The sequence below is a fragment of the Nicotiana tabacum genome, chromosome 14 (assembly GCF_000715075.1).
Source record: "Nicotiana tabacum cultivar K326 chromosome 14, ASM71507v2, whole genome shotgun sequence".
Classification (NCBI taxonomy): Eukaryota; Viridiplantae; Streptophyta; class Magnoliopsida; order Solanales; family Solanaceae; genus Nicotiana; species Nicotiana tabacum.
This window is the reverse complement of record NC_134093.1, coordinates 57,374,652-57,446,740: the sequence shown is the minus strand read 5'-3', so window position 1 is coordinate 57,446,740 and position 72,089 is coordinate 57,374,652. Positions and strand designations below refer to the sequence as shown.

At 38.8% G+C, this 72,089-nt stretch overlaps 1 protein-coding gene and 1 long non-coding RNA gene across 2 annotated transcripts; one reads left to right on the top strand and one right to left on the bottom strand.

Moving 5' to 3' along the window:
• The first annotated feature begins 36,782 nt into the window (after positions 1-36,782).
• On the top strand, positions 36,783-40,485 carry LOC142168958 (uncharacterized). The gene is made up of 8 exons (XM_075230136.1): positions 36,783-37,034; positions 37,365-37,692; positions 37,841-38,041; positions 38,390-38,685; positions 38,783-38,970; positions 39,085-39,469; positions 39,963-40,025; positions 40,174-40,485. Exons 1-8 carry the CDS (start codon positions 36,783-36,785, stop codon positions 40,483-40,485), a joined length of 2,025 nt encoding a protein of 674 aa, XP_075086237.1.
• Positions 40,486-61,446: 20,961 nt separating this feature from the next.
• Positions 61,447-63,532, bottom strand: LOC107789684 (uncharacterized). The gene is made up of 3 exons (XR_001648894.2): positions 63,376-63,532; positions 63,164-63,277; positions 61,447-61,627 (listed from the first exon to the last, which is right to left on the bottom strand). It is a non-coding gene; the product is annotated as an uncharacterized LOC107789684 (long non-coding RNA).
• Between the last annotated feature and the right edge of the window lie 8,557 nt (positions 63,533-72,089).

The window sequence follows — 72,089 nt, the reverse complement described above, 5'->3', positions numbered from 1 at the left end:
CACTGTCTAAATGAAAAGACAACATGAAGTAAAGATAAGTAAAGGTGACTCCGAAGTCTGCGGACGTCGAGCAAGTATACATTGAAGTTTCAGGAAAGCAGCTAACAGTCAGTCGATCACTAACATTCGGCACGAGCAGACGTACCTGGATCTGCACAAAAAGATGTGCAGAAGCGTAGTATGAGTATACCACAATGGTATCCAGTAAGCATCAAGCCTAACCTCAGTAGAATAGTGACGAGGCTAGGTCAAGACACCTACTAGGATATAATAAACATAATGAAAACGTAATAACAAGAAGTAATGGAAAGCATAGCAATAAGTGATATGAAGCTAGTTAATAACATAGACTAACGAAAGGATTGTAAGAATAGAGATAACATAAGCGAAGCAATTAAAAAGAACCACAATGTTCATATACGGACAACAACAGATAGAACAAGGAAGAACAAAACAACAAGAAGTGTTCCTACCAAATAACTCTTTACAACACGAGATAACAACAAGAATCATAACGAGGTACCGCCTCGTGTACAATAAGAATCACAACCGAGGTACCGCCTCATGTATATCAAGAATCACAACTGCGGTACCGCTTCTTATTCACAATTCACAATCTTTCCTTATACCGCCGCGTGAGCCTTACATTTAAATAGTTTTGAAAACGTTTTTGCCCAAAATAGCTACACGCACTTTAGCCCACCTTATGATGTCGCATGGCTTCATGTAATTCCCTTACAAGAAATACGCACATAGGTCCCACCTTATGCCGCCACATGCACATTAACTCCTATCCTTATACTGCCGCATGTGCGTCAATATCACATCACAATAATAACTCACAACACAAGTGCCCATATGTCACAACTTGCCAATAATCTACAATATAAATGTTTCCTCAACAATAGCCTATGGCTCCACCACAATGTATATAAGAATATCAACAATAATTATGAATGTAAATTCTTAACAAGAAAGATGTCTCGACAATTAACACTTCGCCTTAGTGTGATAACGGCTTTCACAACTTCAACACTAATAACTCAACAATGAGAAAGATAAGGTGTAACCACGATGCTAAATGAGAACAACTCACAAAAAGAGATAACATATACCGATGACTTCATATAAGGATAATCTACCATGAAAGAGATAACATGTAACAATGACTTTAAGTAATGATAATCAACAATGAAAGAGATAACATGTGACCATAACTTCAAATAATGATAAATCGATAATGAAAGAAATAACCTATAACCATAACTTCAAATAATGATAAATTAACAGTGAAAGAAATAACATGTAACAATGAAAGAGACAACAATTTCAAATAAAGCACGAGAGTAGAAAAACAAAAAAGAGGTGATCAAGTGTAAACAAGTCATTTAAGGCATGTAAGGATATACTAACATTGTAACGACCCGACCGGTCGTTTTGAGCTTTAGAGTTCCATTCGGTGGTTTAAGACTATGAGTAACTTCATATTATATATTATGACTTGCGTGTATAGTTAGGTTTGGTTTTTTAGCGGTTCGGGATTGATTTGGGAGAATGATTCTCGTTTTAGAAGCTTTAAGCTTGAAGGGTTGACCAATATTTTACTTTTGGGTAAACGGACTCGGAATCGGGCTTTGATTGTTCCGATAGGTTCGTATGATGGTTTTGGACTTGTACGTATGTTCGTATTTGGTTTCGGAGGTCCCTAAAAGAATTCGACACTATTTATCGAAAGTTGGCAATTTGAAGAACTTAAGAGTTCATAAATTTGACCAAGAGTTGACTTTGATGTTATTAGACTCCAATTGGTATTCTGAGACTTTGGATATGTCTATATAGTTGAATTGAACTTGTGTGCAATGTTTGAAAGTAATCCAGGTGTTGAAGTGTGATTCGGACACTCTTTTGAAAGACTGAAGATTTAACAACTCAAGAGAAATTCTATTCGGTTTGAGCCTTGATTCTTTGTTGTGATGTTCCCGTGGGTGTTTTGAGGCTTTGGATAAGTTTGGATGATGTATTTGTACTTGTTTGTATGATTGTATGGGATCCTGAGGGGCTCAGTTTTGTTTCGGGTCATTGCTTGAGAAACTAGTTATGTTAAATATTTGAAGTTTGACCATGGTCAATATCGGGTCAAGATGACCTCTTTTCGGTATTTTGAGTTCGCGAGCAAGTTTTTAGCATATTTTATGATTGAAATGCATACATGATTTGTGTGAGAGATGTTTCAAATGAGTTTTGGAAGCTAAAAAGAAGATTTTCATATTGCTGGTTTTTTTTCTGGTGTAAGTAATTACGAAAATGTCATTTATATCCTTGAAATTTTCAGATATCTTTTAAAACTTCAAAACGTCATATTTTCCTATTTTAAGGCCAAATTGAGTGATTCAAGAGGCTATCTTGGGTGTAATATCGCAACGATCATGGTGGGCTTATCAAATGTGAGTTTCGAGATCATCTAGGACCTGATTCGAGCTGGGACAGCTGCTGCCTTTTTTTTTGGTTCGGAATTTAGTTACTTTTTCTCACAAAGTATTGAAATTCGTCTTTGGGCAATTTTGGAGGGGATTTTTACTACTTGGATTGGGGTACATATTTTTGACTCAGATTTATTATTATTTGAATATTCCAACCTCGATTTTAATGTTTGATTAATGATTTGAATTGGAGAAATTGAGGATTTGAGTAAAAACTTTCTGAAACATAAATCGATGGTTTGAAGGCCTATTTGAGGCCGGAATTGAATGATTTTAGTATGGTTGGACTTATATCGGAATAAGTGTTTGAAATTTATAAGTTTTGTTGGGTTCCGAGGTGCGGGCCCGAGGTTGATCTTTTGGGTTGACTTTTTGATTTTCATTAAAGATCGAAGCTTTATTATCCAGAATTATTTCCTATGGCTTTCATTTATGATATTGAGTTATTTTGGCTAGATTCGAGCCGTCCGGAGGTTGTTTCATACGGGAAGGGATTCTTAGAGTATTGATTTAGCTTTTTTGAGGTAAGTATCTTGCCTAACTTTGTGTGGAGGAACTACCCCTTAGGATTTGGGTTTAATTATACTATTTGAATTAAGTGAAAGACGTGTATACGAGGTGACGAGTGTGTACACGGGCTTATATATGAACAAATGACCAGTTTAGACTCTTAGGTCACTTATAGGCATTTAATTGAAGTTGCTATTATTTGTCCTATCTTTCGTTGTCAAGTTTATTCTTACATGCCTTAGCTAAAGTTGCTATTGCATGTTCTATTTTTCATTTGTCAAGGTTACTCTTATAAGCATTTAGTGGTAGTTGTTATTACATGCTATTTCACCCATTCTTGAGTTATTCTCGTGCATTTATTTGTAGTAGCTAGTTCGTGCTATCTCCTTCCTTGTCGAGCCTAAGTTATGCATTTGATTTGAAGTTATTATTTTATGGAAATACCTTCATTGCTGAGTTATTGATGTTGTAGTTGTTGAAAGATATTAACACGGTTGTGGTTGAAATTGTTGGGTTTTGGAATATCTTACCTTGTTGAGTTGTTTCTCATTCATTTTGTTATTATTGTGATTCTTGTATACATTGTAGTTGAGTCATGGGCTATGTGTTGTGGTAACCTTGTTATTGTTGATTTGGTAATGTTGTGGCATATGGGCACGTGTGGTGCGAGTTGATTATTGTCTTGTGATATTGATGCACATGCGGTGGTATAAGGATAAGGGTTAATGTGCACGCGGCGACATAAGTTTAGATTTATGTGCGTGTTGGTAGTAAGGGAATTATTTCAAGCCACGCGGCGACATAAGGGGGCTAAAGTGCGTGTAGCTATTTCAGGAAAAAATGTATTCAAAAATGTCTAAATGTAAGGCTCACGCGGTGGTATAAGAAAAGGTTGTGATTCTGAATTGTGAAATGTGGATATGAGGCATGGTACCTCTGTGTGATTTTTTGTACATTGTATATTTGAAAGGATTGTTGATTTGAACGGTTATTATTTTTTTTTAAATCATCTCACTTGTATTTTGATTGTATTTGGTTATTTGTCGTTATTTTTGTGTGGGTACGATTGTGACTTCTTATGTGAGTCATGCATTCTATGTGATTTGTTGTGTTGCTTTAATGTGCCAACCCGTGCCTCCGTGTTACTTGGTGAATTAAGTTTTAAGATGAATTTACTTGTGTGGAGTCATTTTCTCATACTCTTGAGTCTTTGGTAACATAACGATTTTAATAAAAGAATTATTAACATGCCTTATTTTGTGTGATTCTTAAGATAGAACTCGTTATCTCACTTGGTGCTTTGCTATTTTTAAATGATTATCATATTTTACTTTAATTGGGTTCTCAAATTAAACTCATTACCCTATTTGATGTTTTACTTTATGTGAAATTTTTATCACGCCTTACATTAAAAAATTCTATATTTAATTCGTTAACTTATCTGATGTTTTTCTTAATTTAAAAATGCTATTTTACTTTACCTTTTGAGTTCTAAACTAAGCTCATTTGATACTCTATTTTGTATAAATTGTACTTTAAATTACTTTATTTTTGTTTTCTAAAATAAACTAATTATCTCATTTGACACATTACTTTATTCAAGATTTTTATTATGCCTTATTTTATTTAAATAAACCTCTCGAACATTTTATTTGGCATTTTATACGGATACAATGTACATGGTAGCATGTGGACTTTGCCGTGTGAATGTAATTGATAATGTGGGCACGATGTGCCATGCGTGTAAGATTCGAAATTGTGACTTATGATTTGTGGATACGAGGTATGGTGCCTCGAGGTAATTCTTGTTGTAAGTCATGCGTTGGGAACAATTTGATTACTTGAATTGTCATCTGTTCCTAATTTGAGTTCATTCATATTTCATCTGTGTTGTGATTATGTTGCTGCTTTATTACCCGTTTACTTCTTGTTGCCAATTGTATTTCTATTATTCATTTGTTGGTTTTACATTAATAATCTTTACGTTGTTAGCCTTACATTAACATTCTTTCCATTGCCAACTTTATGTTAATATCTTGCACAGGTTTTATGTCTATTGAGTGTCTCGACTTACCTCATCACTACTCCACTGAGGTTAGTCTTGATACTCACTAGGTACCTCTGTGGTGTACTCATGCTACGCTTCTGCACATTTTTGTGCAGATCCAGGTACTTCTGACCATTTTGGTTCTTGAGAGTTGTGTCTGTGCGGCTGGAGGCTTCAAGGTATACCTGCTTGTCGTTCGCAGGCCTCGGAACCACCTTCGAATATTATCTTTACTATTATTTATCTTTATTTTAGAACAATATTGTATTTAGAAATTCTAGTGTATGTCGGTAGAGCTTATGACTATGTACTACTGGTTCTGGGGATTATATAACATTTGTTCAGTTTTAGTTACGGTATCCCATTTATCAGTTTAAGTTTTATATAGTTAGGATGCTTATCTCTGCTAGATTTCTTCATGTGTTAGGCTTACCTAATCCTAGAGATTAGGTGCCATCACGATTCCTAAGGTGAGAGTTTTGGTCGTGACAAACACAAATAAGAGTAGATTGACTATGAGAATTTTGGAACATGATATGACAATTCAATTATAGCATGGGAAGAGTCTAAGTAGCCTAAACCGTTCAAATACGACATATAACACGTCTACCCCGTTCAAATACGACATATAACACGTCTACCCACTCGTCACCTTGTGTACATGGCTTATGCGTAACACAATGGCACAATCAATCCCAAATCCTACGGGGTAGTTCCCCCACACAAAGTTAGGCAAGATACTTACCTCAACTAGGCCAATTCAACCCTCCGAAATAGTTTTCCCCCTAAAATTTGCCTTCACATGGCTCAAATATAACCAAAATCGACTTAATACCATAAAACAATGCAAGGGAAATTAATTAAAATAGATAAAGCTATGATCTTTATACTTTTCGTAAAAAGTCAACAAAAGTCAACCCAGGGCCCGCCCGGCCAAAATCAAGGTCCAATGGTAGATTCCTACTATCCAAGACCCCACGAGTTTCTGTATGTGATTAGTTTTAATATTCGAGTCCAAATCGACTCTCAAAACTCAAATTATTATTTTTCGAAAACTTGACATCACTTTGATTCACATGATTTTGATGTTAAAATCTAAGATATATTGATGGAATATAGTTGGAATTAGATAAGAATCACTTACCCAAAGTTTATCAATGAAAATCCCCTCTCCAACTCGCCTCTTACCGAGTTTAGGGTTCTAAAATGAGAGAATGTGTTGAAAAATCCCATCTCCCAGCCCTTTGTACCAGCTGTAGTTGTCGCATTTGTGACACAGGGTTTGCATTTGCGAACCCTCACAATTGCAGACCAGGGATCTTATTTGTGAACCCTGACAGCCTCAATGTTTATCGCAATTTCAATAGAGGCTTCGCAATTGCGAAGCTGGACATATGGCAAAAGCCAACAATTGTTCAAAAATGCGAACCGAGCCAAAATCCTGCTGACATCGCAAATGCTAAGGGCAAGTCTCAATTGCGACATCTGAGCCCTCACTATCACCTTCGCAATTGCGAGGCTGGTGCTCGCAATTGCGATAACAAAGCACCAACAACACCATCAATTCATTTTTCAGTTCAATTCATTTTAAAATACGTCCGAAACTCATCCGAGCCCTCGGGGCTCCAAACCAAATATTCACACAAGTGAAAAAATATCATACGAACTCGCTCGCGGGATCAAAACACAAAAATAACATCTAAAATTATGAATCGACCACTAAAACACATGAATTTGAAAGTGAAGTTCAAAAATCTCTAGAATTACAACTAAACGTCTGAATCCAATCAAATCAACTCCAAATTGTACCAAATTTTGCAGACAAGTTCTAAATTACATAACGGAACTATTCCAAGTCCCAAAATCAAATTTCGAGCTCAATAGCTAAATCAACTTACGGTCAAACATTTCAACTTCAAATTGCCAAATTTTGGCAAAACAACACAAATCAACCTACGGACTTCCGAAATCAATTTCGGGCATACACCCAAGTCCGAATTTACGATACAAAGCTATCGGAGCCATAAAAATATTGTTCAGGGGTCGTTTTCACAAAAGTCAAAGTTTGGTCAACATTTCTAATTTGAGCTTCTAAGTCAAGAATCAAAGGGTCCCGAACAACCTGAAATCTTCCCGGAACAAAATCAACCCCGAAAGTCATAAAACCATAAACACACATGTGTGAAACATCAAAAGGGGTAATGTGGCGCAATTACACAAAATAATCGATCGGGTCGTTACAAACTTGCTATTGTTGAATTTTCTGACTATGCTGCTGGTTGGTGGAAAAAATGTACTAGGGACAGATTGCAAGAAGGAAAATGTCACGACCCAAATCTCAACATGTCGTTATGGTTCCTATCACAGTACTATGCAAGCCGACAATCACAAAAATACTACGCATTTAAAAATGAAAGCATAATGTAATAAGTTTAACAATAAAAAATCTCATAAATAACTTGTTAGACAACTGCGACTCAACTACAAAATCCCCAAAAATCTAAGTATCACCGAGTACATGAGCCACTAATTGTCAACAGAGTCTAAATCTCTAATACAATTGTCTGAAAGATAGAACGGTACAGAATAAAACTGAAAACAAGGATAGTCGAGGTCTGCGGGCATCAAAGCAGCTACCTCAAATGTCTCCCAACAGATATTCCTCCGAGTCTAGCAAACACCAAGTCCAGATATACCTAGATCTGCACACGAAGTGCAGAGTATAGTATAAGTACAAACGACCCAATGTACTCAATAAGTAACAGGACTAACCTTGGACTGAGAGTAGTGACGAGCTCAAAAAGGTACAGTCCAAATCTAGATAATAACAGTACATATATAATAGGGAAACGAAAGTAATAACTCAAAGAAATTCCATTATCAATTCGTACATAATGAAGAATTGTAGACATGCTATTAAGTTTAACAGTTTAAGCCCGACACTGATAAAATATGCCAAGTATAACTTATATGAGGAATGTTACATCTCTATGTCTACATGTCAAATGTGCATGTCACATGTAATAGCATCACAGTGATAAACTCGTGTACTTACACTCTCAGAGTACTCAATCTCACTGTCTCACACTCTTCATCCATCACTTTCAATCACTCAGCAATATACAGTACCTACACTCACTGTTGGTATGTCAGACTTAGGAAGGGCGGAGCCTGCCATGAGCTAATATCAGCCAACATGGCATGCTGCGGCGTGCAGCCCGATCCCATCATGAATCAATAAAACCTGTTGCGGTATGCAACCCGATCCCATCATGAATCAGTAAAACCTGTTGCGGCGTAAAGCCCGATCCCATAAATAATACTCACAATCCGGCACTCAGGCCCTAACATAGTCATCAATCTCTCCAGTTATCACACCCCGACCTCGGGGAGTGCGACCGGTGCACAACCGAGATAACCCGGCCGAGCAATCCTGCTAGATGCCTTCTACCCAACCTTGCCCATTACCAATATAACATCAATATCAAGAGATATGCATGAGGAGAATATAGTGTTCCACATTCTTTTCCATTACCCAAAGGATATTCATTTACGATTTCCAAAATATTACAAGTTTATAGATATGATGCAAAACATGTTTGCCAAATACCAGCACTTACTAATTTAATTCTCAACATCCAACACCACCCACAGCCTGTCTACGAAGCCGCTAAGTACAACAGAAGAGTAGTATGGAAGTGTCGGTGACAAGGCCCCGGCTATACCTCAAAACTTAAAGTACAACGTCAAATTACATGAAGCCCGGAACAGAGTAGGGCTTACCAAAATCTGCTGAATAGAGAGTAACTACTAACGAGGATCAAAACCACCTGCTGACGAACCACCTGCATCCATTGATGATGCAGCGCCCCCGACAAAAGGGACGTTAGTACATATGGAATAGTACTTGTATGTAAAGCTAAATGTCTTCTTTCAAAATAGAATGCCAATATAAGAAAGGGAAAACCATAGAAACAACAAGTCAGAATCAACAATATCCAAATACCCAGTTAAAACATAACAATTTTTAAAATACGAAAATAATATTTATTTTTGGTTCGGAGATCATTAGAACCGATATACCACCGTGTTTTTAGCACGGATTCCAATCACGCCCAATCGTCTAGGCCATCTCCCCACGTACAATGTGGTATGACATGTGATGCAAAAAAAAGGTGTTACCAAGAGTAGTACCACCATGTGCGCAAAATGGCGTCCGATCACCACCGGATCGGCTAGGCCGCCTTCCCACATATGCCGTGTGGGTTGACTTTTCAATTCACAGCTAATATAAATCTCATCCCAATTAAGAGGAATAACCACAATCACATCAATATTTCAATCTCATCCCAAATAAGAGGAATAATCATAATCCACCCCTACACCGGCACGGGTACTTTCGGGTGTGGGCCCTATGGCCCACCCTTCCTCGGTTTGCTAATGATACTCCCAAAAATATTTTTTGTTTGCATACAAGAGAAACAAAGGCATAAATCTATTTTATATCCACCTCATTACCTTTCACACTATATATAGCCTTGTTAGTAACTTCAACCATTCACAACATCATTATTATTTCATTGGCTCTCTTGGCCATACTTATGATTCTTCATCCCAAGCCACGGTGGTTGTATCTTATATTCCACACTTTCATTTCTTTACTTACAAGGATTATCATCACAAATATCAACAAATAGAATATTCCGGAAATCACAACTTTAGGTTCATTAGTAATGAAAACTTTAAAAACAATGAATTTTCTTTCCAAGAAATGGAGTAGAATGGTTGGCAATCAAAGCAGAAGTTGAAATCATAAGCGAGTAACACATCATTTATTCTTAAAATACTTTTCTCCAAAAGGGCAATACCCAATTTCAACTCATGAATATATAAGAGCTCAAAACACATTGGAAATACTTACAAAGCATAGCATTAGTTAAAACAACCACATTTGGGCATGATATGAGTACATAAGCTTTTAGGGAAATCTATTTATGAAGTCAATTTATAATAGTTGAATCAAGGATCATTTCATAACCTTTCTCACATCACTTCATTTCCTTGGCACCATTGGCCACAAATATAATTTTCATCCTTGGTACGTTGAACACACTTTATACCCCCAACTCACTTCTTTCACTTTCAAGTATCCTTATAGATTATCAACAATATGAACATTCGAAATCAAGGCCTTAAGTATATATATGAGCAATAGGAGTTTTAGACGCATTGAGTATTCTTTCCAAGTTGAGCATAATGGACTTTCATTTGAAACACGACTCAAAGCCATAACAGTTTAATACACATATCATTCTTGAACACATTCCCGAAGGATAACATAATGTGATAGGAACATTCGGAACACATTTTGAATACATAATTCTCGACACTTTGCTTACTCGGGACAATCGAATTTATTGGGAACAACTTGGCACATGGGAATAAGGAACTTGAGCCAACCATACTTGAAACTTATGGGAACATCGTGGAATTCATTTCTAAGAGAGTAATTTAGCCAACATACCTTGTTTGAGTTTTCTGTAAGTTACTACAATGCCCCACACTTCTAGCAATAACAATCTATAGGAAGATAGCGAAAATCGGTTAATAATTAGAAGGATTCCCATGGTGTAACTCTCCTAGGAATTTTGTCAAACACCTAGCATGCAAGATCGACCACATCTATCGCACGATCTGGAGTATCAAAGAAGTGTGAAATTGTCCAAGTAACCTCCCTATTATAGATGTGGTCGACAACACACCGATAAGAAGGACTCTACTAGACATGGCTCCGAGATATCCTAGGACACTTTAAAACCATATGCTCTGATACCAAGTTTGTCACGCTCCGACCTAGGGGAGCGCGACTGGCGCTCAACTGAGAACCCGGCCGAGCAAGCCTGCAAGATTCCTTCTACCCAACCTTTCCCATTAACAACATAAGAATCAGTACAAGTAATAGACGTGAGAAGAGTCAACTATTCCACATTCTTTATCCATTACTAAAGGATATTCATTTATGATTTCTAAAATATTACAAGTTTATAGATATTATGAAAAACATGTTTGCCCAAATACCAACACTTACTAGTTTAATTCCCAACATCAAACACCACCCACAACCTGTCTACGGAGCCTCTAAGTACAACAGAAGAGTAGTATGGAAGTGTCGGCGATAAGGCCCCGGTTATACCTCAAAACATAAAGTACAACGTCAAATGACATAAAGCCCGGAACATAGTAGGACTCACCAAAATCTGCTGAATAGAGAGTAACTGCTAACGAGTATCAAAACCGCCCGCTGACGAACCACCTGCATCTATTGAAGATGTAGCGCCCCCGGAAAAAAGGGACGTTAGCACATATGGAATAGTACTAGTATGTAAAGCTAATTGTCCACTTTCAAAATAGAATGCCAATATAAGAAAGGGAAACCCATAGAAACAAAAAGTCACAATCAACTATATCCAAATGTCCAGTTAAAATATAATAATTTTCAAAATACAAAAATAATATATATTTTTGGTTGGGAGATCATTAGCACCGATATACCACCCTGTTTTTAGCACGGAGTCCGATCACGCCCGATCGGCCAGGCCATCTCCCCACGAACAATGTGTTTTGTCATGGGATGGGAAAAAAGGTATTACTAAGAGTAGTACCACCGTGTGTGCAACATGGCATCTGTTCTCCACCCGATCGGCTAGGCCGCCTTCCCACATATGCCATGTGGGTTGACTTTCCAATTCACAACTAATATCAACGTCATCCCAATTAAGGGAAATAACCACAATCACATCAATATTTCAATATCATCCCAAATAAGAGAAATAATCACAATTTACCCCTACACCGGCATGTGTACTTTCGGGTGTGGGCTTTATGGCCCACCCTTCCTCGATTTGCTAATGATACTCTCAAAAATATTTTTGGTTTGCGTATAAGAGAAACAAAAGCATAAATCTATTTTATATCCACCTCATTACCTTTCACACTATATATAGCCTCGTTAGCAACTTGAACCATTCACAACGTCATTATTATTTCATTGGCTCTCTTGGCCATACTTATGATTCTTCATCCCAAGCCACGGTGGCCGTATCTTATATTTCACACTTTCATTTCTTTACTTACAATAATTATCATCAGAAATATCAAAAAATAGAATATTCCGGAAATCACAACTTTAGGTTCATTAGTAATGAAAACTTTAAACACAATGGATTTCTTTCCAAGAAGTGGAGTAGAATGGTTGGCAATCGAAGCATAAGTTAAAAACAATAAGCGAGTAACACATCATTTATTCTTGAAATACTTTTCCCCAAAAGGGCAATACACAATTTCAACTCATGAATATATAAGAGCTCAAAACACATTGGAAATACTTACAAAGCATAGCATTAGTTAAAACAGTCACATTTGGGCATGACCTGAGTACATAAGCTTTTAGGCAAATCTATTTTTGAAGTCAATTTATAATAGTTGAATCAAGGATCATTTCATAACCTTTCTCACATCACTTCATTTCCTTGGCACCATTGGCCACAAATATGATTTTCATCCTTGGTACGTTGACCACACATTATACCCCCAACTCACTTCTTTTACTTTCAAGCATCTTTATAGATTATCAACAATATGAACATTTGAAATCAAGGCCTTAAGTATATATATGAGCAATAGGAGTTTTAGACGCATTGAGTAATATTTTCAAGTTGAGCATAATGGACTCTCATTTGAAACACGACTCAAAGCCATAACATTTTAATACATATATCATTCTTGAACACATTCTCGAAGGATAACATAATGTGATAGGAACATTCGGAACACATTTTGAATACATAGTTCTATACACTTTGCTTACACAGGACAATCGAATTTATTAACAACAACTCGGAACATGGGAATAAGGAACTTGAGCCAACCATACTTGAATCTTACGGGAAGATCATTGAACTCATTTCTAAGAGAGTAGTTTAGCCAACATACCTTGTTTGAGCTTTTCTTAAGTTTCTAAAACACCCCACACTTCTAGAAATAACAATCTATAGGAAGATAGCGAAAATCGAATAATAATTAGAAGGATTCCCATGGTGTAACTCTCCTAGGAATTTTGTCAAACACCTAGCATGCAAGATAGACCACGAATCCCTACATTGGTAATCCCTTCCTCCCTCAACCAATTTCAACAAGAACTACCCAAAATGGTTCATTAACCCTACATACTACAACCTATTGTCACATGCATGTCCTATTTTTGGCCCCATAATACACTAGAACTCATAACCTCTTGCATGAAAGCTCAGGAGTAGGAATTACCCGGATAGATGATTATCTAGTGATTGACTTCCTTGATTCTTGAAGGTTGGGGCAGGATTGGATGATTAGAAAGCTAGATTTCCTCCTTCTCTCTCTAATATGCTCTTACCTCTCTCTAAAATCATCAGACAATCGTTCCAAAATAATCCCCAAAGGCTATTTATTAAAATAGAGTCGGGTTATAAAAATAGGAAAATGGACCCTCCGTACTCAGGTCTGTGGTCGCAGAATAGACCGCATAACAGACATGCAGCCCGCAAAAATGATGCCAAGAATTGGGCTAGTCTGGACCGGTCTACGACAGGTCTGCAGTCCACATACCACTTATGCGACCGTAAAATGGACCACAGAATCATCCAACAAAATTCTTTATGTCAAATCTGCGATGGAAAATGCGGACTGCGAAAAGGATATGCGATCGCAGAATGGACAGCAAAACGACCTTCAAAATTCAACAATTTTTCTGCTCAACTCTGTAATGGGTATGCGGCCCGCAGAATGGATCTGCGGTTGCGAATCTGACCGCATAACTGGCCCTTCAGCAAAACAATTTCACCAATACCTCGATGCATTCTTCAACCCAAAACGTCTGTACCATTTCTACAGTCCTCAAACACATAAGTCTACCTCGGCACCACAAAACTTCAAATTCCTTGGCGAAATTTTTACGGGGCCTTACACCAGTCTCTCCGGCTCACAAATCTCATACCCATTAACCTAAACAATGATAACATTATGTAACAATAAATGACAACAGAGACTGATATATGATATGCAAATGATGAGTGCGACTAAGAATATAATTGCAGTTTAAGAAAATAATTCAACAGTAAAAATGACCTCAGTGGGTCCCAACGGAATAAGCATATAGCCTAAACATGATTTCTAATATGGATCACAGATCAATTACCCTAACACGTAGGGATTACATGAATAGCAATAAGGTTTGATAGCTACACGGTACAACAAAATCAACCGAGTCATAATTTTAACGGTGCACGCCCACACGCGCGTCACCTAGCATGTGCGTCACCTCAACACCAACTACATAACATGTATTTCAAGGATTCATACCCTCAGTACCAAGTTTAGAAGTGTTACTTACCTCAAACCGCACAAATCACAACTCCAACAAGCCCTTACCTCACGAATCGGCCTCCGAACTACTCGAATCTAGCCACAAACAACTTAATACAATCAGTACAAGCTATAGGAATCGATTTCATACGATAAAGCTAAGTTCTTTAAGAAAAGTCATAAAGTCAACCCCGGGCGCACGTCTCGAAATCCGACAAAATATACAAAATCCGAACACGCACTCATTAACGAGTCCAATCATACCAAAATTATCCAATTCCAACCTTAAATCACCTTTCAAATCCTAAAACATATGGTTTATAAAGTTTCTACAATTTTTCGAACCCAAAACACTAATTAAATGGTTAAGAAATAATGATAGATTCATGTATATTAACCAAATCCGAGTTAGAATCACTTACCCCAATCAACTCCATGAAATAATACTCTAACTCTCATTTTTTGAAATTAAATAGTCTGCTTAGTTGTTCCTCTTCGCGATCGCAGAAAGTCCCTCGCGCTCGCGAAGAACAAAAAAATGCTGCCCTAAAAAATGACCCATGCAAATGCGGAACCCAAGCCGCGAATGCGATGCACAAAAACTCAAACCTACGCGATCGCGGACTCCCTCTCGCGATCGCGAAGAACAACCGCATGGGCTTCCCAGGCCTTCTCTTCCTTCTTCGCGAATGCGGCACCGCTCACGCGTTCACGTGGCACTGACTCCCCAAACAAGCCTTCGCGATCTCGGTCCTTCACTCGCGATCGCGTATAAGGAAACTAGAAACATGCATAATAGTAGTCCATCAAGTCCAAAAAATGAGCCGAACATGATCCAAATCACACCCGAGGCCCTCGGGACCCCATCAAAACATACCAACATATCCCAACACATCGTACAAACTTAGTCGAAGCCTCAAATCACATCAAACAACATCGAAAATACAAATCATACCCCAATTCAAGCCTAATTAACTATTGAACTTCCAACTTCTAAAACTAATGCCGAAACACACCAAATCAACTCCGATTGACCTAAACTCTTGCACACAAGTCATAAATGACACAACGAACCTATTCCAACTCCCAGAACAAAAATCTGAGCTCGGAAAAAAAAGTCAACTCTCGGTCAAACTTCTCAACTTTCCAAACCTTTAACTTTTCAACTTTCGCCAATTCAAGCCAAAACGACTTACGGACCTCCAAATCAAAATTCGGACATACTCCTAAGTTCAAAATCACCATACAAAGATATTAGAACAATTTAAACTCCATTCCGAAGTCGTTTACTCATAAGTCAACATCCGGTCAACTCTTTTAACTTAAGCTTCTAACCTTGGGACTAAGTGTTACAATTCATTCCGAAATATCCCCGGAATAAAACCAACCACCCCGGCAAGTCACATAACAACAAACGAACATAGAATAAGCAAAAAATGTTGGGGGGGGGGGACGCTACAATACTCAACACGACCGGCCGAATCGTTACATTCTCTCTTTCTTAAATAAACGTTCATCCTCGAACGGGTCTAGAATCATACCGAGAGTCTCAAATAGGTATGGATAGCTTCTCTGCCTATCCCGCTCGGTCTCCCAAGTAGCCTCCTCGACTGGATGACCTCTCCACTGTACTTTCAATGAAGCTATATTCTTTGATCTCAACTTTCGAACCTGTCGATCCAAAATGGCCACCGGCTCCACATCATAGGTCAAATTTCCATCTAACTAAATCGTGCTGAAGTCCAAAACATGAGACGGATCACAAATACTTACGAAGTATGGAAACATGAAACATTAGGTGAATACTCAATAGACTAGGTGGCAATTCAAGCTTGTAAGCCACCTCTCCGGTCCTTTAAAGCACCTCAAAAGGCCAATATACCAAGGGCTCAACTTGCCCTTCTTTTCCAGTCTCATAACACCCTTCGTGGGTGAAACTTTGAGCAATACCTTCTCTCTCACCATGTAGGCAATATTACAAACCTTCCGATCGGCGTAATTCTTCTGTCTAGACTGTGCCATGCGAAGCCAATCCTGATACAAATTAACCTTTTCCAAAGTATCCTGAACCAAGTCAGTACCCAATAGCCTAGCCTTATCTGGCTCAATCCAACCAACTGGAGACCGAAACTGCCTCCCATACAAGGCCTCATACGGAGCCATCTAAATACTCGATTGGTAGCTGATGTTTTAGGCAAACGCTGCAAGCGGTAGAAGCTGATCTCAAGAACCCCCGAAATCCATGACATAAGCGCGTAGCATATCCTCCAATATCTGAATGGTACGCTCGGACTGTCCGTCCATGTGAGGGTGGAATGTTGTTCTCAACTCAACCCGTGTACCCAACTCTCGCTGCACTTCTCTTCAAAACTGCAATGTGAATTGTGTGCCCCAATCTGATATATTAGACACCGGCACACCGTGAAGGTAAACAATCTCACAGATATAGATCTCAGCGAACCACTCCAAAGAATATGTAGTCCCAACTAGAATGAAGTGCGCGGACTTAGTCAACTGGTCGACAATCACCCAAAGAGCATCAAATTTCTTCAAAGTTTGTGGGAGCCCAACTACAAAGTCCATAGTGATACACTCTCATTTCCACTCAGGAATCTTAAGCCTCTGAAGCAAACCGCCCACCCTCTGATGCTCGTACTTTACCTGCTGATAGTTCAAGCACCAAGCTACAAACTTCACTATATCCTTCTTTATTCTCTTCCACCAATAGTGCTGCCTCAAGTCCTGATACATCTCCGTGGCACTCAGATGAATGGAATATCGCGAACTGTGGGCCTCCTCACGAATCAACTCACGTAACCCATCAACATTGGGCACACAAATCTGACCCTAAATCCACAACACCCCATCATCTCCGATAGAAACCTCCTTGGCATTATCGTGCTGAACCGTATCCTTAAGGATATGCAAATGGGGGTCATCATACTGACGCTCTTTGATGTGATCATATAGAAAAGATGGAGATACCACGCAAGACAGAACCCGACTAGGCTCTAAAACATCTAACCTAACGAATTGATTGGCCAAGGTTTGAACATCTGATGCAAGCGGTCTCTCACCAACAGGAATATATGCAAGGCTGCCTATACTCACCGCCTTTCTACTCAAAGCATCATCTACCACATTGGCCTTTCCGGGATCATACATAATTATAATATCATAGTCTTTTAACAGCTCCAACCATCTCCACTGCATCAAATTTAGATCCTTCTACTTGAACAAGTGCTGAAGACTCTGATAATTTGTAAATACCTCACAAGACACGCCGTAGAGATAATGCCTTCAAATCTTCAATGCATGAACGATGGCCGCCAACTCTAAATCATGAACGGGGCAGTTCTTCTCATGAGGCTTCAACTGGCATGAAGCATAAGTAATCGCTCTACCCCCTGCATCAAGACACACCCAATACCAATCCGAGAAGTATCACAATATACTGTATTATAACCCGATGCTGAAGGCAAAACTAGAACTAGAGTTGTGGTCAAGGCAGTCTTGAGCTTCTAAAAGCTCTCCTCACACTCATCAGACCACCTGAATGGAGCACCCTTCTGGGTCAACCTGGTCAAAGGCGCTGTAATGGACGATAAACCCTCTACGAAGGGACGATAATATCCGGCCAAGCTAAGAAAACTCTAAATCTCAGTAGCTGAATGCGATCTGGGCCAACTCTGAACTGCCTCAATCTTCTTCGGATCTACCTTGATCCCCTAGCTGGACATCACGTACCCTAAGAACGCCACCGAACTGAGCCAAAACTCACACTTGGAGAACTTAGCATAAAGCTTCTTCTCCCTCAACGTCTGTATACAATCCTCAGATGTTCTGCATGCTTCTCCTGGCTACATATGTACACCAGTATCATCAATAAATACTATGACAAACGAATTAAGATATGGCTGGAATATGCTATTCATCAGATGCATGAATGATGTTGGGGCATTGGTCATCCCAAAAGACATCACAAGGAACTCGTAGTGACCATAGTAAGTCCTGAATGTCGTCTTCAAAATATCAGAGTCCCAAATCTTCAACTGGTGACATCCAGACCTCAAATCAATCTTAGAGAACACTCTAGCTCCCTGAAGCTAGTCAAATAAGTCATTAATGCGAGGCAAATGATACTTGTTCTTAATTGTAACTTTGTCCAACTGCCTATAGTCAATGCACATCTGCATAGTACCATCCTTCTTCTTCACAAACAAAACTGGTAAACCCCAAGGCGACACACTAGGCCTAATGAGCCCCTTATCAAGAATCTCCTGAAGATGCTCTTTCAATTCCTTCAACTCTGCTGGTGTCATATGATATGGAGGGATAGAAATGGGCTGAGTGCCAGACACCAAGTCAATATAGAAATCAATGCCCTTGTTAGGTGGCATGCCTGGCAGGTCTGCAGGAAACACATCTGGAAAGTTTTGCACTACCGGAACAGAATCAATGGTAGGAGTATCAGCACCAACATCCGTCACAACAGCCAAATACAACAAACACCCTTCCCAGCCATTCGTTGGGCCTTCAGATATGAAATCACCCTACTGGGAACATATTCCAGAGAACCGCTCCACTAGATCCTAGGTAACCCTGGCATCGCCAATGTCACGGTCTTAGCGTGATAATCCAGAATAGCATGACATGGGGACAACCAATCCATGCCTAGAATCACATCAAAATCAACCATACTAAGAAATAAGAGATCAACTCTCATCTCCAATCCCCCAATGTTTACCACACACGACCGATACACACGGTCCACAATAATAGAATCGCCCACCGGCATAGATACATGAGCATGTGAAACTAAGAACTCACGGGACATATCCAAATAACGAGCAAAATATGATGATACATACGAATAAGTGGAACTAAGGTTAAGCAATGCGTCTGAAGCAACGTCTTTGGCCTAGCAGGGAAAGCATAGCATCGAGCATGACTGCCACCTGATCGACCTCCCCCTATAAGGCGACCTCTAACTGCTTGAGCCCCACTCCGAGCTGGCTGAGCGAGTGGTGAAGTAACTAGTGTGAAAGTCATAGCCTGACCCCTCTGCTGAACTAGACCTCCCAAAAGATGGGGACGATACCTCTTCACATGACCAAACTCTCAACACTCAAAGCAACCCCGCTCCGACAATGGCGGTTGGTACTGAATTGGACCCTGAGAAGCACAATAACTTCTAGAAGGACATGGTATAGATGAACCCTAAACAGATAGAGCACGAGATGAACTCCGAGCTGGGAGGTCATTGGGAGATGACTGACCCAGACAAGCACTGTATGAACCATGGCTAGTTGATGCACCACCATGAACTGAACGAGCCATCTGAGCAGGCCTATAAGGATGACCCCTGCTGTGGTGGGACTGTCTTGCAGAAAAAAAATCACTGAAACCACCCGAACCACGAGACCTCTTTGCTCCCTCTCACCACGATCCTGACACAAAGCTGCTCTAGACGCTTAGCAATATCAACCACCTCATTGAACCTTGCACCTAAGGCAACCTCCCGAGTTATGATGAAGCGCAGTCCATAGTTGAGGCCACCAATGTACATCATAATCCTCTCCCTCTCTGTGGGAACCAACCAGATCGCGTGACGAGCCAACTATGAAAATCACATCTCATACTGGGTCACTAACATACCCTTCTGGCATAGCTGCTCAAACTGCCTATGCAACTCCTCCCTGTGGGTCTGTGGAACAAACTTGTCTAAAAAGAGAACTGAGAACTCATGACATGTAAGTGGTACAGCACTGGCTGGCCTGCTCAACTCATAGGCCTCCCACCATTTGAAGGCTACCCCCAACAGCTAAAAAGTAGTAAATAAGACTCCACTAGTCTCGAGAATACCTATTGTGCAAAGAATCCGCTGGCACCTATCTATGAAATCCTGAGCATCCTGTGACTCAGCCTCACTGAATGATGGGGGCCTGAGCCTCCCAAACTGCTCTAGCCTCTTCTGTTCCTCATCACTCATAGGTGGACCCACATAGGTCTGAGCTACTACAACCGGTTGGGTTGGTATTACCCCTGGTATCTGAAGTCCCTGAACCACTTGCTTTGGAGTACGGGCGACGGGAGTCTGAGCACCTACCCCGGCCTGAGAAGTGGTTGGTGCGGAATGAACTAAAACCGCCTGAGCAAGGCTAGTACATACAGTCAACATCTGGACCAAATCCTCCTGAAGGCCTAGAATCACAATGGGCGCAACTAGTGCCTGAGCTGGTTCCACCAGCTCAACCACATCTGGTATCTGCTCTAGAGCTGGAGAAGCTAGTGGCTCCACAGGTGCTGCTCTAACTACTGTACGACCTACACCTCGGCCTCTACCGCGGCCCTGGCCTCTCGCGGCCCTAGCTAGTGGTACTGGTGGTCGTCCGCCCGATCCAGTCGCATGTGTCCTCACCATACGGAATTAACAAATCCGCACGACAAGAATACAAGAAAGTGAAGTTTCATAATGATTCGGTAGCCTCTCGAAGATAAGTACAGACGTCTCTGCAGTGATCCGCAAGACTCTAATAAACCTTCTCATGACTCGTGAGACCTATGTAACGTAGGCTCTAATACCAACTTGTCATGACCCAAATCTCAACATGTCGTGATAGCGCCTATCACAGTACTAGGCAAGCCGACAATAACAAAAATACTATGCATTTAAAAATGAAAGCATAATGTAATAAGTTTAACAATGAAAAATCACATAAATAACCGGTAAGACAACTACGACGTAACAACAAAATCCCTTAAAATCCGGGTGTCACTGAGTGCATGAGCTACTAAGTGTCAACATAGTCTAAATCTCTAATACAACTGTCTGAAAGATAGAACAGTACAGAATAAAACTGAAAAGAAGGAGAGTCTAGGCCTGCGGGCATCAAAGCAACTACCTCAAATGTATCCTAGCAGATGCTGCTCCGAGTCTAGCAACCACCGGGTCAAGATATACCTGGATCTGCACACGAAGTGTAGAGTGTAGTATGAGTACAACCTACCCAATGTACTCAATAGGTAACATGACTAACCTTGGGTTGAGAGCAGTGACGAGCTCAAAAAGGTACAGTCCAAATCCAAATGATAACAGTACAGATATAACAGGGAAATGGCAGTAATAACTCAAAGAAATTCCATAATCAATTTGTACACAGTGCAGAAATGTAGACATGCTATTATGTTTAACAGTTTAAGCCTAACACTGATAAAATATGCCAAGTATAACTGATATGAGTAATGGTACATCTCTATGTCTACATATCAAATGTGCATGTCACATATGATGCATCATAGTGATAAACGCATGTACTCACCCTCTCAGAGTACTCAATCACACTGTCTCACACTCCCTACTCATCACTGTCAATCACTCAGCATTGTACGATACCTGCGCCCACTACTGGTATGTCAGACTCTGGAGGGGCGAATCCTGCCCAAGTACTAATATCAGCCAACATAGCCTACGGCGGCGTGCAGCCCGATCCCATAATGAATCAATAAAACCTACTATGGCGTGCAGCTTGATCCCATCACGAATCAGTAAAACCTATTGCGGCGTGCAACCTGATCCCATAAATATCACTCACAATCCGGCCCTCAGGCCCAAACTTTGTCATCAATCTCTCGAGTCTCTCGGGCTCACAGATCTCATGCCAATCAGCATAAACAATGATAACATGACGAAACAATAAATGACACAGAGAATGAGATATGATATGCAAATGATGAATGTGACTGAGTATATTATTGTTGTTTAAGCTAATAATTCAACAACAGAAATGATGTCAGCGTGTCCCAACGGAATAAGTATCTAGCCTAAACATGATTTCTAACATGGATCGCAACTTAATTACTCTAACACGTAGGGATAACATGAATAGAAATAAGGTTTGATAACTACACGGTACCACGAAATCAACCGAGTCACAATTTCCATGGTGCACGCCCACACACTCATTGATGGTAGGCTAGAAACCCGTATTTTAGACATAGTATTGCACTCTAATTACAGCATTTTCCGTGTGTTTGAGCTTAAATGATAGTGAATTACACTTAGTACGTGTTTTATGCCTTGCAGGAAGTGATTCCGAGCTAAAAGTTAATTTGGAGTTGAATGGATCAAATTGGAGCTTTGAAGTCTGAGTAAAAGTCTAATAAGTTAAGCAGGGATCGTGTTCGGAGGTCGTGTACCAAGTCTGGATGTCAAAAGAGGATGAAACAATTTTACTCTAATAAAATAACACAACCGCGCCACATGGGTCACTGCAGGGCACGACACGACAGTGAAAATTGTGCATGTGACATGAAAAATGCATGCCCGCTGATAAACTCCACAAGCGCGTCGTTGGGTGCGGCGCGGTACGCGACGTGGGTGTACAAAAATCGTAGAGTAGTTTCCTACTTCGGCTTGAAAATGGTAAATTTTTTCGGGTTTGTTTTTGATGGTATAAATACACCAAAAAACACGATATTTGAGAGGACGTAACTTGGAGAGGAAAATAAAGTACGAAACACTCAGGATCACGTATTTGATCAATTCTTCCATTCGTCTTCTAGTATTCATTGATTTTATGTTTGAAAATATTATTTTTGATGATTGTATGAACATGAGTGGCTAAGAACCCTAATATTCTGGGGTCATGGGTGTTACATGAATGTGATGTTTGAAGTTTAATTTGATGAGTTTGAGTTTATCATATTGGGTTATTTATTCAATTCTGTTTTTAATTATTTTGCTGAGTAGCTAACAATGAAATACTATCTACGAATCTAGAGTTGAAATCAAAAGTGGGAATTCTAGATTGCATATAGAATTAAATAGAGCAGGTTCTTCGACCTGGGCATCGGGGAACGGATTCGCAATTAGGATAGAAATATACCTAATTGCCTTGCTTGGTTGAAATACAGGAAGTATAAATGCATTCTTGTTAGTCTTAATTCCATAGACATATAGGCATTAAGTTAGCTTGAATAGGCAAGTAAGAACTCGCCAGATTGAGTAATATCAACCATGTCAATCAACAATCCAGATAAATCAATTAGTCATTTTAACCCAAGAATGCAACAAGATTGTTAGCTAGCCTATGACCCTAGAATACTCTCTCCTACTAATTTTTATTCGAAATTGCTTAAGTGTTGTGGTCGATTTCTAGTTATTTCATTGCTTGATAGTTTCTTAGGTAGAAAATTAGTCACTTACACATTTTGTGAGAAATCTCTTGAATCAATAAGTTATTTGTGTTTGAATCGGTCATAAGTAAATCATAAGTCTCCGTGGGAATGATACTATACTCATTACTCTATTACTTGACGACCACGTGTACTTGCGTGAGTGTGTTTGGTCGCAACAAGTTTTTGGTTCCGTTGCCGGGGACTTAGAAATTAGCTACTTGACTGAGTTAAGCTTGTATTAGTTATTTGTTCAAGTTTTAATTTTTAGTTTGCCTTGTTTGTGTTAACACATGCTATTCTCTTGAATGCGGAGGAGTAGAAGCACAAACAATCTCCTTCCTCTTGATCTTGAATTTGAACGAACACTTCACAGAGTGAGGAGGGAAGTCGAAGCTAGAACTAGAATAGAAAGAGAGTTGGACATCATAGTTCAACCACAGCCAATAGAGATGGCAGGGAATGAAGAGCGTCCGGTGATTGAAGCCGCAAGGCTCAATCTTGCTAATATGACTCAGGCTATTGTAAAGCCTGATATCACGGGTCACTTTGAACTCAAATAGTACATGGTACAGCTAATTCAGTCCACATGACAACATGTGGGTCTATCTCATGAAGACCTGCATAGGCACATTCAGAACTTCCTAGAAATTACGGACACTTACAATTATCTGAACGTTTCCAAGGACTATGTCAAGCTCACACTGTTTCCCTTTTCACTGCTACAGGAAGCTAAGGAATGGTTGAAAAAGGAGCCCACGAACTCAATCCATACTTGGGATGATCTAGCAAGGAAATTCTTAACCAACTTTTTCCCCACTAAGAAGACAAAGTCGCTGAGGAACCAGATTATTGGGTTCCAACAACGGGATGGCGAGACTATTCGTCAAGCTTGGGAAAGATACAAGAAGCTACTCAGATACTACCTGCATCATTGTCAAACGGATGAGGTGTTGGGTCATACATTCGTTGATGGGCTAGACGAGACATCGAAGATGAATCTTGACTCGGAATTGGCAAGGAGATGGGGTAGAATTCAGCCAACTCAGAATCATTATAGGCCCCAAGGAAATTTTAATCAACCTCAAAAGCCACCCCAGCAAATAGAAAAGAGTACGAATGACTTGTTGAAGAAGTTTTTGCTTGAAAATCAACAACTCAGGACCGATTTCAGAAATCTTGAGAGATAAATGGGGCAGTTGGCGTCAAATCAAATTACTAGACCTGCAGGCGCTCTTCCCAGTGATACAGAGAATAACCCTCAAGTTAATGCAGTTACACTCAGAAACGAAAGGGAATTAGAGGAAGTGCCAAAGAAGGGAAAGGACAAGCCTATACCTGAAGGGGAATTGATTCCTAAAGCAACACATGAGTTAAAGAAAGATGATGCAAGTTCAGAGCCAGTGAATGTTGCAAGGCCACCACCACCTTTCCACCAAAAATTGCAGAAGAAGAATGATGATCGCATGTTCAACAAATTTCTCTCTATGTTGATCCAGGTTCAATTGAATATTCCATTGGTAGATGTACTTCGCGAAATTCAAAAGTATGCTAAGTACATAAAAGATATAGTGGCTCAAGAGAGGAGATTGACTAAATTCGAGACAGTCGCACTTACTGAAGAGTGCACTTCACAGGTCCAACACAATCTTCCTCAAAAGCTTAAGGATCCTAGCCACTTCTCCATCCCTGTGCGAATTGGTAATATCGATGTGGGGCGTGTTCTTTGTGATTTGGGGGCAATCATAAATCCGATGCCCTTGTCCTTGTTCAAGAAATTGGGTCTGGGAGTTCCAAGACCAACCACTGTGATGTTGTAACTAGCTGATAGGTCCATAACCTCCCCTGAAGGAGTGATTGAAGATGTGTTGCTGCAAATTAGGAAATTTACCTTCCCAACGGACTTCATTATCCTAGATTATGAGGCTGATGAACAAGTTTCAATCATATTTGGATGGCCTCTCTTGGCTATAGGTGATGCAATTATTAAAGTAAGAGAGGGAAAAATGATTATGCGGGTGGACAATGAGGAAGCATTTTTTAATGTCTACAAGGAAATCCAACTTCCCTGCCATTATGAGGAGCTCTCTATAATATTTGTTATGGAGGTGGATGAGCAGCTTAATGACACGAGTGTATATCTCGACAATTCTCTAGAGAAAGCACTCATGTTGTTCGATAGCTTGGAGATTGATGATGAGGTTGAGGAGATGATGCATATCCTAGGTGCAGCATGTGCTTACATGCAGGGATTAAACCACTTTGAGCCCCCGAATAGGCCAAGTAGGCCTCCTCCAAAGCCGTCGATTGAAGAAGCTCCAAAATTGGAACTTAAATCCTTGCCCCCTCACATTCAATATGCTTATTTGGGTGGTTCTGACACTTTACCTATTATTGTTTCCTCTGACTTGTCTAAATTGCAGGAAGAAAAGCTATTGAGAAGTGCTACGTGAGCACAAGTGAGTCATTGGGTGGATGATGTCTAACATTAGAGGCATTAGTCCAGCTTTCTGCATGCATAAAATCCTCATGGAGGATTGACACAAGCCAAGTGTAGAGCAACAACGCCGCCTAAACCCAATCATGAAAGAGGTGGTAAGAAAAGAAGTGATTAAGTGGCTTGATGCAGGTATTGTATTTCCAATCTCTTATAGCAAATGGGTAAGCCCCGTCCAATATGTGCCTAAGAAGGGGGGATGACTGTAGTTGTTAATGAAAATAATGACTTGATTCCCACAAGAACCGTGACTAGGTGGAGAATTTGCATAGATTATAGAAAATTAAACAATGCCACCTGCAAGGACCACTTTCCCTTCCTCTTTATTGACCAAATGCTTGATAGATTAGCAGGACAGGAATACTATTGTTTCCTAGATGGATATTTGGGGTATAATCAGATTGCTATAGCCCTAGAGGACCAAGAGAAGACCACATTTACATGTCCCTATGGCACTTATGCGTTCAAGAGAATGCCATTTGGTCTCTGTAATGCACCTGTGACTTTTCAAAGGTGTATGATGGTTATTTTTACTGACATGGTTGATAGATTTGTAGAAGTGTTCATGGATTACTTTTCTGTGTTTGGGTGTTCTTTTGATAATTGTTTAATAAACCTTGATAAAGTGCTTGCTAGGTGTGAAGAGACAAACCTGGTGCTAAACTGGGAAAAGTGCCATTTCATGGTACGTGAAGGTATAGTCTTGGGGCACAAGGTGTCCAAAAATGGATTGCAGGTAGACAAAGTAAAGGTTGAGGCGATTGAAAAATTGCCCCCACCGACATCCGTCAAGGGCATTCGCAGTTTCTTGGGCCATACAGATTTTTATCGTCGTTTCATTAAAGATTTTTCAAAAATTTCTTCTCCTCTGTGCAGGTTTCTTGAGAAAGATATCTCGTTCAAGTTTGATGATGCCTGTCTGAAAGCATTTGAGGAGCTGAAGGGAAGATTGGTGACTGCACCAATTATTATTACTCCGGATTTGGCGCAGCCATTTGAGTTGATGTGCGATGCGAGTGACATAACAATCAGAGCTATTTTGGGGCAAAGGAGGGAAAAAAATTTCACTCCATTTATTACGTGAGCAAAACTCTGAATCCAGCCCAGATGAACTACAATATTAATGAAAAAGAGTTACTTGCAGTGGTGTGGGCATTTGACAAGTTCAGATCTTATCTAGTGGGAACCAAAGTCATCGTCTACACTGATCACTCAGCTATAAGGTATTTGTTTGAAAAGAGAGACGCCAAGCTGAGGCTAATTTGATGGATTCTCCTCTTGCAAGAATTCGACTTGGAGATCCGAGATCTAAAAGAAATAGAGAATCAAGTGGCCGATCACTTGTCCAGATTAGAAAATCGGAGCCATGTAGCTGAAGGGGGGTCGATCAAAGTAACATTTCCTGATGAGCAATTATTAGAAATTGCCTCGGGTGAAGCCTCGTGGTATGCAGATTATGTGAATTTTATTGCAAGTGGGGTGACGCAACCAGAATTTACGATAATAGAAGAAGGTTTCTACATGATGTGAGGCTCTACATGTGGGATGAGCCATTCCAATATAATCAGTGCACAAATCAGTTGGTACGAAGGTGTGTCCCTGAGGTGGAGATGAATGCAATATTGCATGACTGTCATGCTTATCCATATGGAGGTCACCATGGTGGGGACAGAACTACCCAAAATGTACTACAATCGGGTTTCTATTGGCAAAAATTGTTTAAGGATGTACACGCCTTTGTTAAAAAGTGTGACATGTGCCAAAGAACCGGAACAATCACGAAGAAGCACGAGATGCCCTTGCAAAATATTCTGGCAGTAGAGCTCTTTGATGTTTGGGGGATTGATTTCATGGGACCGTTCCCATACTCTAATGGTCACAGGTACATCTTGGTGGCGGTCGGCTATGTGCCTAAGTGGGTGGAGGCCATTGCTCTTCCTACTAATGATGCAAAGGTAGTTGTAAACTTTGTAAAAAAGCACATCTTCATTCGCTTTGGGACTCCAAGGGTGTTGATAAGTGACAGAGGAACTCACTTCTGTAATAAATTATTGAATAATGTTCTAGAAAAGTATAGAGTTAAGCACAAGGTTGCCACCGCCTATCACCCCCAAATGAGTGGTCAAGTGAAAGTGTCAAACTGAGAGGTGAAGCAGATTCTGGAGCAAACAGTAAGTGAAAATAGGAAGGACTGGGCCGGAAAGCTGGACGACGCATTATGGGCATATCGAACGTCATACAAGACCCCCCATAGGTAATTCTTCATATAGATTATTTTATGGGAAGGCGTGCCACTTGCCCGTTGAGCTTGAACACAAAGCCTATTGGGCGATTAAAAAGATAAATATGGATATGGACTTAGCCGATGAGAAGAGGTTGCTACAACTCGACGAGCTTGATGAGTTTCGATTGCACGCGTATGAAAATGCCAAATTGTATAAAGAAAAAACCAAGAGGTGGCATGACAAACACATCCATCCTTGCGAGTTTGAGCCAGGTCAAGCAGTTCTCTTTTTTAATTCGAGGTTGAAGCTTTTCCCCATAAAGCTTAAGTCTCGATGGGCAAGTCCTTTCATGGTAGTAAGTGTGAGGCCTTATGAAGCGGTGAAATTGCATGATACGAGCTCAAGTGGTACCTTCTTGGTAAATGGGCAGAGAGTAAAACATTATTGGGGTGGTAACATTGCACGTCACAAGACCTCGGTGGACTTGTCATATTCTTGAAAACGTATTGAGTCGTGCCGCGACGTTAAATCAAGAGCTTGTTGGTTGAAAACCCAATTGTTAATGCTTATAAACCTTTTTTCTTGTTTTAAGAATATTTTAGGTAATTGTAGTTTATGATTATTAGAGCTTAGGAGTCGTGGGACTTGTTTAGGCAGGTATAAGCATGAATTGGACACAAAATAACTACATAATAGAGTCGGGGTGCAACCCATGACCTAAATATCAAAAACGAGGCGGACTCTATGAAAACTAGCCTAGCGCGCCGCGTAGGGAGCCGTGCCATGCACTGTGCCAGGCCAAATGGCTCTCTGAAATACTAAAATCGAGCCTCTGATAATGGTCGCTACCGTGCCGCATGGGGCGCCGCACTCAGCGATGCAGGTAGTGTAATTTAAATTTTAAAAAAAAGTATATTGTTTTTTATGTTTTTTAATTTTTCACACACGATTACCCATTCACCCCCCCCCCCCCCCCCACATTATCTCTCACAAATCTCTCCTCTCTAACTATCCTCAATTCCCCCATTGTTCCTCTTCTCAAATTCCTTACACACACACCTCCAATCCTGTCTATTCATCCTCAAGGCAAGTCTTCTTCTCATCTCATCTCTTTTATTTTAGTAGTTGATTGTAGTATTTAAGTAGTTTTAGTTATTTTTAGTTGTGCAATTTATTATTTAGTTTCTTTGCCTATTATGGACAAAAATGGGGCTTAACTTGTGAGGTGTTCATTATTCTTATGATTGTGGAAGAATTTTGGTTTGTTTTGATGGCGTGGAATTAATTTATGTTGAAGCTTGGTGGAGGTGCCCATGTAGCTAAAATTTAGTGAAGTTTGGTGTAAAATTTGTGCACTTTATGCTATTATGAAGATGTGGTGATGTTGTGGTTGTGGTTTCAGGTGTATTTGCTTTGGTTGTATGGTGATTCTAACCCACTTTGAATTAAAATAAGAAGGTGCAAGGTATGCCCACAATATATTTGTTGAAATGTCTAAGTGACATAAAATTGTGTCGTGTTGCAAATTGAGAAGGGAAGTGCCTTGTGAGATGTGATGCTTGATGATAAGTGTTGGGTGGCATGCCATGTTTTTAAACTGTAAAACTTTAACTCGTTAGCCTCGAGTTCTAATTGATTGACAACCCCATGCTCATGTGTTGCTAGGTTCCAAATGAGGTGTCCGATTCATGCTATTGTGCTTGTGTAGTATTGTATTGTATCCTAATGTTATTAGTAGTGCATTAGACTAAATTCTTATTTTTTTTTCTTTCTTTTTGTGATTACTAGTTTAGCTTCTTAATTTTGTCTTTTACACTAGTGTAGTCTGTGGTTCTATTTTTGGAATGTTGTGTTGGTGGTTGGGTGGGCTGTTGATTGCTTGTGGCGTGCTTCCAATGGGGTAGTCTGAGTCCCCGATATACATTTTACTTGTGAACATGCCAATAACATAAGTGTGGGGGGATTACCCTATTTGGTCTTGTTTTATTTTACGTGTTGTGGCTAATATTGTTCGTCTTGTGCAGGCACAATGTCTTGCCGCCCTAGCAAACGCTCTAACACAGGTTCTTCCGAGGTTGCCTCTAGTAGCCGTCGAGGAGGTAGGAAGAGGAGCGCATTGATCCAGATGCGGATGTGGTACCAGAGTGCAAATTTGGTATTCGGGTTGTCCCAGCCCATGCTCGACATTGATTTCAGACGTTTGTCCCTGCGGTGAAACCGGAGCATGACATTGCTATTGACGATGGGAAGTTGGCCCAAAAATATAATGAGATATACAACAACATTCGGACTTTGGGTTTTGACAGTCTGTTCCGTCCAGGTGATGCGGTGAACGTGAACCTATAAAGGAATTTTATGCCAACTGGCAACCTGAGGCCAGCTTGGATACTGTGTAGAAAGTATAGGTACGAGGTAAAGTGATTCCATTCGCCTCCCAAGTGATCAATCGGATTATGGGTTTCACAGAGCATTCCCGCAAGCTCTTTCAGAGGTTTCTCCGTCGGCCAGACTATCCGGATATCCGCCGACAGCTATGTGGCGCTGACTCTTCTGCCGCATGGACGCAGGATGTGAATAAATTCCACAAGGACATGAAGAAGGGAACATTCCAGCATCCGGCCAGGGTTATTTTGCGGTTAATCAATGCCAAGACCATGCCTACCCAAAGTGACACTGATGTCTCACGGCTGAATGTGTGTTTGATCTATGCCTTTTTGACAAGGATGCAGTTTGATCTTGGAAATATCATGCTGGAGCACATGGCGAGAGTGCAACCACTTGGGGCCCGCTGCCTACACTACCCGAGTATGATCACTCGGTTGTTGCGGGCGCACCATGTAGAGGAGGAGTTTTACTATGACCGAACCATCCCAGTGACATATCCTATCAAGGCCTTTGATATCACGGTAGTGATAGATCCTCCTGTTGCTGCTGTTAATTCATACCAGAGGCTGGTTCGTGTCGAAGAGACACTGCAGCTGCTGTTTGCTGACTTGCGCTTTCGCTCTACTCGGGGGCAGACCGACTTGGCAGAGTTGCAGCAGGATCATCCCCTTTCTACTATCACTCAGCAGTGGTTGGATTGGCGGGGGGCGGATAGTTGCCACCAGGTGAGGATGTGAACTCCATTCCCTCCGATGATGAGGAGTATTTGCGCACATTCGAGGGTGTCTATGATTAAGACAAAGGGCCTCAGGGAGTCACTTTTTTCCCTTTTGTTTTTACTTTTTTGCATTGGGGACAATGCAATTTCTTAAGTGTGGGGTGGGGTGCTCCTATTTGTTTGTATTTGTATTTATACTTGTTTTCCTATTTGCCAGTTGGTTTTGTTTGATTTGTTTCTTGCTTTCATAGACAATATGGTATGTAAACTATAATTCTGAATTCTATTGGCCTGTAATAGTTAGTAATTAATTGTTTAGTTTCGACTCTTCCCGACAATGGATTTTGTTGACTGGCTTCTTGAGAGAGTTGAAGTCGAATGAGTTAAAAAAATTGAAAAATTCAAAAATATGTCTTTTATTTTACTTTGTTTTAGGTAGTGTAACAATTCTCCCTTCGTTTTTCTTTGTGCCGCGGTTCTTTTTCAAGGGTATTGCTTAAACTGGGTGTAGTTAAATCTTTTTATTTTATAAGAATAAAGAATCTTGAGTCACAGTGCTAATTTAAAGCAATTTTCCTTGACTGGTAAGTGCCTTAGTTGTGACACCTAGGCTCAATTCTTGACTCTTAAATAAGTTCCTTAAATTGTGTGATTGTGATCTTGCTTAACTGCTTTGACTAGAGAGTCGGGAAAGATCCGATCCTAAGTGAGTTATGTGCCAATGTGTGAGTGAGGTTTTTGTGATATTTTATGAATGTCAGTTGATGTCTAGAACTTTTCCTGTGTGTGCGCAAAGCGAAATAGTAGTCTTATTTAGTCTAGGAAGTTATATAGGCATTTCTTTGTTGAGCTAGTTATATGTCTGTGACCTACCTAATCGAATGCATCTTAGTTAACCCCTTTGAGCCTGTAATCCTGTTTATTTGGCAACCACATTATAATCCTTACCTATTTGTTTAAATTTATCATCTGTTTGAACCTTTTCCTCTCGTGAGCATTTAAAACTGTTATAAGCTTGTAAAAGCTAAGTGGAGGTATAGTTGGGTTTTTGAGTGGAACTATAGAAAAAGGAGAAAGGTGCAGTGTTTGAAACATTGTGAGAGCCACTAGTAGAAAATTGAAATAAAAAGAGTTTGATTGAAAAAAAAAGTGAACTTTTGCTAGTGGTATTTCTTATCTTGTTTGTGCTTAAAGATATTGGGAGCTTGATGCATCATGTATAAAGGTCGGGGTTTGGTTCAACGTAAGAGTGGGGTTTGAATTGTGAAATTGTATATGTATAAAAGTGCTCAGGGAGGTGTAGCCACTATATCTATATGTATCCTACCCGTCCCACAGCCTACATTACAACCAATTAAAGTCCTACTTGATCCTTGATTAAATGAGCTCAATTAGTAGAGTATTACACTACAGGAAAGCCCATGGTACGTCTTCTGTTGCACATGAATTTTGATTTTGAGAATGAGTTAATTCTTTCTATCTTGTGTTCCTAATTGTCTTGAACGATACTGTGTGTGGAACTACTCTCTATTGTTTGCGTGAGGGCACATGATTTGTGAAGGTAAGGTAACGTATTTGACCCCTGTGTTAGAGTAAGTGAGCAGGTTATGAAAAATGCGTGGTACTTTTGAGTCGAGTCTTGAGGTTGGGATATTATGGCATGGTGCTCAGCCTATTTAAATATTCTTGGCATGGTGTGTTAGGGGGGGTGTTTGATGAAAAGGTCATCCCTATGTGAAGTGTAGTTTAATTGCTCGAGGACGAGCAATGGTCCAAGTGTGGAGTGTTGGTGGTAGGCTAGAAACCCGTGTTTTAACTGTAGTATTGCACTCTAATTACTGCATTTTATGTGTGTTTGAGCTTAAATGATATTGAATTACACTTATATGTGTTTTAGGCCTTGCAGGAAGTGATTCCGAGCTAAAATGTTAATTTTGAGCTAAATGGATCAAATTGGATCTTTGAAGTCTGAGTAAAAGCCAAATAAGTTAAGTCGGGATCGTGTTCGGAGGTCGTGTACCAAGTCTGGATGTCAAAAGAGGATGAAACAATTTTACTTTGAGAAAATAATACTGCCGCGCCGCATGGGGCGCCACAAGGTGCGACCAGATAGTGAAAAATTTGCATGTGGCAGGAAAAATGCATGCCCGCTTATAATCTCCACAAGCGTGTCGTGGGTTGTGGCGCGGCACGCGGCGCGGGCGTACAAAAATCGTAGAGTAGTTTCCTACTTTGTCTTGGAAAGGGTAACTTCATCCGGGTTTATTTCTGATGGTATAAATACACCAAAAAAACACGATTTTGGAGAGGACATAACTTGGAGAGGAAAACAAAAGTACGAAACACTCGGGAGCACGGATTTGATCAATTCTTCCATTCTTCTTCTAGTATTCATCGATTTTATATTTGAAAACATTATTTTTGATGATTGTATGAACATGAATGGCTAAGAACCCTAATATCCTGGGGTCATGGGTGCTACATGATTGTGATGTTTGAAGTTTAATTTGACGAGTTTGAGTTTATCATATTGGGTTGTTTATTCAATTCTGTTTTTAATTATTTTGTTGAGTAGCTAACAATGAAATACTATCTACGAATTTAGAGTTGAACTCGAAAGTGGGAATTCTAGATTGCATATAAAATTAAATAGAGCAGGTTCTTGAACATGGGCATCGGGGAACGGATTTGCAATTAGGATAGAAATATACCTAATTGCCTTGCTTGGTTGAAATACAGATAGTATAAATGCATTCTTGTTAGTCTTAATTCCATAGACATATAGGCATTAAGTTACCTTGAATAGGCGAGTAAGAACTCGACAGATTCTTATGAGTAATATCAACCCTGTCAATTAGAAATCCAGATAAATCAATTAGTCATTTTAACCCAAGAACCCAACAAGATTGTTAGCTAGCATATGACCCTGGAATACTCTCTTGTACTTATTTGTATTCGAAATTTCTTAAGTGTCGTGGTCGATTTCTAGTTATTTCATTGCTTGATTGTTTCTTAGGTAGCAAATTAGTCACTTACACATTTTGTGAGAAATCTCTTGAATCAATAAGTTATTTGAGTTTGAATTAGTCAAAAGTTAATCATAAGTCTCTGTGGGAATGATACTCTACTCACTACTCTATTACTTGACGGCCACGTATACTTGCGTAAGTGTGTTTGGTCGCAACACTCATCACCTAGCATGTGTGTCACCTCAACACCAACCACATAACACATATTTCAGGGATTCATACCCTTAGTACCAAGTTTAGAAGTGTTACTTATCTCAAACCGCACAGATCACAACTCTAACAAACACTTGCCTCGTGAATCGGCCTCCGAACGACTCGAATCTAGCCACAAACAATTTCATACAATCAATACAAGCTATAGGAATCGATTCCATACGATAAAGATAAGTTTTTAACCAAAGTCAAAAAGTCAACCACGAACCCACATCTCGAAAACAAAATTTACAAAATCCTAACACCCATTCAATAACGATTTCAACCATACCTAAATCATCCAATTCTGACCTCAAATCGCCTTTCAAATCCTAAAAATATAGTTTATGAAGTTTCTAATATTTTTTCCAATTTTTCCAACCCAAAAGACTAATTAAATGGTAAAAACAATGATAGATTCATGTATATTAACCAAATCCAAGTTAGAAACACTTACCCCAGTCAACTCCTTGAAAATCCCTTCAAGAATCGCCTCAATTCGAGCTCCCAAAGTCCAAATGTGAAATAATACGCAAACCCTCATTTTTTAAATTAATTAGTCTGCCCAGTTGTTCCTCTTCGCGATCACGGAAAGTCCCTCGCGATCGTGTAGAACAAAAAAATGCTGCTCTCAAAAATGACCTACGTGAATGCGGAACCCCTGCGGCGAATGCGATGCACAGAAAATCAAACCTACGCGATCGCGGACTCCTCTCGCGATCGCGAAGAACAACCGCGTGGGCTTTCCAGGCCTCCTCTTCCTTCTTCGCTCATGTGGCACCACTCACGCGTTCGCGTAGCAATGACTCCCAAGCTTGGAGATAGAGGACCAATTCTAGCAAACTCGTAGAACAATTTCACCAGTCACCCAAGCAAGCCTTCGCGATCGCGGTCCTTCACTCGCGATCGCGTATAAGGAAACCAGCAACAAGCATAATAGAAGTCCATCAAGTCCAAACAATAAGCTGAATGAGATCCGAATCACACCCGAGGCCCCCGGGACCATATCCAAATATACCAACATATCCTAAAACATCGCATGAACTTAGTCGAAGCCTCAAATTACATCAAACAACATCGAAAATATAAATCGAACCCCAATTCAAGCCTAATGAACTATTGAACTTCTAACTTCTAAAACCAATGATGAAACACACCAAATCAACTCCGATTGACCTCAAATCTTGAACACAAGTCATAAATTATATAACCAACCTATTACAACTCCCTGAACAAAAATCTGAGCACGGTAACAATAAAGTCAACTCTCGGTCAAACTTCTCAAGTTTTCAACTTTTGCCAATTCAAGCCAACACGACCTACGGACCTCCATATCAAAATCCGGACAAACTCCTAAGTCTAAAATCAGCATACAAAGCTATCAAAACCATTAAAACTCCATTCCGGAGTAGTTTACTCATAAGTCAATATACGGTTAACTCTTTCAACTTAAGCGTCCAACCTTGGGACTAATTATCACAATTCATTCCGAAATATCCTTGGAACCAAACCAACCACCCTGAAAAGTTACATAACAACAAACAAGCATAGAATAAGCAATAAATTGGGGGAACAAGGCTACAATACTCAAAACGACCGGCCAGGTCGTTTCAGAGAAGCACCCATTGCTACTTGGGCTGAGATGAAGAGGGTTATGAGGAAGGGATTTGTGCCATCATACTTTCAAAGAGAGCTACAACAATGTCTTCAAACTTTTAAGAAAGGATCCATGTCTGTGGATGAATACTTTAAGGATATGTATATGGCTATTATCCAATCTAATTGTATGGAGGAAGATGAGGCTAAAATGTCTAGGTTTTTCAATGGTTTAAATAAGGAAATAGTTGATGTAGTAGAGTTACAACAATATGTAACATTAGATGAGTTTATCAATTTTTCTGTAAAGGTAGAAAAGCAAACTAGATCATGGAAAGGTCCATTAAACACCATCTCGAAGAAGCCATGGCCGAATCAAGAGATGTGAGGTTCTTCTCGACCTTAAGAAGACAAGGGTAAAGGTAAATTTGAAAACAATGAAGGAGGCAAAACCTTTAACCCTAGACCTTCTACACCTTCTAGTTCTATTCAGTATCATAAATGTAAAGGAGGGGGACATATGATGCATGAATTTCCAAGTAGAAAAAACATCATTCTTAAAGGAAGATCGAGGATATGATAGTGAAAAGAGTGAAGGAGAAGAAGAGGGAGATGTGAGCGATGAAGATAATGTTAAACTACCTAATGCTAGTATCATTGGGGTAGCTAGGAATATTATGGGTGGAGAATACGAGAGTGAAATAAGTGAGGAGGAGGAGAGAGGTGTGAGTGAAGATGAAGATGAAGAACTACCTTTTAATGATGGCGTGATTGAGATTGTAAGAAGGATTATGACTATCAGTTTGGGAAACAATAGTGAAGAACAAAAAGAGAATATATTCCATACTAGGTGTGGGATAAAGGGAAAAACTTGTTCTATGATCATTGATAGTGGTAGTTGTGCTAATGTGGTGAGTTCATAATTTGTGGAAAAATTGGGACTTGCATGCATTAAACACCCTACTCCTTATAGACTCCAATGGTGTGGTGAACTAAAGGTGAAGAAACAATGCATGATTTCATTCAATGTTGGTAGATATAAAGATGATATTTTTTGTGACATAATCCCAATGCAAGCTTATCATGTCTTACTGGGCCGTCTTTGGCAGTATGATCGGAATGTCTTTCATGATGGGAGGAAGAATAGATATTCTCTTGAGCTTAATGGAAAGATGTTTACTCTTGCACCTTTATCTCCTTCTCAAGTGTTTCAAGATCAAAAGAGATTGAGGGAAACAATGGAAAAACCAAAGGGAGGGATAAAAAGTGATCTTGAGGGAAAAGTAAAAAAAGGGAACGAAGAGTTAGAAAAGAGGATAGATGGCCGAGAGAAAGAGAGAGAGGGAAGCAAATTGAGAGAAGAGATAAAAGGGGGTTTGAGTGAAAAAATGGAAAGTCTTGGTGATAGGAAAGTGGCTAAGGAAAAGAAGAAAGAGAGTTTCTATTTAAAAGCCAAAGAGTGTTTAATGACAAGAAAAGAGGGGTTGCCGATGATACTGCTTAGTTACAGGGAAATTTTGATTAATTTTGAGTTACTAACCTCTTCTTTGCCTAGTGTTATTTCTAACTTTTTGCCTTCCTAAAGGTTTACCACCTTTAAGGGGAATAGAGAATCAAATTGATTTTGTGCTTGGATCACAAATTCCTAATAAGCCTGCTTATAGGAGCAATCCCGAAGAAACAAAAGAATTGCAAAGACAAGTAGAGGAGCTCCTCGATAAGAGATTTGTAAGAGAAAGCACGAGTCCCTGTCCTGTGCCCATGCATTTGGTGCCAAAGAAGGATGGCACTTAGAGGATGTGTGTCGACTGTCACGCCATCAATAAAATAACAATAAAGTATAACCATCCTATCCCTCATTTGGATGGCATTCTTGACAAATTACATGGTTCTCAAATATTCTCTAAAATTTGTTTGAAGAGTGGGTATCACCAAATTAGAATGAATCCTAGAGATGAATGAAAAACTGCTTTTAAAACTAAATATGATTTGTATGAATGTTTAGTAATGCCGTTTGGGTTAACTAATGCACATAGTACATTCATGAGGTTAATGAACCATATCTTTATGGATTTCCATAGAAAATTTGTAGTTGTTTATTTTGATGATATTCTAATTTTTTCTAAATCTTTAGAAGAGCATGTCAAACATTTGAAACAAATTATTAATGTGCTTAGGGAGCAACTATTGTATGCAAATCTATCCAGGTGCACATTTTGTGTAGATAAGGTAGTTTTCTTGGGTTTTGTTGTGAGTTCTAAAGGTGTTGAGGTAGTTGAAGATAAAGTCAAAGAAATTAAAGATTGTCCTACACCTAAGAACATTGCTAAAGTTAGAAGTTTTCATGGGCTTGCTAGCTTTTATGGGAGATTTGTTAGAGATTTTAGTTCAATTGCTGCACCTTTAACTGAGGTCATTAAGAAGGATAAGGTTTTTAATTGGAGAAAAGAGCAAGAGCATGCATTTAATATTTTAAAGGATAAATTATGTTCTGCTCCTTTGTTGCAATTACCTGATTTTTAGCAAGTCCTTTCAAATTGAATGTGATGCATCTGGAAGAGGTATTGGGGCTGGTTTAATACAAGATTCTAAACCAATCGCTTATTTTAGTGAGAAGTTGAATGGATCTGCATTGATTTATTCTACTTATGATATAGAATTATATGCCTTGGTAAGGACTCTCGCTACATGGCAGCAATATTTGTGGCCAAAAGAGTTTGTCATAAAAATTGACCATGAGTCATTAAGATACTTGTAAAGCCAAGGTAAATTGAGTAGAATATATGCCAAATGGGTTGAATTCATTGAGACTTTTCCTTATGTTATTAGATACAATCAAGGGAAAGACAATATAGTTTCTGGTTCACTTTCAAGAAGGTATGCTCTTGTTTCAACTCTTACTTCTAAATTGATGAAATTTGATCAAATTAAGGACTTATATGTTGATGATTCTGATTTCGGTATAGCATTTTCGGCACATTTAAATGGACCCTTTGAGAAGTATAATCTGAATGGGTTTCTTTGTAAAGAGAATAAGCTTTGTGTACCTAATGTTTCTTTGCGAGAAGTTTTTGTTAGGGAAGCACATTGTGGGGGGCTTATGGGACACTTTGGTGTGCCTAAAAAACTTGACATCCATGCTGCAAATTTCTTTTGGCCTAATATAAGAAAAGATGTAGAAAGATTATGTGCTCAATGTCTTGAATGCAAACAAGTTAAATCTTAAGTGCTACCACATGGTTTATACACGCCATTACCTGTGCCTATTTCACCTTGGATTGATATTTCTATGAACTTTGTGTTAGGACTACCTAGAACAAGTTTTGGTAAGAATAGCATCTTTGTTGTGGTTGATAGGTTTTCAAAAATGGCTCATTTTATTCCTTGTTTAAAGAATAATTATGCCTCTCATGTTGTTGATTTATTTGTTAGAGAAGTTATTAAATTGCATGGTATACCTCGAACTATTGTTAGTGATAGGGATGCTAAGTTTCTAAGCCACTTTTGGGTGCTTTGGGGGAATTGGAGACTAAATTATTATTTTCTACAAACTGATGGGCAGACTGAGGTAGTAAATAGAACCTTAGGAAACATGTTAAGGGCTTTTCTATAAGGAAAATTAACTTCTTGGGAGGATCACTTGCCTATGGTAGAATTTGCTTACAATAGAACTTTTCATTCATCTATTGGTTATTCTCCTTTTGAAGTTGTTTATGGTGTTAACTCCCTTACATCCCCTTGACTTATTGCCTTTGCTTACTATTGAGATGGTTAGTTTTGATGAAAAAATAAAGTTGATTTGATGAAGATTATTCATGACTTGAAATTGAGAGGAGGAATGAGCAAACAGCTTTACGAAGAAATAAAGGTCGAAAACCAGTTATCTTTAAGCCTGGTGATTTGGTTTGGGTTCATAAGAGGAAGGAGAGATTTTTTTCAAAGAGGAAGTCAAAATTGCACCCTAGAGGATATGGGCCATTTAAAGTACTTGAAAGGATTACAGATAATGCTTACAAATTGGACCTTCCTAATGAGTTTCAAGTAAGTGTTACTTTCAATGTTGCTGACTTATCCTTGTTTGATGTAGGTTCAAATTTGAGGACGAATTCTTTTCAAGAGGAGGGGAATAATAGCTCCACAGACAAGGATAAAGCTTTAGAAGCACCAAGAAGTCCATTCACAAGGTCTCCAGCTAAGGAGAAGCAAGACAAGGTTGTTGGGCTTCAATAAGAGATCAAGAAGGCGCTAATTGTGGAAGAAGGGCTCAAGAATTATGGAGAGGATTTAGATAAGTGCTACACTAATTTCATGGTCCAAGTACAAGTTCAATAGGAGGTAGATTGGGGTCCAAGCACCAGCCAAGGAGGGCCTAAATTAGGCACCTAAATCAGCACACAAAGGAGCTAACTTGGTGCCCAAGTCAGCTCAAGGGGGGCGGCCAAGACATATGAGAAGGAGTCAAAGTTTCCTTATTTTTGTTTTCTCATTTGTTAAGACATATTTGATGCTTTCCTAGGTATTTAAGGTTTTGCTTTTCTTTTCCTAAGATTATTAGAATTACTTTCCAATATTGACTTGATTTTTATTTCATAGACTTATACCTTTTCTTATGGTAGTTGGAATTGTTGTCCTGAGTAGTTTAGGACTTTATTTCCTTGTCTTTTAGGTTAAATTTAGACTATTATCAATAAAAATTGTGAGATTTTTCCTGTACTCTTGTGTGCGGCTACTCTTGGATTATTCTTCAACCTTCAAGACTCAACTTAAGGTGGTAAGATTAAACCCTTTTTTGAAATATTAGATCACTTTTAGGTATTTAAGAAAGGTGATAAGCTTAGGCTTATTATTATTCTTGTTATTCTTAAGGGTCAGGTTTCACAATCTATCTCTTGTTTTTAATTCTCTACCTACGGTGATTAGTTCTTTATTAGCTAATTGTTGTTGTTATAATTTAACTTCAAGAATAGACTTCTTGAATTCAAGAAACTCTTTTATGGATTCAATCTATCTTTAATTTCTGTCTTCTTTTTCGTTTCCTTATTTTCTTTTAGCTTCTGCATGTTTCTTGATTTTTATATTTTTCTTTAGTAGTTCTTGGACCCCTATCGTATTGTTATCAATATATATCAGTGTTGCTCTATAAAAAAGATATACTTTGATCAAACCAACTTCGTACTCTTTGTTCTACTCTAAACAAGCATTATAATCTGAATTTAGTTTACTGTGTAACCAGTATAGAAAGAAAGAGAGAAAAACATTGGTGAGGCATTTCATCAACAATACGACAAGTGTACTTAGTATCTAAAGTGAGTTGGTGTTTGCAGCAACATCAACATATATGTACGAAGGTTTACCAGGAGCTTTGAAGAGAGAACACCCTTGCAACTGTAACGACCTGGCCGGGTGTTTTGTATAATTATGCCCCGTTTCCCCTTTTGATTCTTCACACATGTGCATTTATGTTTTTATGACTTACGGGGTTGATTGGTTTCATTCTGGGAAGATTTTGGGTTGATTTAGACCTTCCGATTCTTGCCTTAGAAGCTTAAGTTAGAAATATTGACCAAACTTTGACTTTGGTGAAAACGACTTCGGAACGGTGTTTTGATGGCTCCAATAACTTTGTATCATTATTTTGGATTTGGGCGTACGCCCGTAATCGAAATCGGAAGTCCTATGTTGATTTGTGTTGTTTTGCCGAAAATTGGCAATTTGAAGTTTAGAAGTTTGATCGTAGGTTGACTTTTGGTTATCGAGTTCGGAATTTGGTTTTGAGACTTGGAATAGATCTGTTATTCTATTTAGAACTTGTGTGCAAATTTGGTATCGTTTGGAGATGAATTGATAGGATTCAGACTCTTAGTTGCAATTCTAGTAATTCTTGAACTTTACTTTGAAATTCATGCGTTTTGGTGTCTGATTCGTAGTTCTAGATATTATTTTGTGTTTTGATTGCGCGAGCGAGTTCGTATGATGTTTTTAGACTTGTGTGGACATTTGATTTGGAGCCCCGAGGGCTTGGATAAGTTTCAGACATGTTTCGAAATGTTTTGGACTGAAAAATAGAATCTGGTGTGCTGATGCCTTTGGTGTCACATTTGCGAACACCGGGGTCGCAATTGCGACCTTAGCAGGGGGGCCTCAGGTGTCGCAATTGCGATACCTGGGTCTCAATTGTTAATAGTGACAGTAGGTTGGGTAGTTCACATTTGCGACAAAAGAGCCGCATTTGTGATGAGGATAAGCTTCGCAAATGAGAAGCCAATGTCGTAATTGCGACCTCCTCTTAGGCTGCCATTGGCCGCATTTGCGAGGATTTCTTCGCAATTGCGAGGGTTCGCTATTTCGAACCCATGTCGCAATTGCGACATCTACAACTGGTGAACCCATGTTGCAATTGCGACAACTGCAACAGGACAAAAGGTTAGAAAGTCAGGATTTAATCTCATTTCTCACATTTTAGAACCCCACACTCGGTAGGAGGCGATTTGGAGAGAGATTTTCATCTACAAATATTGGGTAAGTGATTCTAATCAATTTCAAACCAAATTTCATGATTTTATCTTAGATTTAACATCAAATTTATGTGAATCAAAGAGGAAAATTAGGAAATTTTGTCAAATTTTTGAAAAATAAGAATTTGAGTTTTGGGAGTCGATTTGGACTCGGATTTTGAAACTAATCACGTATATGGACTCGTGGGGTTATGGGTAGTCAGAATCTACCCTTGGACCCAAATTCTGACTGGGCGAGCCCTAGGTTGACTTTGGTTGACTTTTTGAAGAAAATGTAAAGATCATAGCTTTATCTATTATAATTATTTTTCCTTACATTGTTTGATGATATTAAGTCAATTTTGGTTAGATTTGAGCCGTGTGGAGGCGAATTTAGGGGATAAGCCATTTTCGAGGGTTGAGTTGGCCTAGTAAAGATAAGTATCTTGCCTAACTTTGTGTGGGAAAACTAACTCTTAGGATTTGGGATTGATTGTGCTATTTGTGTTATGTGAAAGTCGTGTATGTAAGGTGACAAGTGGGTACACATATTATATGTGGTATTTGACTGGTTTAAGTATTTAGACTATTTCCATACCTTTAATTGAATTGCCATATCATGTTGTAATTCTAATTATTAACATACTCTTACATGTGTTAGTCTATCCTTACATGCCTTAATTGACTTTGTTAACACTTGCTCTACCTCTTACTTGTTGTCTTGCTCTTATATGCCTAGTTGAAGTTATTGTCTTCCTTATTGCCTTGTTACATCTTTAATTATTGAATTACTTGTAATTGAAGTTGTTATTTCATGAAATATCTTCTTGTTGAGTTATTGGTGTTGAAGTTGTGAAAGTCGTTATCACATTGAGGAGAAGTTGTTAATTGTTAAGATATCTTCCTTGTTGAGCAATTCACATTCGTTGTTATTGTCGATATTCTTGTACACATTCTGGTTGAGCCATGAGCTATTTGTTGTGGAAACATTGATATTGTTGATTTTTGGCAAGTTGTGGAATATGAGCACTTATGGTACGAGTTGTTATTGTGTTGTGATATTGATGCACATGCGGCGGTATAAGGATAGGGATTAATGTGCATCTGGCGGCATAAGGTGGGATTTATGTGCATGTTGCTAGTAAGAGAATTACTTAAAGTCACGCGGCGTCATAAGGTGGGCTAAAGTGCATGTAGTTATATCGGGCAAAATGTTTTCAAAACTATCTAAATGTAAGGCTCATACGGTGTTTTAAGGAAAGATTGTGACTGAAATTGAGAAATATGAATACGAGGCGGTACCTCGATTGTGATTCTTGTAGTGCATCTCATGTTGAAAAGAGTTATTGGTTGAATAGTTCTTGTTGCTTTTATTCCTCCTTGTTTTATTAGTTTTGTCTGCATTTGACTAATTGTAGTTCTCATTCATTGTTTCCTTATCATAGTCTTTATGCTTACAATTCTGCCATTACTTTACATTATTAAACTACTTTGTTATTATTCATCTCTCTGTTTCCATTACATCTAGTTATTATATTTTGTTCCGTTTATCTTGTCATGGTAGGTTTCTTGACCTGGCCTCATCACTACTCTACCGAGGTTAGGCTTGATACTTACTGGGTACCGTTGTGGTGTACTCATACTACGCGTCTGTACATCTTTTTGTGCAGATCCAGGTACGTCTGTCCTGACTTGACGTTAGTGATTGATTTGTAGCTATTTGCCGGAGACTTCAAGGTATACCTGCTCGGCGTCTGCAGGCCTCGGAGTCACCTTTCATTATCTTTTCATATTTTTGTTTCTTATTCTAACAATGTTATAGTAGACCTTCTAGATTATTCTATAGAACTTATGACTCAGTTCCACTGGTTTTGGAAATATGTTGTAGAGGTCCTATTTTTGAGGTTTATATGAATTATTCTGTTTTATATAGTATCTCGGTTTGTTATTCCTACTATTTTATTATTTAATTTTAGGCCTACCTAGTTTTAGAGACTAGGTATCATCACGACATCCTAAGACGAGAATTTGGGGTCATGAAAGCAACCCAAGGGGATTGGAGTAGGATTCACATTGAATCCGAACCAATATAAAATATTCTATGTCAATTAATTTTTGCACTTTATTTTCATTCATTACCTTTTATCTCGCTTATTTAATCAGTCGACTAATTGGCAAACTAGTCAACTACTTAGTTATAAAAAGAAAAATTACAATTCACCCATCTCTTGCACTTGCAATTGGTATCAGAGCAGGTCTCACACTTTTTGCTTAACAGCTTATGAGAAAAGATCATGGCAAATCAAGTAACTGTTGGAGCACTCTTTCAAGAAGGAACGTCACAAGTAAGGACTCTATACTTCAATGGACAACACTTTTCACATTGGAAGGTTTGCATGGAAATCTATACAAAATCCTATGATGTCAAAGTCTGGCGTGTAATAAAAAAGGGAGACTATCCAATTCCAGCCGCAAAGTCTGACAAGAAAGCAGATAGTCAAACATCTACTGAACCTGTTAATCTGGATGACTACACCGATGAACAAATGGCAGTAATACAAGTTAATGTCAAGAATCAAAAACTTCTATACAACGCAATCAGTGGAGAAGAATATGAGAAGATATCAAGTTGTGATACTGCTAAAGAGATGTGGGACAAGTTGGAGGTGACATATGAAGGAACAAACAAAGTTAAAGAGACAAAGATAAACACGCTGATCCATGACTATGCATTTTTTCACATGAAAGAAGGTGAATCCATTGAGGAAATGATTGCCATATTCAGCAAAATTATTGGAGATCTAAAGGCTTTTGGAAGACCATACTCAAGTGGTGAGCACATTCGAAAGATTCTACAGAGTCTACCTACTACTTGGCAAACAAAAGTAGTAGCGCTTGAATCTCATGATCTGGACAAACTATCATATGATGAACTACGAGGTGACCAAACAAAAGTAGTAGCGCTTGAATCTCATGATCTGGACAAACTATCATATGATGAACTACGAGGTGACCTTATAACTTTTCAGAAATAACATCTCAAAAATCGAGGACATAAAGAAAAGAATAAAATTGTTGCCTTCAAAACCTCAATTGGAGAATCTGAAGATGAAAATCAAATTGACACTGATGAACTGGAACAAGAAATAGCTATAATTTCCAAGACATTGAATGGGCTAATGAGAAGATACAGGAATACCAAGAGGGGGAGAATGTCCTCAAGAAGAACATCAAGGAAGTACAACGAACAAGAAAAGAACGATGGGAAATGCTATGAATATGGGAAATATGGTCATATACAAGCTAAATGTCCAGATCTTAAAAGGAAATCCTTGAGAGGATTTAGCAAAAATAAATCTTTTGGAAGTTGGAGTGATGAAGATAGCTCAGAGCATGAAGAAATTGCAAATCTGTGTTTCATGACTATATTTGAAAATTATGTGAACAAATTCACAGGTTGCTAGACAGATGAAGATGTATCAGATGATGACAACAAAGAAACAACTGAAAAGTACTTCATGGCATGAGGTGAAACTAACGAGGTAAGACAATATGAATGTGATAGGTGTAATGAATTACAAAATATCCTTGATCACCCTAAAAGAGTCTCAAAAGATTCAAAATGAATTAAAGAGACTAACTAGGGAAAAGAAGGACTGGGAAGTTAAACTTGAAGTCTGAGAAATCGAAAGAGACGTACTTCAAGAAGAAGTTGATGAATTACAATTGTAGCTCAATGGCATGCGCAAATCCACCTATCACAGTTCTGTCAGGTCAAACCAAGCGACTTACAAGTCAACTGGAAAGACCTGTTGGAAATAGATCCACTAGCACTGACACTGCCAGTAAATCAAGTGTTAAATCCACTCCTGTCTGCCACTATTGTAATAGAACTGGTCATAAATATTTCTTTTGTAGATTTCATAACTCAAATGTTTCAGGATATATTTGGAAGCCTAAAAACAGTCATGATATTACTAGAACTAACCAAAAAGGACCCAAGCGAGATTCGGTACCTAAAAAAGGTAATAATTATTTTTTGCAGGAACACCAGAAGAAAAGTCAAAAAGGAAAATGGTATTTGGACAATGTGTGTTCCAGTCACATGATAGGTGACAAGAATCTATTCAAAGAAGTTACAAAAAATGATGGTGGAAATGTTTAATTTGGTGATGATTCGAAAGGTAAAATCGCTGGCACCGGGACCGCTCCATTCAATAACAATTGTGATATCACAGAAGTTTATCTTGTAGATGGACTTAACTACAACCTCCTGAGCATAGTCAACTGTGTGATTCCGGATATGAAGTAAAATTCAAGAAAACAGGTTTTGCTATTGAGGATAAATTAGGCAAAATTATTCTGCCAAGAAAAAGGTATGGAAATATTTATACTCTGGACTGCATTGAAAATTTAGAAGCTCACATATGTCTGGCATCTATATCTGATGATCCCTGGCTCTGGCATAAAAAACTTGGTCATGCAAGCATGCATCTAATTGAAAAACTCTCTAGACATGAAATGGTTATTGGTCTCCCTAAGATATATTTTTCTAGAAATCATGTGTGCGATGCATGACAACTCGGGAAACAAACCAGAAATTCTTTCAAGCCTAAAGATATTGTGTCCACTACCAAGACCTTACAACTACTACACAGAGACTTATTTGGACCTACTAGAACTTCCAGCATTGGAGGAAAGCGGTATGCATTTGTTATTGTTGACGACTACTCACATTTTACATGGGTAATTTTCTTATCCCACAAAGATGAAGCCTTGAAAAATTTTGAGATCTTTTGCAAAAGAATTGAGAAAAAGGGTATCTCATCTCAATAATTCAAAGCGACCATGGAGGAGAGTTTGAAAGCAACTCATTTGAAGATTTCTGCAATGATCAAGGCAACACTCATAACTTCGCAGCACCTAGATCACCCTAACAGAATGGAGTGTTTTAACGCAAAAATAGAATGTTACAAGATATGGCCAGAACAATGATAATAGAACACACTTTGCCAAATCACTTTAGGGCAGAAGCAGTCAGAACTGCATGCCATATTCTCATAGGTGACTAATACGGCCTATTCTTATGTAGACTCCATACGAACTATGGAAAGGTAAAAAGCCAAACGTAGGCTACTTTTATCCTTTCGAACGAAAGTGTTTCATCCACAACAATAGTAAGGACAATCTTGGTAAGTTTGATCTAAGTTGCGATGAAGGTATATTTGTTGGCTATTCAAACAACAGTATATCATTTATAGTCTATAATAAACGTACTTTATGTGTAGAGGAATTAGTTCATATTATCTATGATGAAAATAACACTATGGCCGAGAAAGGAACCATTGAAGGTGATTAAGATATCAGTTAAGGAGCATCACAGGCGAACGAGTCACGGAAATTGACTGATAGCGCAAATAAACCCACAGAGTCTACTAATGAACCAGTCAGTAACCATACAGAACCTCAGAAGGAGTCGACAACTCCGGTGGCTGAAACTCATCTCAAAGCCATCAAATAACTTTAAAAACTAACTATACACACCCCATTAATAATTGTATGCCACCACAATCCATATAAACCCATTAACACTTATTCCAACTCAAGAATCTCTCTTCAACCTTAAACCATAAGACTTAGAACCAAATTCCAACATCCAAAATTCCATATAAGATCTGATTCTTGTATATATACATTGTATTCATCCCCAAAAGATGCATCAAGTCATAAATGTACTTCCAAGTAGTAACCATATGATGTGCCCAATAACTCATATGTCCACAGCTATATCTTCATCTCACGATAACTGCCCTCTATCAAACCCGTACCGGTAATATACATCATATCAAAAAAAACCTTTTTCCAACCCTAGAAACAGTGGATATTATTAAAAGGAACTTGTAGAACTCATAACCACCATCAAAACAATAAGTCATAGAGTTTTATCGCCCGACAAGAACTAGTGCAAAATACTTAAATGACTATTGACATTATTCTCCCAAGCATGCCTTTCCAAATAAAATTACATTACTTCCGGGACAAATAACCTCGTCTCACCTAGTACAAGATGATCGGCCAACATGCTACATCAATACCATCTACAACCTCATATGACGCAATTCGTGCACCATATAAGCAACAACTCGAGTATCACAAATAATAAAAAGAGAACCGAATAGAAATGCTATCCAAAAGGTTTATAAGATATAACAACAAAAGCGTAATGCCATGAACTCATCCCACAAAGGAAAAACAAAGCACACGAAATAAACATAAGGAATGGTATCCTCTATAACTCCATTACAACTTGCAACCCAATCCAAACATATCAATCCACATGGGGTTACCCATCGAGCCATAATGCTCATACTCACTAAACACATGTGTATCACAACAAGCACCTAAAGTACATAAACATAACCATGTGGAGATGGATAGCATAATGCACTACGGGAAAAAGCCAGGCACGACTAAGGTGCAATAAGCATATTAACATCTCAAGAGCCATATTGCTCAAATATGCCACAGGGCCTAAATAGGTCCATAACTTGCGTATGAATAATCAAGTAGTCTCACAATCCATCATAGCATCAGAAAGTAACACGTGAAATAAATCAAGGCATGAATAAGATCAAGTCCAACCGATGACACATTCATAGCAAACGCTGCACTAGTAAGTAAATCTAATCCAGTGTAGAATACACATTCTTATTAGGAATACCAATAGGGGCCCAAACCAATCCAGTTCATCCCGAACTATGTAAATAACCTTCCAAAAAGAATCACGGTGACCCTTTCCATGATACATACAACCAGTTGTCTAACCCTTAACATACTTTCACATTCCGCAACCAAGGAAACAATCTTCCTCCGCGAGAATCCAATCTCTAACATCAAAAATACTAAACCTCCATACCTGATCTCTAACTACCCCACATAGGTGATAGCGACATTATGCATACACAATCATATCATGAGAATTACTTCCATAAATCTCCCGCATTGAGTTGCAAAACCTGAACATTGATAGTTATTAATTGTGCGATCTCTGTAGTACTAATCAAGCATATGCAAATCAATACACAATGCATCTTATACAACACACATCCTTCTCAGGCGAGACCATACAATGCTAGCATGCTTTTAGACATCTGAAATCTCCCGTGCTATCTAGAACTCATGACCTTCCTTTCAAAACCGGACTGTAACCTTGTCCGTTCAATCCCTATTCCGCACAACTCACTTCACCTATCATGCTATTATATGGAACGCGAGAATCTCATTATCAACTCTGAATCACAAATAGGATAAATACTCTATCAACCATAAACCTTCCACTTAACTCAATTCAGGAGAAACTCACAATACCCAACAAACATTCTATATCCGTAGGAGACATCCACACCAAGTCGTGGTCAAAATCATCATTAACTCTTCGGAATCCATCTGCACGCAGGCAAGCCATCATAACTAAATCCCTCTAAATCAATCAAGTCACGCAGACTGTCAAACCTAAAAGTGTTTCCACAAAAGTACATGTAAAGCCCTATCATACCAAAGTAATCGATCATCTCAATTATCATGTTGATCTAAGCCACTGCTAGACTGGCCCATCTTTTACAGATTCCTTTTGACTTGCATTCCAGATAACACCTCTTTCCCAATGCATTTTAGACATCAATTAAAACTCATCCCAATTGTTCGCAATATGAAACCACATCGCCCTAAGACCATTAAGCCACTTTATTCCCTCTCATGCCCCAACACTACCTCAACCAAAATATCTTCCCCCAGCACTACCTCAACCAAACTATCTACTCTGAAAAAACCTTTTATATATCTGAAGCTGTTTCTTCCATCTCTTACACACTGCATCGCAGAAGCAATAATGATAAGGAAATACTTCAGGTCTCTCTCGCAATCCAATGAAAAATTTCAAATCCTCAACTGCATAACGAGTTCAAAAAATCCTTAGGTACCACATTTTGAATGTTGAACACTAGAATCATCCTCGAGAGTCACCCATTCTGACCTAGTCCGGAATGCAAAACAAAACATATCGAACAACTAGTGCTCCATTAGCACATGAATACCCAAAGATAAGCAACCGAGCAAATCCTTTCCAATGCCCACTACATCCATGAGAATCATTAACCTTGAGTTTTTCCATAACCTCCCTATGGCCATAAGGTGTAATACATCACACGTCCAACAAGTTCCTTACTCACATCATCCTGGAAGTCCTCCTCCTCAAGTCATTACTAATCCGCAAGCATCCCTTAGTCAAGAATCTATAACACCACATGACCATGTGGTCCAATCATCAATGGTAGAATTCTCCACTTGGCTTTAAGCCATAATCACACAACCCAAGAACCTACAATGACTTCTCCTAGCTTCCATGATCCCACACCGTTACTTAGCTGAATTTCTCATGAGCTCATGTTGCGCCAACCATAACACATCCCAAATTATTATCCCAATGCACACTCAACCTTGCGACAATCGTGCCATCTTCCTCAAGCGATCCAGACCCACAGCGTAGCACAAACATCTCATTGGATGGAAGGTAAAACTATTCATAGAAACCTCATAAGAAATTACACAACCCTTTAATCTTCTCACAAGAGATAGCCCACCTATGCAACCTCGCACTAACATCTTTCTATGACATTGCCATGGATACAACTACTATACATTAATTGATCTTCCCGAGTCTACACTCGCCCACAAGCTGTAAGAATCCATTCCATCTCACAAATGAACAACTGAAGGATCCATCCACATTCAAAATTTAAGGCTGAATTACACACCAAAATGAGAATCAAGAATTCACATTCCCTTAGTAGCTCAAGCAAACCCTTCTTGTCAAATTGGAACTCTCAAAGTGTAAGAAGTCATCACTAAAATAAAATGCACAAACTTAATCATTTGTCCACGATGACCCAAATAACATCAAATATCCTCAAGGTTCATGGTAATCCTACCTCCAAAACCTATAATACTGCTTCAAACCATGATATATCTCGGTACCACTCGAGTGAATAAAATACTGCATGCTATGAGTCTCCTTAGAGATCAACTCCCTCGATCCATCAACATCAGAAACACAAATCCGACCCTTAAGTGACATAACACTATCATCACTAGGGAACTTCTCCTTAGCACCACTCCGCAACACCACATCCCTAAGGACAAGCAAATGAGGATCATCACACTGACAAGCTCCAACGCACTCAAACATGAATGATCGCGCAACCACACAGGCAAGAACTCTACTAGGCTCAGAAATATCCAATCTCACAAATCTATAATCCAAATCCTGAACATACATAGCCAAGTTCCTCTCCTCTGCTAGAATAAATGCCGAAATCCAAATCATGAACCTAATAATCCTTATCATAAGGTTCCAACTACCGTTACACACAAAAACTCATCCTACCATTCTTCACCACCACTGTGCGAGACCAACACGTGAAGCATCACAATACGCTATGTAAGGCCCCGTACCCATGGGCAATACCAACACAAATCTACAATAGATGGAAACTCCTCTACGGTACCCAGTAAGTATCAAGTCTAGTCTCGAAAAAGTAGCGGTGAGGAATCGACTCCGACACCTACTAATAGCTCGGTAAGTATGTGAAGCATAAATAGATCATGAAATAAAGCATGATACTTTGACATGAATTTATTGCCAATAGAAACTCAGTAAAACTGGAATTTAGACATGCTTTTCAGACAGGGAGATAAAATACAATATTTACTTATCAAATCTTTCCAAAATCATGATACGAGTCAATCAACTTTCACTTATAATATGTTGGCCACTACATGAGTCTAAATTACTAATGCATGCTCAAACAAGGGAAAAAACACAATATCAGTTATCTCAATTTCTCACAACTCCAATATGAATCAGTCAACAATCATATGTAATGTAAGAGCCATTGCATTAGTCAAGGATGCCAGCGCATGCTCACAGTCCAATATTGTAGCTTTTGCACAATCCTTATATATATATATATATTCAACATTGGCCATGTGTCCAAACTAGAACCAGTGTCACTGCCTGTGCTCACAAGGCCCAAGGTAACATGGCTAGTCACCTGACTTCGGAGGGATAGTATCAATCCAAGCACTGTGGTGGCGTACCACCCGATCTACATATAATACCATTGAAGTGTGCCATACGATCCACACATGTACCCGTAGCAGTATGCCACCCGATCCAGACATCCATGGCGGTATGCCACCCTATCCACACACCATTATTAGTAACCAATATCCGCTCATAATATCCATGACGCCCAATTTTTTATCTTTTCACAATATTCAACTCTCAAACTCATAGACATATGTATGAGACAACAGAATAAAAAGGCACCGAATAATAATAATAGAAATGCAGAACATAAAGCTAACAGTTGGCTATGACTAATAATTTAATTCAATCCTCATCAACAACTCAATAAGCAATTTCATCGTTCAAGAGTCTTATCTTAATATTTATCATGAATGAGATCAGCCATTTATTTACCGAATCGTGAATCATTAAAATGATTATATGACAATGGCTCAATAAAGAAGCTCAATAAGGCAAAATAATCATTTATGCCCATTCTAACAATTCATAATCTCAAGCATGCTTCTAAGCCACAATTCGAAGTCATCACATTATCGTCGAAACATGAATAAGGAGTTCATAGTCCAAACAAGGCATAATCATTTGTCAAACATTTACCGGATATGGTCATAATCTAGCTACGCATATACGTTCGTCACCTCGCATATACGTGGCTCCTAAATGAAGTAGCATATAGCAAATAGATCACCTATGAGGAGAATCCCCTCTTACAAGGATAGACAAGAGACTTACCTCCAACTGGAAAGCTTTAACCAATAACAACCACATTTTATTATAAATGCAATACCAAAAGACACGAATCTAGTCAAATACAATCCAATAACGTCAAACAAATCCATAGAAATCAATTTCAAACAATAAAACTCTTTAATCAAATCCCTAAAAGTCAACCCATGCTTCACATGGTCAAAACCCAAGTCCATGGATAGATTCTGACTAACCATAATCCCAAAAGTTCAAATATGCAATTAGATTCCAAAATGGGGTCCAAATCGACTCCCAAATCCCCAAATTACACCATGTTAAGATGTATTCAAAAATTCCAAATTTTCACTCTAAAATTGCAAGTTTTAGGTGTAGAAATCTATGGGTCAATATACATTGCCAAATCAAAGTCAATATGCTTTGCCAAATCTGGGTGGCAAAGCAAGTCTGTAGGCCACCTCACCAACTCTCTCCAACACATCGAATGGACCAATATACCAAGATCTTAACTTGCCCTTCTTCCCAAATCAAATCACACCCTTCATACGCGAAACTCGGAGAAGAACCTTCTCACCCTCAATGAAAGCTACATCCCGACCCTTCCTATCAACATAACTCTTTTGTCTGGGCTGTGCTATACGAAGCTGCTCCTATATCAATTTTACCTTCTCCATAGCATCACAGACTAAATTTGTGCCCAAAAGCTTAGCCTCACCCGGCTCCAACCAACCAACTAGAGTGCCTCCCATATAATGCCTCATACTGAGCCATCTGGATGCTCGACTGATAGTTGTTGTTGTATGCAAACTCTACTAATGGAAGAAATCAATACCATTGGCCTCCAAAATATATGACATATGCTCTCAACATATCCTCTAAATCTGAATGGTCCGCTCGGACTGCATGTCTGTCTGAGGGTGAAATGGAGTGCTCAACTCAACCTGTGTACCCAACTCATGCCGAAATGCTCTCCAAATATGCGAAATTAACTGAGTTCCGCAATCCGAGATAATAGACATAGGCACACTATGCAAGCGGACAATCTCCCTGATGTAGATCTTAACCAACTGCTCCTAAGTGTAGGAAGTCATGACTGGAGTGAAATGTGCAGACTTGGTCAATCTGTCCATAATGACCCAAACTGCATCAAATCTCCTCAATGTCCGTGCCACACCTACCACAAAGTCCATGGTGATGTGATCTCACTTCCACTCTGGTATCACAATCTTCTGAAGCAAACCACTAGGTCTCTAATGCTCATACTTGACCTGCTGACAATTCAAACACTGAGCAACATACCCATGATGTCTTTCTTCATTCTCTGCCACCAATAATGCTGCTTCAAATCATGGTACATCTTTGTAGAACCTGGGAAAATAGAATGCCCCAAACTATGAGCTTCCTCAAGGATCAACTCTCTCAAACCATCCACATTAGGAACACAAATCCGGACCTGAAGCATAACACACCATCATCACCAATAGCCACCTTCTTATCACCACCTCGCTGCATCGTGTTCTTAGGACACGCAAATGTGGATTATCATACTGACGAGACTTAATGCGCTCAAACCAGGATGACTAAGATACAACACAATCAAGGATTCAACTAGTCTCCGATGCATCCAATCTCATAAACTAGTTGGCCAAAGTCTGAACATCCATAGCCAAAGTCTCTTCCCAGCTGGAATAAATGACAAACTACTCATACTCTCCGTCTTTCTACTCAAGGAATATGCTACCACATTGGCCTTCCTCATATGATAAAGAATAGTACTATCATAATCCTTCAACAACTCTAACCATCTTCGCTGCCTCAAATTCAAAACTTTCTGTTTAAACAGATGCTTGAGACTCAGATGATCCGTATACACCTCACAAGACATACCATATAAGTAATGCCTCCAAATCTTGAGCATGTGTAAAATAGTTGCTAACTCCAAATCATGTATTAGATAATTCTTCTCATGGGGCTTCAACTGGCACGACGCATAGGCAATCACCATGTCGTCCAGCATCAACACATGCCCAATTCCAACCCACGAAGCATCACAATAGACCATGTAAGACCCCGATCTTGAAGGCAAAACCAAATTAAGAGTTGTAGTCAAAGCTGTCTTGAGTTTCTCAAAGCTCTCCTCATAATCACCCGACCACCTGAATGGAGCGCGCTTCAAAGTCAACTTAGTCAATGGGGCTACAATAGATGAAAATCCCTCTACGAAGTGACGGTAGTAACCAGCCGAACTCAAGAAGCTCATGATATTTGTAGCGGTATAAGATCTAGTCTAACTCTGAAATGCCTCAATATTCTTAAAGTCCACCTTGATCCCATCACTAGATACCTCATGAACCAAGAATTCCATCGAGTCCAACCAAAAATCGCACTTGGAGAACTTAACATACAGTTTCTTCTCCCTCAAAATCTAGAGAACGACCCTCAAATACTGATGATGCTTCTATCTACTATAGGAATACACTAATATATTGTCAATGAACACAATGACAAAAAAATCAAATAAGGTTGGAACACAATGTTCATCAAATACATGAAAGTTGTTGGAGCATTAGTCAAACTAAAAGACATCACCAAAAACTCATAATGCCCATAACGAGTCTTCAAAGCAGTCTTAGGGATGTCTGAAGCCCTGATCTTTAGCTGGTGATACCCCGACCTCAAGTGAATCTTTGAAAACACCATGGCACCCTGAAGCTGATCAAATAAATCATCAATGTGTGGCAGTGGATACTTGTTTTTGATGGTCACTTTGTTTAACTGCCGATAGTCAATACACATTCTCATAGAACCATCCTTCTTCTTAACGAACAACAATGGTGCACCCCAAGGTCACACATTAGGCCTGATGAGCCCCTTATCCCGCAACTTTTTTAGTTGTTCCTTCAACTCCACTGGAGCCATATGAAATGGAGGAATAGAGATAGGATTTGTGTTTGGCACCAAATCAATGCCGAAATCAATATCCCTATCGGGTGGTATGCCATGTAGGTCTGCAGCAAACACATTCCGAAACTCCCTCACTACTGGAACTGACACAATATTAGGGGTATCAACACTAACATCTCTAACAAAGGTAAATATGCCAAACATCCCTTCAAAAATGAGCTCACTCTACTAGGAGTGCAACCAAGAAAACCTTTCCACTCATACCTCGACAACCCCGGCATAGCTAAAATCATGATCTTAGCGTGACAATCACGATCAACATGGTAAGAGATAACCAATACATACCCAAGATCACATCAAAATCCACCATATCTAACAATAGGAAGTCCGCCCTCATCTGAAAATCACAAATAGTGACCACACATTATCGATAAACTTGATCCCCCAAAATAGAATTACCATTAAGTATAGACACATGCACAGAAGCATCAAGAGAACCACGAGGCATCTCTAGACAAGAAATAAAATATGATAACACATATGAATAAGTAGAACTAGGAATCAAACAAAGCATCTTTGTGGCACACAGACACAATACATGTAATCATTGTATCAGAAACAACAGCCTTAGTCCTCCATGGGAACGCATAGCATCTGGCTTGACCACCACTAGACTGAACTCCCCCTCTAGGACATCCTCGTCTTAAATGACCTCCACCCAAATCTAACTGAGAGGGTAGTTAGCAACCGGTGCAGGAATCATAGTCTGACGTCCCTACTGCATTGGACCTCTACAAAGATGGGGGCAGTATTTCCTGACATGCCCCAACTCTCCACAGCTCATAACAACCTTTGACTAGAAATAACTGTGAGGCCTGAGTCGGACCTCGTGAACCATAATAACAACTAGAAGAACTCGGTACCAACGAACCCTGAACAGATGGAGCACGATAAGAACTCTAAGAGAAGTGCACTAAATGAATACTGCACAGAAGCTCCTCGACTGGGTGGTGGTGAATGATAAGCTGGCCTACTAAAATGGCCTCTCCCATGTCGACCTCGGCCTCCAGTCGAGGCACCACCAAAGCTACATGAATGTCGGAACCTCTTGTCCCTACCCTGCATCGTCTCCCTAGTTTCATTACGAGTGTTCTCAACACGACGCGCTTTCTCTACCACTTGGTGAAATGAAGTCCCGGTCTCAGTCTCTCTAGCTATAGCGAGGTGAAGATTGTAGTGACGAACCTCAATGAATATTCTCACTATCTCATCCTTAGTGGGAATCAAAGCAGTAACATGATGGGACAGCTCTGTAAACTTTATCTCATACTCAGTAACTGACATCTGACCCAGTTGAAGGTACTCAAACTGCCTCCTCAACTCCTCTCTCCTGTGCATGGCACAAACTACTCCAAATATACCTTAGAGAACTGAGCCCAGTTAAGATAAGGTAATCTTAATGGTCGACCCAACTCACAAACCTACCACCACCTCTTGGCCGGACCCTGCATCTGGAAAGCAGTGAAGTCAACTCCATTGGACTCGACTAGTCCTAAATTGCGCATAATCGCATGACAACGATCCAAGAATCCCTGAGAATCCTTTGAAGGTGTACCACTAAAGTGAGGATGATTAACTTGGTGAACTTAGCTAACCTCTTCAACTCATCGGCTAACATCGTGGGCCTATCCTCAGGCTGCACGTCAATAGTAGGTCAGGCTCCCCCAACTAGTAACATTGTAGGAGTCTGATAACCATGGGCCACCTTCTCTTGGGTACGAGTAACTGGAGTTTGTGCTTTACCCCCTGCCTGGGAAGTAGCTGGTACAGTGGGAAATGCTCCGGCCTGAGCCAAACTCTCAAACAATCAAACCATGCGGATCAAATCATCCTGAACAACTGGTGAAACAAATAGACCTTGGGGATCCTGAGTTGGTACCTCTGGCTCAACATAATCATGAAACTGCTCCTCAACACTAGCAACTTGTGGCTCTATAGGAGTTGCATGAGTAGGGACTCTAGTTGTTGAGCATGCTCCAACCCTACCTCATCCTCGGCCCCAACCTTTCATGGCCTTGGCCTTGGGTATTGGGGTACTAGTTCCTGCTCAACTACACTAGGAGATCGTGTTCTCACCTTCTGTGAGAGAAAAAAATCAAAGATTAAGACTTAGGGATAAATAAATCCGCACGACAGAGAATGAAAGAAAGAGAAGTTTTCCTAATAGCCCAATAGCCTCTCGAAGAAAAGTACAGACGTCTACGTACTGATCCACAAGACTCTGCTAGACTTGCTCATGACTCGTGAGACCTAAGTAACCTAGTTCTCTGATACCAACTTGTTACGACCCCAAATCCCACCTGAGTTGTGACGACACCTAACATCACTTGATAGGAAAGCCAACAATTAATATGCAGAAGTAAACTTGAATAAGAGTACTAAATAGTCTCACCAGTAGAATAATCATAAATAACTGAAATCAATAGCAACAACAAAACTAAAAACTATCCCACAACCTGGTGTCACTGAGTACATGAGCTTTATAAGCTGAACCAAATATATAGTACTATCTAAAAGATGAAATATTAATAACATGAATTAATAGAAAAGGGACTCAAGGCCTGCAAATGGAATAGCAATTAACTCGTAATCTCCAAAACTGGTACTGATGCCACTCTCTAGAAATCACCCCTCTCAGCAGCACCTTGATCTGCACATAAAGTGCAGAGTGTAGTATGAGTACAACCTACCCCATGTACTCAATAAGTAACAAGCCTAACCTCGGGCTAAAAGTAGTAACAATATAGGAAAGGCCTAATACTCACTTCCAATAGCCAATAACAATAATAACGGTATATAACGGCAAACAAAAAAGTAGATCAAGTAATACCAAGCCCAATCTTTTCACAATAAGAAGGGAAATAAGCATGCTTTTCAAGAATAACAGTTAAGGCACAGATTCTTCCACATAAATCACCTAAATATGGTTTCATCAATTAAACTATGATTCCATATTCAACACATCAAATAGATACATCAAGTACCAATAAGCATGAGGGAAGAAACACAACCATATACCTGCATGACAGTATACGTGCCAGAATCAATAATATAGCAGTTAAATCATCAAGTAAATCAAATCTCAGCACATGTATAGTGCCTAACACAGTTTCCCTTCAATCATCACATACAACAACACTCACCACTATACAGGTGCCTGACACAAGCCCCTCGCCAAGCACATATATGACCCGTATACTTGCACCCCCAGGTTATTACCTGACTCCGGAGGGGTGGGTCCTAGCCCTAACGCTGAATCAAAACCAATGATCAATATCACCTAGCTCAATATGGGGCCTAGCATACACGTCACCTCACTATCAATACCACTTAAGCCCAATATGGAGTCTGACGCATGCATCACCTCACTATCAATATCAAATCGGCTCTATGGCCCAAGATCAGTCATCAACCTCAAGTCTCAAATTCTTACATCTCATAATACTCATCTCAACTCGCGTCACACATATAGTGGCACCAACAACATGTAAGATAACATATAAAGAATGCACATAAACAGAGATATAATAGGCGGATGTAGCATCATGATTGAGAATATGACTCAAATTAAGGAAACAGCTCAATATAGCAAGAACAGCCCTATCACGTCTCAAACAAAAAAAATATAGCCTAGACATAATTTCTAACTTGAATAATAGCTCACATAGTCATAAAAGTGAAGAAAACATGGAAATAAAGGAGCATGATAGCAAAACAAGGCACATAATGGCCTAAGGTGTACCCAGATCATGAATAACTCCGGTGTACGCATATACGCCTGCCACCTAGCACGTGCATTACCCCTAACATGTATCAAATACCATATCCAACGAGGACATTATCCTCAAACCAAGTTTAGATAAGTTACTTACCTCAAACAAGCCGAGTCAATACTCCAAAAAAGTCTTCCCTCGCAAATCGTCCTTCGAACAGCTCAAATCAAGTCGAGTAACACACAACGGTGTCAAATAATGCTAGAGAAAATAATATTGGAGCATAATTAATGAAAAATACAAAGTCAACCAAAAAGGCCAACCTTACCCGCACACCGAAACCCGACAAAAGTCACAATACCGATCACCCATTCCAGCACGAGTCTAAATATATAAATTTTATCCAAATCCGACTCTGAATCGGGGTTCAAATCCCAATTATTCATTCTACAATATTTCTCACAAAAACCCCAATTTTCTCCTTTAGATTTCATCAACCAAAAGCCAAAATCAAGGATAGACACTACTAGAAAATTACCATATTGCAATGCTGAAAACTCTGTTGCTAAAGACATCTAAACTGTTACAATAGGGATATTGCAATGATTAGGCATCTATTCCATTTGCTCGCATGCCAATATCTCTGAAGCAACGGTTCTTGTAATGGTTTCCATAGCCGTTTCTATTGTACCGTCTATGGCAACGGTTATTCCTCTTTTTGATGCAACAAATTTTTTGCTCTATTGCAATGATTTCCAACCATTACTATTAGGTTTAATGCAACGGTCCAAAACTGTTACTATTTGATTTAATGCAACAATTATGTAGGATATTGCAATGGTTATCTAAAGAGATTGCAGCGGTTCTTTTCTACTGCTACGGTTTCGTGTAATCGATTAAAAGCTATTGCATCGGTTCAAATAACATAGTGCGATGGTTTACAGATCTCTATTGTAACGGTTCGCATGACCTATTGCTGCGGTTTACCTTTTCTAACGAAACTTTGCCTATTGGAATGGTTCTAGATGGCTATTGTAACAGCTGAATTTAAACACCCTGTTGTAAATATTACATACATGATAATTGTAATACAATAAAATTTGTATAATTTTCAAAGTGAAAGTATTCATAAACATTCACAAACCAAATTAATTATCCAACAAATTAGTAATACCCACAAAAAAAAAATGTTCTAACCAAAGTTCATAAGTTTAACAATTCAAAGTTCCAAAAGGTTCGATAAAAAAAGATTCCTTGAATATCTAAAGTTTCAGCAACAATTCCAAAATCTTCTTAAGTAAGGTCTAGATCTTCATCGCTTTCGACTTTCTTTTCATCATTTTTTCCACCTATAAAAGAGGGTAACAAAGTCATTACCTTCAACATATTTCTCATTTGCAATAAGAGACATCCACACAAAAAGATAAGTCAAGATTCAATGATGCTAGGTTAGGAACACCAACTTTGTACAAGTCAAAAAATCTCAATCATATTTCAAGTTAGAAAAACCAACAATATGATGCCAATAGGAACATACAGAAAACTAACAATTCTGAAAAATAAGCATGAGAAGAAAGTTTTTTGTGTTGTTGTGATCGTAAGACAAGTTTCTCTATTTGATTATAAATTACTATTATTACGTACTTCGTCTTTCCAAGAAACTTGTATATAAAGCAACAGCAACCCATTTTCAGAACAAGAGAAAAGTTATTACTACTAAGTACTTAGTAGCTAAACGTTATTGAGAACAACGTTTCTAAATGGAGTCCATAAGATGGAGAAAACTGAGACTGAGGCTGAGGTTGCAGGGCCAATACAACTAAAACTAATGGTTCGCCTTACTGTCATTTCATGCCATCTCCTTCTGGCAATAAACATCCAGATTTCAGTCACAAGAACTGTTGCAGGGCCAAATATTTTGTCTCAAGACAAGTTGTGAATTGGACTTGTAAAAGCGACTCTTGTACTTGGTTCTTTCAGTAATATGATTAGAAAATTTTAGTTTAGGACATGAAACTAATAGTCGTTAGTTGTATGAATTTTCTAGTATGGATTTAATTTTATCAGTTGGAGACTCCAACTTCACAGTCTATAAGTTTGCTTCAGCATCGTTCTCCTGGCTAAAGATTCTGACTATTTTCCAAAACTTATCTGATTTTGGATGGTATTTTTGTGTTTACTCTCATTCTAAACACTGAACTAATTGAAATAATTTATGCTGCATCAAGGATGCATCTTTAACTATTCTTTAGACAAGATGACCAGAAGCAAACAAGTGATAAGTTAAGCTATTGAACCAGTGAGCACTTGGTTCTGAGGCTTAAAAAGATTTTTTGTTCTTACTTATTAGGAAACATTAGGAAATAGAGCTAAACTACGCGAAAATATCCGCTTATTACCACAACAATAACAACTCAAGTTTGTTAAATTAAACCTAGAAGTCCAAAAATCAGAAAGAACAGCAAGAAACAAGCAAATCAACTTTGACAGTAATTTTAGAAGATAAAAACAGAAAACATGTATATGCTAGTAACAGAAAAGTGTATCAATTTGCATAACTTGCTATATGAAAAGCAACCTATGCAATGAAAAACGATATGCTTCGTAGTAATAAAGTTGGAAGGCAACCACATAATTACACAGTGACAAAAGAGATGGAGGTAAAATCAAAAAATATTATAATAACAAGACCAACATGGACAAGTTAAGAATGCCATAACCAGTTGCGTAATATTTTGAGTTGCTAGTGGTAGAAGAAGCAGCTGAAGGAAGAAGGAGTAAAATAGAAAGAGAAGAAGATAAGTTAGATATCCTCCACATAAATAAAATCACCATAAATATACGACTAAAAGATAAGGCAACAAACTGAGCATAACACTAACTACCTTGATTTTTGACTTTAGTAACAGCTCATTTCTCTCTCCAATCCAAAGAAGAAGGACTATCAACAATACCAATATCACTTGAAACTCCAGTAGAAGACGACCCACATTAATAACCTAAAATTAAAGAACTCAATGTTGCTTACAAAAAGACCTAAGATTTAAAAAAAAAGAACGATTAAACAAAATATCCAAATCAGATAAAAAAAACTTACACATTCATTTTGACGGCTTCTCTAATTCGAGCATAAAATTGATTTTGGAATTTGGGGATTTGGGGATTTGGGGAAGGTTAGCAATTGTCCTTGAGATGAATCTATAAGGAGTTGAAAGATATTAGAAGTTGAAAGATCTTTATATTTCTGGTGTTGGTTTTGGATTTTAGGAGTGGAAGAGAAGATTTTGGGGTAATGAATATTTTTATCTTTGAGAGGCAAAAAGAAAGAGATAGGTTCTTTGGGTGTATCGAATAATACTGATCGATGGGTGGGTTTATTGGAAAAAGGGAAAAAGGCTTTAAATTTTATATTTACCTTATTAAAATTAATTAAATATAAAAATAGGGGTTGATTTGGCGGGTTTAGCAAATTTCGGGGGGGGGGGGATGAGGAGGGAATGAAAAATCATTTCCATAAAAGTTTTTTTCTCAAAAACCGTTGCCATAAATATGTCTATTGGAACAGTCTAAACATTCGTTGCGAAAACAAAATTCTATGGCAACGGTTTTATTACAATTGCAACGTTTCTGTTACAATTGCAACGGTTTGATAGCTAAACAGTGCTGATACCACCCAAATGCTATTGTAACGGTTGTAATCGTTACTATATCTGTTCTATGGCAACGGTTTGTGAACCGGTGCTAAAACAATTATTGTCATAGGCCCATTTTTCAGTAGTGAGAATCACGAATAATAATTAAATCCGAGTTAGAATACTTACCCAATCCAAGTGGGTAAAAATTGCCTCAAAGGTTGCCCCAATCTGAGATCCCAATATCAAAATATAAAAAAATGAGGCTAAACCCTTGATTAAAAATGTTCTGCTCGGTAATTCTCGCTTCTTCAACCAAATCTACCGCTTTTGCAGTGTCGCTTAAGACACATTTCTGCGAGTTCCACTAAAATCCGGGCCTTCTGTATCTACGACCAAGCTTTGGTGATATCTAAATTCACTAATAAAAAGTAAATGGACACGGTCGCATGCATTATAATTTACCCAACTATGAGTCGGGATCGAATCCCATAGAGAACAATATGTAGGCGATTAGGCGTGTAAGAGAATTATCACTTATTATGCTAAGCTGAACACTTAAAAGGGTTTTGAGAAAATATTTATGTCTAAATGCGAAAATATAAACTAACCTAGAAAGTATGTAAAATGATCAATCGTTGCAGGCATTGATGCAATGGGAATTACACTCAAGTAACGATCCAATGTATTTCACGATTTTACAAGTATGAGCGAGTTTATGTTAACTAGCCTCGGGTAATAATTCTATATTAGCTTCTTCCGATGACTAACAAGACTTCCTAATTGAATTATCCCTAAAATAATTAAAAGATTAAGCACACCCGAATATGGCTACAAGTAGTTCAATCCTATCCCTAGGTAGAATCTATAAAGTGAGGGCTAACGCCTCAAGTTCTTGTTAATTAATCTTTCTCAACCCCAAATTATCTTTTCCAAAATTATTTTGAAGTTAATGGGTGAGTCCAAAGGTTAGCTAATCCCTTTGGAAATATTAAAGAATAAATTAATTAAAGAAACAATAACTCACTTCATAATAAATAAAAATTATTCAATACATAAGCACAACAAGATATTTAATCCACACTTTAAAGATGAATATTCCCATAAATAAAATTTAAGTGTTAGAAGAAATACTACACACTTAGATATTCAATACAAAGCAAGGAATGAAGAAATGAACATAAATGGGTAAGAAACTCTCAAACAAAAGCTTCAAATCTTCAAAACCCAAGTGTGTGTGCAAGAACCCTAGCTCCAAAACTTATCTTCTCCAGTCAAGATATGCCAAAAATGTTCAGAGATCAGCCAAAGATCCCTTACAAATGAGCTAGGTCGTGTCTTAAATGGTTTCGAGGTCAAAAACGTAAAATTCCAGAACTACCCAGTTCTTTCCCCATTTCTTCTTCGCGTTTGCGATTATTACTTCACATTCGCGATCATTCCTTTGTGTCCGCGAAGGTTTGTTTCCCTGTAGCTATGCGTTCGCGATCTCTCCTTTGCGTTCGCAAAGGTTTGGTTTCCTGCTACTTCGCGTTTCCATTAATTCTTTGTGTTCGCGAAGGGAAATTCACTGGGGAACATTTTAGCTCCTTTTTCGCTCATTTTCACTTGGTTTCTTCACGATCACTTCTAAATCACATAAAACCTGTAAAATAGAAGTAAATGACATTAAACACATAATTTTAGCAATCAAACATAGCAAAAATCTAAGATTAAAGATGAGTTAAGTTGGTAAAATACCAACTTATCAAACCCCCAAATTTAACTATTGTCCTAAAGCAATCAAAGCACAAAATCTCCTTTTAAGTATTTAACTCAATAGTGCATCAATATCATACCTAGTCAAAAAATCTACTTTAAGCACAAATACATGACTTTAATTTGTACAACCAATTAATCTAAGACATATGAATCACCAACAACTTCTTAATAATATCATTTTATTTCAAGTGCTCAAACACCAAGTTAGTCAAAGTAGAAATCAAGTCATGGCACTAAAGCTTCAAAATTTGCCTCTTCGTCACAAAACGACTTTTCTTTTATTCATTCTTTTCAATTGGAAAAAGGAATAAATTAACAACTCAAATCTCAATGTGCCCTCACAAGCAAGAGAGAATCTCACACTCATAAATTGCAATTCAAAACATAAATGGGATATCAAATGAAAACAATTAACTCTCTCTCACAAAGATGTTCAAATGCACACAAGTAGTACTATAGGCTTTCCCTTCATGTATTTCTCCACTAATATAGACACACTTAGTTGAAAATCAATTAGGACTTAAAGAGTTGTAGTGTAGGCTTTTGGTTAAGGTAGGGCACAATTTTGGTTAGAGTGACTCAAAACCTTCCTAAGCGCTACAATTTTTCAACAAAGTACACTTCCTTCAAAAACCTTTCCATCCTTTCTTCATTTTTCATTTCATCACCTAGTCTTCCATTTATTCACAATTCCTTATTTTTCCTTCCTTTTTCTTCTTTCTTATAGTTCATCCGTTAAGCTATCGTCAGATGTTCCACTATATATATATATATATATATATATATATATATATATATATATATATATATATATATATCTTTTTATCCTTTCACCTTTTAAACAACTTTCATATCACAACTTTTCCAACCGTCACCTCCAAACTTAGGCTTTTAGCATATGTTCACACTTTCAAAACACTTAGGGAGGTAGGATGCCAAAAGATAGATAAATAAAGAACAAAAAGTTAAAGCTTGTAACATGGTTGCCAAATAAAAGGTTAAAGGCTCAAAAGAGGTTGACTAGGGAAAATATTCAAGGATAGGAAATTTAAGGCAAAGGAGCGGTCCAAGGAAGGCCTGACATCATTTTTCAAAAAAAGTTAGTCTAGGATTTTGCCTTGAAGCACATTCCGGGCAAGTTCTACACTACAATTCATACAAAAGAACTCACAACAAACCTCACCACACATGGCACATGCGAATTCCAGCAAAATATGTATCCAAAACCCAATTAAAATAAATGAACTCAAAAAAATCACTCATAGCCTAAAGAGACTATTTAATGAATCAAAGAGCCGAAAATTGAGTCTAAAAGTCATGACAATAATCCTTACTTCAATCATTTTTCTTTTTCAAAGATCAAGAATTTATATGCCAAAGTTTAAATCATATTGGTATTAAGAAAGCCACAAGTATGTTTATGGACAAAAAGATCACTCTGTCACGACCCCAGTTTCCCTCCGTAGGATGTCGTGACGGCACCTAGTCTCTACGACTAGGTAAAACTAATACTTATTGAATAAACTGACAGAAATTAACTAACAGAACTATTAAGTGGAAATTGGATATTTCTAAATGACTCAACATTTACAACATGAAATAACATCCCAAAACCGGTAGTACAAGTCATAAGATCTATTGAGTTTACTAGAAGAATCCCTAAATACAACTATTTGGAATGGAAATTAAACACTACATGTACAATATCAGAAGGTGACTCCGAGGCCTGCGGACGCGACGGTAGGTTTACCTTGAGTCACCACAGCAATGCTCGACCAGCTAGCTAATAATCATCAATAACCGAGGCACTTAAGATCTGCACAAAAATTTGCAGAAGCGTAGTATGAGTACACCACAATGGTACCCAGTAAGTATCAAGACTAACCTCGGTGGAGTAGTGATGAGGAACAGTCAAGACACCCACTGGACTAAACAATCTGAACAAGTATGAATATAGACCTAGCGGGGAACAATATCAGTATAAGGCTAGGCATGATGATGATAATAATAATACAATGCTTATAATAGGGACTAAAAGCAACAATTAGCAATGAGACACAATGGGTAGTAACTCTGTAGAGTAAGCTGAACACAGTTCAAATACGGTGAAACCAAATAAAGGAAGACAAGTGACAACTAGTAGGGACAACCGCTTTCACACAGTTTTTATCCAAGGATTTCCCGAGGTACTAAACCTCAAAACCACAAATCACGGATCCCAATTTGTGAACCCTAATCACTTGGCATCTTGTGCCCACATTACAACTCATAAATGCACGGATGACTCACATGCCAATAGAACATTCCTCACACAGAAGGCAAGTAGACAAGAGTACGTATAATGGTCAATGACGTCAGGATTCATCTTTTACAACCAATATGGGTAATTTAACTACGTGTATGCTTGTGCAAGTGTTCTACCACAATTCAAGTCAACAAATAAGAGTAGAGACAATGAATGGCACATAAGAAACGATCACCACAAAATGTACAGTATAATAAAGGAAGCAATAAAGTTTGGAGCAGCGACCGGCACAACAAGATTAGCTACATAGAACTGAGCAAATAGTGCAACACGGAGGGAAACAGTTAATAGTATGCCAAGGAAAACAACAATCAAAGACAAGTGCACAGAAAAGGGAAATGACAATAAGAGCCCTACCGAGGTACTGCCTCGTAGTCTCAAATCATAAAATGAATCACAACTTTACTTATATCACCGCGGGAGCCTTTATATTTAGTTTTGAAAATCATTTTTTCCCGAAATAGCATCCCGCGTTTTAACCCACCTTATCACATTGGATGCTTCTAGTAGTTCCCCTACTAGCCACGCGTTTCAAGCCCACCTTCTCTCACCGCATGTGTTTCAACACCCAGAACTTATACTACCGTATGCGTATCAATAATAACAACAGCACGGCAGAAACCTCGTGCCACACAATAACAACCGCATGGCAGAAACCTCGTGCAAACACAACAACAACCGCACCACAGAAACCTCGTGCAACTACATAACAATTCTCTCAACAACAACATGTGAGCCAAAACATAACAACTCAAATAAATTACTTTCACAATATGTGCCCACATGCCAAACCAAAGGAGATTTATTAAAAAGTATATTACTACTAAAGAAATAAATATAATATAACTACAAACTATTAAAGAAAAGAAAAGAAAATAAATAAATAAATAACCTAAACTAAAAACTACTAAAGGAATAAAAATAAAATAACTAAAAACTACTAAAGAAAATAAAATAACAAAAGCGACTAATCCACAACTATATTAATCACAAAACAAGCTCGACAAGCGCACACAATATCCATACAAACTCATAAACCCAGCAAGGACATAAGTAAAGCATAAATATATAAATAAAGTGTGTCACCCCCAACTAACATCATTGCAGTGTTCTCACTACACAATAACAAAACAAAACGCATAATAGTTAGTGGGGCTCCCTGAATCGGCCTTAGTCGGAGCCGGAGGTGGAAGGAAATTTGAGCTCCTCCTCCTCCTCACCATCATCAGAGTCATTTGAACTACAAAAGGACCTCAGCTTATCCATCATCTTGTTCAGGAGTTTGCTTATTTCTTTTCGTGCTCCCTGGACTTTCTCTGCCATTTTTCAATCTTCCCTTGTCGGCGGCTCATATTTTCCAACCTGTTGTTCATGGCCTCCATCTTGCCCGTTATTGATTTTTGTTCTTTTACCACATCATCCGGGGATGGTGGGGCAGCAATGCTAGTAGATGTACGAGCCCCAGGTGGACCAGTAGGAAGGCCAGCTATAAGCTGCCTAATAAGTGCATCTACTCCATGTATCTGACTGGAGAGATGATGCATGGTATAAGGGATGGACTAGATTGGTCTCATGGGGTCAAATGACCCTGGTGCAGGTGAAAAGAATCCGGCGGGATCAGTGGTGGCCTCAGAGAACTGCCCAAATAAAGAGGATGCAACATCAAATCTCCTCTTTTTCTGCTTGTTAGTGGGTCCCCTTTTCAGCAATGGATGGATCATCGGTTTTCCCGGACCTCTCTCATCATCATTTGGGCGTTTTAACACTCCAAAATCATAGCATAGCGGAGTAATTAGTGATGGGAAGAATAGGATCTTGGACCTCCCATGGGTGGCTTCCTCGATTTCTCTAACAATGTGTCGCCCCACGTTCACGGGTAGTCCATGCATGATAGCAGCAATATTTATTGCCCTCTATGGTGTCACATCAGTTTCATTTGTAGAAGGCAAGACCCTTGCACAAATAATGGAGAGCCAAGTCTTTTCCTCATCTGTAAAGTCATGAGAATCAACACCTTTGTGCAATGTCAACCACTTCGGGGTCACCCTGTCATGCAATTTGTCCACCAACCATTCGTTTTCTTCTGCTTTTTCTCTCTCTCTATAAGCCTCATTATCGGCATTGGGAAGGCCATAAATTCCGTTAATTATCTCAGGGTTGAAGTTGACTTACACACCCCGCACAGTAGTAACTAAGGCTCCTTCGAAGTCGGTCCTCAAGGCATTTGCATAAAATTCTAATACCACTGTGTAGTTGGAATCATTTGGTTGAAGGGCAAAACAAATCCACCTGCCTTCTACCAATCTTGTGTAAAAGCCTGGCATTTTAGCTTCAACCTTCTCCATGTGTTATGCATCTTTCCCTGACGATGATTTTTGACAAGAGTTCGTCATATCCGTTCACATTCCGCAGGTAAAAACCTATCATGATCAAAGGGTTCCTCTTGTTCAGCCTTAGGGACATGTTCTTGCTCAATTTCATTGTGTACCAAATCCATTGTGTGCCCAAAGTACTTACAAAATGGACCAACAATGTTAAAAGCTCATATAGACACTTAAAACAATGTGTTAGGAAGTATTTAAGCCACAGAAATGGAAAAAAAGGGTCACGGGTAGAGCTGTGCAAAGCTACTATTTTTTTCCATTTTGGGGACTACCAGGAATTTCTCTTCGTGTTCGCGTAAAGGCCACCGCATTCGCGAAGTGAAAAACTTTTTTCCCAAAAATAGGCCTTCGCATTCGTGAGCAGACCATCGCGTTCGCGAAGAGCAAAACTTTTTTCCCAGAAATAGGCCTTCGCAGTCGTGAGCAGACCATCGCGTTCGCAAAGGTCATCTTTATCACCCTGACCTATTTTTCTTTTAGGCATTTTGTTAAACAATTTGTGTGCCTTATTTTCTTTGTTCATTTTCTAGCCCATTGTAGCACAAATCTTGCTAAAGTTTCCTCAATAATAAGACGCTCACACTTAACCAACCTCCCCCAGCAAGCAACAACAAACTTCACACTCAAGGTTAACATTAAAGACTAAAAATTTTCAGCCCTATGCACAAAACAATCATGGCTGCTCTGCTACCACTTCACACCAAGAAAAGGAAGAAAAAGTTAAGAGACTAGAGAGAAAATCTCATACCTTGAGAATGGCGAGGGAGACTTGCAATGAAATTTAAGATTATGGGGATTTGGTTTTGGGGTTTAAGGAGTAGGAAGAAACTGTTCTTGACCAAAGAGGAAAATTAAGCGTCTGTTTCCAGTGTTTTGGAATTTTAAACTTACCTGACGGACCGCGTTCGCGAGGGCATAGTCGCCTTCGCGAAGAGTAAAAATTTCTTTAACAGTCGTGAATGCGAGTTATTCAACGCGAAGCATTAGAAAAATATTTACTCATCGCGAACGCGAATCATTACTTCTGCAACTTCCAGCAGCTACTGGTTTTTGGATGTTCGATAACTCCGACCTGCTCAAATCTGCTCCAAAAATTCTAAAACTTGGCAGATTAGTCAAAAATAATATACTAAGCTATTCTCAAAAAATAAAAACTTGAAAAATGACTAAAAATTTTGGAAAATGATGGGTGTGTGCTTGGCCAATATGCAATCGCATTTTCGGTTGCATAACCATTATGCGGTCCGCAAAATTAGCATTCCACCGTATTTTTGAGCGACCATCGCTTATGAACTTCTGACTCATTCCGCGACCAGTATGCGGTCTGCATAACCACTATGCGGTCACATTCTTATGCCATAGAAAATCAAGCTTAGCCATTTTTTCTTCACTTTCCCTGCACTCTAAGACACACACACATCAAAATGTTCAATAAAAATAAATAACCTACAAAAATAAAAGTGCAACAACAATATTTGAAAATGATGGGTTGCCTCCCACCAAGCGCCGCATTTAATGTCGTGGCACGACGCGAATCCACTTTACCACTTTTCTCTCCACTTGGAAGATATGAATTGGGCACCTAACTTGGAATCGAGGTTGTGATCATGAGCGATGGGGGTGGTAAGTAGATGATCAAGCCACGTGCTATTTGCTTCATTTTGTATTTCTTGGCTTTCATGTGAGGAATGTCATTTTGCCTTCTTGTACCTTCAAATTGTAAGAGGTA

What these genes read in the sequence shown, in the direction of transcription:
- LOC142168958 (XM_075230136.1), top strand. Translation starts at nt 36,783, where the DNA reads ATGAATTTCCAAGTAGAAAAAACATCATTCTTAAAGGAAGATCGAGGA. An exon ending in CAATATTTGTGGCCAAAAGA is followed by an intron (nt 38,971 to 39,084) that starts GTTTGTCATAAA and finishes TTATGTTATTAG; the next exon opens with ATACAATCAAGGGAAAGACA. An exon ending in CTTTGCTTACTATTGAGATG is followed by an intron (nt 40,026 to 40,173) that starts GTTAGTTTTGAT and finishes TGGGTTCATAAG; the next exon opens with AGGAAGGAGAGATTTTTTTC.